Source organism: Artemia sp. Qi Xiang Cuo, chromosome 7, assembly GCF_049724085.1.
Source record: "Artemia sp. Qi Xiang Cuo chromosome 7, ASM4972408v1, whole genome shotgun sequence".
NCBI classification, from domain to species: Eukaryota; Metazoa; Arthropoda; class Branchiopoda; order Anostraca; family Artemiidae; genus Artemia; species Artemia sp. Qi Xiang Cuo.
In genome coordinates this window covers 57,278,275-57,341,577 of record NC_142800.1, presented here as the reverse complement: position 1 = coordinate 57,341,577, position 63,303 = coordinate 57,278,275, and the positions used below count along the sequence as shown (strand labels likewise).

The 63,303-nt window shown below is 35.6% G+C and overlaps 1 protein-coding gene and 1 long non-coding RNA gene across 2 annotated transcripts; one reads left to right on the top strand and one right to left on the bottom strand.

The window, feature by feature from the left end:
* The first annotated feature begins 2,739 nt into the window (after positions 1 to 2,739).
* On the top strand, positions 2,740 to 52,102 carry LOC148950484 (uncharacterized). The gene is made up of 4 exons (XM_089092436.1): positions 2,740 to 2,814; positions 14,193 to 14,373; positions 28,811 to 28,914; positions 51,983 to 52,102. Exons 1-4 carry the CDS (start codon positions 2,740 to 2,742, stop codon positions 51,989 to 51,991), a joined length of 369 nt encoding a protein of 122 aa, XP_088948562.1. The 3' UTR covers positions 51,992 to 52,102.
* A 4,261-nt stretch (positions 52,103 to 56,363) lies between these two features.
* On the bottom strand, positions 56,364 to 62,332 carry LOC148950483 (uncharacterized). Its single transcript, XR_016142006.1, has 3 exons — positions 62,230 to 62,332; positions 58,286 to 58,341; positions 56,364 to 56,706 (listed from the first exon to the last, which is right to left on the bottom strand). It is a non-coding gene; the product is annotated as an uncharacterized LOC148950483 (long non-coding RNA).
* Positions 62,333 to 63,303: the final 971 nt, after the last annotated feature.

Sequence of the window (63,303 nt, the reverse complement as noted above, 5' to 3'; positions counted from 1 at the left end):
AATCAATAAATAAATAAAAAAAGAAAAGAGAGAGAGAAAAAAGCACGGCACAACCTCCTCCAACTTAGTCCAGCCCTTAAAATAAAAACAAAACAAGCCATAACTAATTATCACCGTTCTCTCACTACCACCCTCACACAACCACAATAAAAATAACCAAAATACAACTGAGAGACCCCTCAAGAGAAAATCGCTAAGAAATATTATACTCACCAAAACACAGAGATTTTAACCTATTCCTAAAACTAGCAATATTTTCATCAACTAATAATTCATTTGGTAAACTATTATAAAAAACTGGTCCCACATGACGGATAGAGAAGAATGATCTTCGAGTTGAAGCCTGTGGTCGTCTCATCTGGGATGCTGTTCTGGTTGAGTATTCATGGACATTACATCCAGCCACGAACATTTGACCGAAACATTGTGGCAATAATCCACGCTCATGCTTAAACAAAAACAAAACTGAATAAAATTTATAAATTGCGTGTAAAGGCAAAATATGTCGTTCAAAATATCTTCTTCTCACTGATGCACCTTTTTTATCACCACAAAGCACTCTTATAGCTGAGTTCTGCATCGCACGAAGCGGAAGTAGATGTGTCGGGAAAGTACTCGACCAAACGACATTACAGTAAAAAAGGTACGGGTAAACAGTAGAAAAATACAAAGACCTTATTACATCATAGGGGAAAAATTTCTTCAGCTTTCTCATAATCCCAACATTCCTTGCAATCTTACTACTTAACAACTCTATATGGGGTTTATAACATAAAAATTCATCTATCAGGACACCAAGGTACTTGACAGTCTTTAGTCGCTGGATTTAAGTATCAACAAGTCTAAGCTCATTAATCCATGGATAGTAATTGGGGTTTCTTCCGTAAACTAGAAACTGTGATTTGTTGTTCTTTAAACTCAGTTTGTTAACTCTAGTCCATTTCCCAATTTGGTTCATACCCGTAATAAGCTTCTCCATGAGCTCCATGAGAGAGAGAGAGAGAGAAAAAAAAAAAGGTATATCAACGCTGGACATGGGAAATAAAGCACATTGTCGTGGGCAGTGCAATACCGCTGCCTAAGTAAAGAACGACGTTTACAGAATGTATTATTTATTTATTTTAGAGTTTTTTCTTAGACCAGGGCATTTCGTATCGAAAGAAGTAGTCATAGAAACTCCGAAAAGTACTCATTTGCTTGAAAATTGGTACTGTTAGTGCCATTTTTAAGAGCCGAAAGTGATTGAAAGGCAACTAACAACCCTTCCACGCCCACCATTTTCCCAAACACATCCAATCAAATTTTTGAGATAGTCATTTTATTTGACGTAGTTGAAAGTTTTTGAAATTTTGTCTTTGAGAATTACCCCCCCCCCGTGGACCCTCAGGACCAGGGTGGGAAGTTATGCCCGGGGGGCATATAAGGCGTTGGTAGTAAGCTTTGTCGTAGAAACTTCAAAAAGGGCTCATTAGATTGAAATATGAAAGGGCTAATGCCTGTTTTAATAGTCGAAATTGATTGGAGAGCAACTAACCCCCTCTCACGCCCACCAATTCCCCAAACAAACCCAATCAAAATTTTGAGATCGCTATTTTGTTCAACGTAGTTGCAAGTTTTGAAAATTCAGTCTTTGAGAATGACATTTCCCCCACAGTCCTCACGGCAAGGATTGTAAGTTACCTCCTGGGGCATATAAGATATGTATTGAAAGCGGTGTCGTAGGAACGTCAAAAAGGGCTAATTCAATCAAAAACTGAAAAGGCTATGGGCCTTTTTAATAGTCAAAAGTTATTGGACGGCAACTAACCTCTCTCTCACGCCAACCATTTTCCCAAATACATCCAATCAAAATTTTAAGATTGTCATTTTGTTCAACGTACATAAAAGGTCCGGAAAATATGTCTTTGAGGATGACACTCCCTCCAAAGTCCTCAGGGCAAGGGTTGTAAATTATGCCCTGGGGGAACATTAGATTTCTTACAGAAAGTTTTGTCGTAGAATCTTCAAAAAGGACTTATTCAACTGGGAAATGACAGGGCTAGTACCCGTATTAATAGTCAAAAGCGATAGGAGGGTGAATGGCCCAATACCCATCATTTCCCTAAACACTTCCGATCACATTTTGATACAGAAATTTTGTTGAACGTAGTTGAAGAGTCCGAAAATTATTTGTTTGAGTATGACAACCCTCAACAGCCCTCAGGACTAAGGTTGTAAGTTATGCCCTAGGGGCATATAATGTCATATTGAAAGTTTTGTCGTAAAAACTTCAAAAAGGGCTGTTTCGATTGGAAATTGAGAAGGCTATTGTCCTTTTTAATAATCAAAAGTAATCAGAGCAAGAATCCCCCCTTCCCACTCGCCCACCATTTCCCCAAACATTTCTGATCAACATTCTAATATGGCATTTTAGTTCAACGTAGTTTAAACTATTGGAAATTATTTTAGGAAATCAAATAATCTGCCGAGCATACAACCAACGCAAATCAGTATCAATAAATGAATGAAACCCAAAACAAAGAGAAATTAAAATAAGTCAAACTCAACAACGCTGCCAAAATAAATCCTGTGTACGTGCCTGATTGGACCAAAAAAAAATCGGAATTCCTCCGCCTGTAGAAAAAATGCCAATTCCCTTTCACCCTTAGGCTCAGTGCACCTGTCCACGCTATTTACAATACTTGTAACGATGTAACGATGCAGTTGATAGAAGAGCTTTAGTAAAGGTTTTTTCTTTGTATGGTATATGGTATAACAGGAAAATACATTAAAGCGATTAGTGCTGTGTACGAGAATAACACTGCTGCGGTTAAGGTAGGAAAAGAGGTTAGCAGCTGGTTTTGTATTAAATCAGGAGTTAAGCAAGGTTGTGTTCTATCCCCCTTTTTATGGATTATTTTGATGGACTTTGTTTTGAGGATCACAGGAAAGACAATGGGAGACCACGGAATCAAATGGCGAGGAAAAAGTCTCCTGGACTTGGATTATACTGATGTTTTAAGCATCCTAGATGAAAGTGGGAGCAAAATGAATGAAGTTTTAGAGGTTATTGAGTAACAAGTAAAGTGAACATACCATTAGATGCCTTTTTTATGCTTATTACGAATATAATAATCATTTTTTGTCGGAAATGAATTTTAGCCCCCCCCCTAACCTAACCCCCAACCCAAACGTGCAAAAAAATCCACGGAATTGGCCGCTATAGGGGGGTGCTAAAATCTATTTCCGACAAAAATAATTATTACATTCGTAATCAGCATAAAACAAGGCATCGAATGGTATACTCACATTATTTGGAAGTCAATAATATGATTTGGTAAAAATTTACCAAAATAAGTTTGGAAGAATAGGAACTTAGAAAGATAAGTCTGCAAACTAAAAATAGGAGATTAGAAGCTACAGTGATGACAGTGGTCAAATATGGCTCTGAAGCGTGGGTGCTCCGAAAGGCGGATGAAGAATTGCTAGATGTTTTCCAGAGAAATTGCTTAGGATTGTTCTGGGCACCCGGCTGACTGACCGTATTTCAAACGATCGGCTATACGAAAAATGTGGTTCAATACTGCTCTCTAGGGCTATAATGAAAGAAAGGTTGAGGTGGCTAGGGCACGTTGTGCGGATGAAGGATGACAGATTGCCGTAGATTTTTCTTTTCGGCCAACCGTCTAGGGCTAAACAGAAAGCAGGTCGTCCTCGTCTGGGGTGGGAGGACCTCATGAAGAAAGATTTAAAGGAAATAGGAACTTCATGGGCGGGTGTAAAAAAGGAGGCTCTGAACAGATTGGGATGGAGGAGAAGCGTGCGTTGCTGTGTTGACCTCAAGCTTGGTGCTGCGGTGAGTTGTTAGTAGTAGTAGTTTGAAGAAAGGAATCAACGAAACTAGTATCTTTATAGCCCAGAATGTACAAAGAGCCACCTTCGATAGTCATAGATTTTCTGGGACTCTATGCACTTTTTATTCAGATTATCCAGTACGAGACTCACCGTTTTTTTTTTGTAATTTAACTCCCACTCAAAAATAATCCTGTGTGCCTGTCTTCATCGTTTGTGGACAAAGAAAGATTGATCCGGAGTCCCCTCCCCCCTTTTCCAAAAAGAATGCCTGATTTCCTTTAGATTTAGTGCATCAGTCTGCATGGACGTCATTTAGGGGGGTTGCAGTTGTCCCACCAATAATGTGGAGAAAAAATATTATATATCCCATGCCTCTTCCCCTCAATAAAATGCTCGAAATTCGCCCTGCCAGTTTGCACCATTTACAATTTGTCGTAACGATGCTAAATTCATAAAAAAGCTTTATTTTGAAGAAATAATATCTTAATAGCGTCTCAGCTTTTAAGGACAATGAATCGTCTTAAATCCGGGCTGATATATTGATTTTTCTCTCAGCCCGCTTATTGCGGGTCAGCCGTTACGTCACTGAAGATTGGATAACCCTTTAGCTCAGAAATTATTATGAAAACTTTTCTGAAGAAATAATATTAAAAAAATAGTTAATTGTGAATTTATAATGTGTTACTAATTCTGGCTATTAGTGAGAAGAAAGCGAAAGGTGTTCAAAAGATGGCTGAATTTAAATAATAATTTTGAATCTTAGCAAGAAGATACATCAGGTCAAATAGTTCTAGGGACGATTCTAATTTATTTCAACAATTTTGGGTAGATATATAGTCGTTGGTCACTTTAGAAGGAAATATGCTCAACCAACAAAGTAGTAGCCTACCATAAATGCCTTATTATATGCTTCTTTCCAAGTGTCGTATTTACTTTTTTGATGATGCATCCCGTCGAAGGGTAGATCTAGAGTAAAATCTCTGGGGGGGGGGGGAGAGTGTGACAAAATTAACCATAAGTCTATTAATAAAAAGGTGAAAAAAAGAAAACAAGGAATGAGGGCGCCAGAAAAAATCTTGGGGGAACTCGGGGTCCCCCGGCCCCCTGGATCTGCCAGTGGTCCCACCACTCTGTTATTCCCAGATACTGTAATAGAATTCAGTCTGATAAACCAATAACAGCTTAGACTATTTAAAATTCTGGATAACAATGGAAGCAATCATGATAGGCCAGTATCAGAAAGAACAGTATAGCGGCAGAGTCAGAAAGAACTTGGGCAAATCTAGGAAAAGTTTGTTTCCAGCAGCGTCTTTAAAAAGGGAAAAATCTCACTAACAAACGAAGGAGTTGTTATGAGAGTCTTGGAAATTTTTCTGAAAACAAATTAAGCCGGCATACCAGTCCTGAGTTTAAATAGTTTGCCTTTCAAAGCGAGTATCAAGAAGAAGCCGAGAGAACAGTAAAGATTTTTAAGCGCAGGGGTTAAAGTGATTACTATATTAGGAAAGAGCATAAAAAGGCACCGAGTGGTATATTCCCTGTATTCGTAGCCTAAGTCAATAATATGAACAGCGAAATATTTATCTGTCATCCTTTTTGGTTAATTTTTCATATATTTTAAGGCTATACGAGACTATTATAAGGATAAATTGTCAAAATCGCGAACAAAACTAGCCTATATAAATGAACATAAAACCAGCAATTTAAAAAAATTCTTTTTTTGTTCTAGTAGCTTATGTCTCCTTTTGAACAGCGGCTATTCTAGACCGTCACTCCACAGATTAGCATACGCAGCGCGTTTCTAGACTACTTCGACCTAGCTTAATTATACTGGCCTATCATGATTGCTTCCATTGTTATCCAGAATTTCAAATAGTCTAAGCTGTTATTGGTTTATCAGACTGAATTCTATTACAATATCTGGGACCAACAGAGTGGTGGGACCACTGGCACATCCAGCGGGCGGGGGACCCCTGGTTCCCCCAAGATTTTTTCTGGCGCCCGCATTCCTTGTTTTTTTTTCTGTTTTTCACCTTTTTATTAATAGACTTATGGTTAATTTTGTCACACTTTCCCCCCCCCCGAAGATTTTACTCCGGGGGGGGGGTAAAATCAAAACTTTCTATAAGAAATCTAATGTTCCCCCTGGGCATAATTTACAACTCTTGCCCTGAGGACCTTTGAGGGAGTGTCATCCTCAAAGACATATTTTCCGGACCTTTTATGTACTTTGAACAAAATGACAATCTTAAAATTTTGATTGGATGTGTTTGGGAAAATGGTTGGCTTGAGAGGGAGGTTAGTTGCCGTCCAATAACTTTTGACTATTAAAAAGGCCCATAGTCTTTTTAATTTTTGATTGAATGAGTCCTTTTTGACCTTCCTACGACACCGCTTTCTATACATATTTTATATACCCCAGGAGGTAACTTAAAACCCTTGCCCTGAGGACTATGGGGCTAATGTCATTCTCAAATACCGTATTTTCAAAACTTGCAACTACGTTGAACAAAATAGCGATCTCAAAATTTGGATTGGGTTTGTTTGGGGAATTGGTGGGCGTGAGAGGGGGTTATTTGCTCTCCAATCACTTTCGACTATTAAAACAGGGTACTAGCCCTTTCAATTTTCAATCGAATGAGCCCTTTTGAAGTTTCTAAGACAAAGCTTTCTATAAAAGCCTTATATGCCCCCAGGGCATAACTTACACCCCTTGCCCTGAGGGTCCTAGGGGGGGGGAGGGGGGGTAATCCTCACAGACAAAATTTCAAAAACGTTCAACTACGTCAAATAAAATGACTATCTCAAAAATTTTGATTGGATGTGTTTGGGAAAATGGTGAAATATGTTATTGATCATTTCCATTTTCCCGAAATAATATAAAAATTTTCCACTTCAGTTCAGATTTTTCTCAAACAGACGAGTTATACTATGATTGTGATTATTTTTTATGAAGATAAAAAGTTTCACTTCAGTTCACAATTTTCTTAAATTCCGTTCCGATCGTTCTCAAAGAGATGAAAAAATTTAAAGTTCTCTTCCAAATATTTCCCCGGAAGAAGAAAAGTTCAACTTCAATTCTGAATTTTCTCAATGAAAATGAAATAAGTTATTGATCAATTCTATTTCGCCAAAATAATAGAAAATTTTCCACTTCAGTTCAGATTTTTCTCAAAGAGATGAAAAAATTTAAAATATTGTTCCAAATTTTTCTTAGAAGATAGAAAAGTTCAAGTTCTCTTCTGAATATTACCAAAGAACACAATTCCATTCTAATTTCACCAGAGAAAATAAAAAGCTTCCACTTCAGTTTTAGGTTCACCAAGACATAAATATTTAAAGTTCACATCTAAATTTTTCCGTAGAAGATAGGAAAAGTTATACTATGATTGTGATTATTTTCTATGAAGATAAAAGTTTCACTTTAATTATAAATTTTCTTAAATTCAATTCCGACTTTTCTCAAAGAGATGAAAAAATTTAAAGTTCTGTTCCAAACATTTTCCCGGATGAAGAAAAGTTCAACTTCGATTCTGAATTTTCTCAATGAAAATGAAATAAGTTATTGATCAATTCTATTTTCCCAAAATAATATAAAAATTTTCTACTTCAGTTCAGATTTTTCTCAAAGAGATTAAAAAATTTTAAATACTGTTCCAAATTTCTTATAGAAGATAGAAAAAGTTCAAGTTCTCTTCTGAATTTTACTAAAGAACACAATTCATTTTTAATGTAATCATCGAAAAATAAGAAGCTTACACCTAAGTTATAAGGTCAAAAAGACATAAAAAATATAAAGTTCAGTTCTAAATTTTTCCTTAGAAGATAGGAAACGTTAAACTATGATTGTGATTATTTTCTATGAAGATAAAAAGTTTCACTTTAATTCTGAATTTTCTTAAATTTTGTTCCGACCTTTCTCAAAGAGATGAAAAAATTTATATTTCTGTTCCAAATATTTTCCCGGAAGAAGAAAAGTTCAACTTCGATTCTTTATTTTCTCAATGAAAATGAATTAAGTTATTGATCAATTCTATTTTCCCACAATAATATAAAAAGTTTCCACTTCAGTTCATATATTTCTCAAAGAGATGAAAAAATTAAAATACTATTCCAAATTTTTTATAGAAGATAGAAAAGTTCAAGTTCTCTTCTGAATTTTACCAACGAACACAATTCAACTCTAATTTATCCAGAGAAAATGAAAAGCTTCCACTTTAGTTTTAAGTTCACCAACACATAAAAAAATTTAAAGTTCAGTTCTAAATTTTTCCTTAGAATATAGGAAAAGTTATACTATGATTGTGATTATTTTCTATGAAGATAAAAAGTTTCACTTTTAATTCTAAATTTTCTTAAATTCAGTTCTGACCTTTCTCAAAGAGATGAAAAATTTAAAGTTCTGTTCCAAATATTTCCCCGGAAGCTGTAAAGTAAAGTTGTGGATGAAAAGGATGGACGCTTCAACTTGTAAAATGGGTTTAGGAAGGACATTAAGAAAAGAACTTGTTGTGAAGTACCCTTTGAAAAGTATTTCTTGGTGTTGGAGCATTCAAAAAGGCAGCATAGTAAAGTTGTAGGTGAAAAGGATGGGTACTTCAATTTGTAAAATGGGTTTAGGACGTACACTAAGAACACAACTTGTTCTGAAATACCTTTTGAAAAGTATTGCTTGGTGTTGTGCTTTCAAAAAGCTGTAAAGTAAAGTTGTTGGTGAAAAGGATGGGTACTTCAATTTGTAAAATGGGTTTAGGAGGGACATTAAGAAATAACTTGTTCTGAAATGTCTTTTGAAAAATATTGCTTGGTGTTGGGCATTCAAAAAGCTGTAAAGTAAAGTTGTGGATGAAAAGGATGGGAACTTCAACTTGTAAATTGGGTTTAGGAGGGACATTATGAAAAGAACTTGCTCTGAAATGTCCTTTGAAAAGTATTTCTTGGTGTTGAGGTATCCAAAAAGCTGTAAAGTAAAGTTGTGGTGAAAAGGATGGATGCTTCAAGTTGGAAAATGGGTTTAGGAGGGACATTACGTAAAGAAATTGCTCTGAAATGTCTTTTGAAAAGTATTTCTTGGTGTTGAGGTATCCAAAAAACTGTAAAGTAAAGTTGTGGGTGAAAAGGATGGTTGCTTCAAGTTGGAAAATGTGTTTAGAAGGGACATTAAGAAAAGCAGTTGCTCTGAAATGCTTTTTGAAAGGTATTTCTTGGTGTTGAGGTATGCAAAAAGCTGAAAAGTATAGTTTTGGGTGAAAAGGATGGATGCTTCAACTCTTACAATGGGTCTAGGAGGGACTTTAAAAAACGAACTTGCTCTGAAATGTCTTTTGAAAGGTATTTCTTGGTGTTGAGATATCCGAAAAAGCTGTAAACTAAAGTTGTGGGTGAAAAGGATGGGTACTTCAAGTTGGAAAATGGGTTTAGAATGTACATTAAGAAAAGAAGTTGCTCTGAAAAGCCTTTTGAAAGGTATTTCTTGGTGTTGGGGTATCCAAAAAGCTGTAAAGTAAAGTTGTGGGTGAAAAGGAAGGATGTTTCAACTTGTAAAATGGGTTTAGAAGGGATATTAAGAAATAAACTTGCTCTGAAATGTCTTTTGAAAAGTATTTCTTGGGTGTTGAGGTATCCAAAAAGCTGTAAAGTAAAGTTGTGTGTGAAAAGGAAGGATGATTCAACCTGTAAAATGGGTTTAGGAGGGGCATTAAGAAAGGAACTTGCTCTGAAATGTCTTTTGAAAAGTATTTCTTGGGTGTTGAGGTATCCAAACAGCAGTAAAGTAAAGTTTTGTGTGAAAAGGATGGATGCTTCAAGTTGGAAAATGGGTTTAGGAGGGACATTAAGAAAGGAAGTTGCTCTGAAATGTCTTTTGAAAAGTATTTCTTGGTGTTGAGGTATCCAAAAAGCTGTAAAGTAAAGTTGTGTGTGATAAGGATGGATGCTTCAACTTGTAAAATGGGTTTAGGAGGGACATTAAGAAAGGAACTTGCTCTGAAATGTCTTTTGAAAAGTATTTCTTGGTGTTGAGGTATCCAAAAAGCTGTTAAGTAAAGTTGTGGGTGAAAATGAAGGATGTTTCAACTTGTAAAATGGGTATAGAAGGGATATTAAGAAAGGAACTTGCTCTGAAATTTCTTTTGAAAATTATTTATTTGGTGTTGAGGTATCCAAAAAGCTGTAAAGTAAAGTTGTGGGTGAAAAGGAAGGATGCTTCAACTTGTAAAATGGGTTTAGGAGGGACATTAAGAAAGGAACTTGCTCTGAAATGTCTTTTGAAAAGTTTTTCTTGGGTGTTGAGTAATCAAAAAAGCTGTAAAGTAAAGTTATGTGTGAAAAGGATTGATGTTTCAAGTTGGAAAATGGGTTTAGGAGGGACATTAAGAAAGGAACTTGCTCTGAAATGTCTTTTGAAAAGTATTTTTTGGTGTTGAGGTATCCAAAAAGCTGTAAAGTAAAGTTGTGTGTGAAAAGGATGTATTATTCATGTTGAAAATGGGTTTAGGAGGGACATTAAGAAAGGAACTTGCTCTGAAATGTCTTTTGAAAAGTATTTCTTGGTGATGAGGTATCCAAAAAGCTGTAAAGTAAAGTTTTGGGTGAAAAGGAAGGATGCTTCAACTTGTAAAATGGGTTTAGGAGGGACATTAAGGAAGGAACTTGCTCTGAAATGTCTTTTGAAAAGTATTTCTTGGTGTTGAGGTATCCAAATAGATGTAAAGTAAAGTTGTGGGTGAAAAGGAAGGATGCCTAAACTTGTAAAATGGGTTTAGAAGGGAAATTACTTGAGGATCTTTCTCTGATATGTCTTTTGATAAGTATTTGTTTGTTTTGAGGCATCAAAAAATATGTAAAGTAAAGTTTTGGGTGAAAAGGAAGGATGCTTCAACTTGTAAAATGGGTTTAGGAGGGACATTAAGGAAGGAACTTGCTCTGAAATGTCTTTTGAAAAGTATTTCTTGGTGTTGAGGCATCCAAAAAGTTGTAAAGTAAAGTTGTGGGTGAAAAGGAAGGATGCTTCAATTTGTAAAATGGGTTTAGGAGGGACATTAAGAAAGGAACTTGCTCTGAAATTTCTTTTGAAAAGTATTTCTTGGTTTTGGGATATCCAAAATGCTTTAAAGTAAAGTTGTAGGAGAAAAGAAAGGATACTTCAAATTTTAAAATGAGTTTAATGGGAACAATATGAAAAGAAAGTTCTCTGAAATGTCTTTTGAAAATTATTTCTTAGGTGTTGAGTTATCCAAAAAGCGGTAAAGTAATTTTGTGGGTGAAAAGGATGTATTCTTAAATTTGAAAATTGCTTTAGGAGGTACATTAAGAAAGGAACTTGCTCTGAAATGTCTTTTGAAAAGTATTTCTTGGTGTTGAGGTATCCAAAAAGATGTAAAGTAAAGTTGTGGGTGAGAAGGAAGGATGCTTCAACTTGTAAAATGGGTTTAGGAGGGACATTAAGAAAGGAACTTGCTCTGAAATGTCCTTTGAAAAGTATTTCTTGGTGTTGAGGCATCCAAAAAGTTGTAAAGTAAAGTTGTGGGTGAAAAGGTAGGATGTTTCAACTTGTAAAATGGGTTTAGGAGGGACATTAAGAAAGGAACTTGCTCTGAAATGTCTTTCGAAAAGTATTTCTTGGTGTTGAGATATCCAAAAAGCTGTAAAGTAAAGTTGTGGGTGAAAAGGAAGGATCCTTCAACTTGTAAAATGGCTTTAGGAGGGACATTAAGAAAGGAAGTTGCTCTGAAATGTCTTTTGTAAAGTATTTCTTGGGTGTTGAGGTATCCAAAAAGCTGTAAAGTAAAGTTGTGGGGGAAAAGGAAGGATACTTCAACTTGTAAAATGAGTTTAAGAGGAACATTAAGAAAGGAACTTGCTCTGAAATTTCTTTTGAAAAGTATTTCTTGGGTGTTGAGGTATCCAAAAAGCTTTAAATTAAAGTTGTGGATGAAAAGTAAGGATGCTTCAACTTGTAAAATGGGTTAGGAGGAACATTAAGAAAGGAACTTGCTCTGAAATGTCTTTTGAAAAGTATTTCTTGGTGTTGAGGTATCCAAAAAGCTGTAAAGTAAAGTTGTGGGTGAAAAGGAATGATGCTTCAACTTGTAAAATGGGTTTAGGAGGAACGTTAAGAAAGTAACTTGCTCTGAAATTTCTTTTGAAAAGTATTGCTTGGTGTTGGAGCATTCAAAAAGCTGTAAAGTAAAGTTGTGGGTGAAAAGGATGGGTACTTCAATTTGTAAAATGGGTTTAGGAGGGACATTAAGAAAAGAACTTGTTCTGAAATGCCTTTTGAAAAGTATTACTTGGTGTTGAGCATTCAAAAAGCTGTAAAGTAAAGTTGTGTGTAAAAAGGATGGATGCTTCAACTTGTAAAATGGGTTTAGGAGGGACATTAAGAAAGGAACTTGCTCTGAAATGTCTTGAAAAGTATTTCTTGGTGTTGATGTATTCAAAGAGCTGTAAAGTAAAGTTATGGGTAAAAAGGAAGGATGTTTCAACTTGGTAAATGGGTTTAGGAGGGACATTAAGAAATGAACTTGCTCTGAAATGTCTTTTGAAAAGTATTTCTTGGTGTTGAGGTAAACAAAAAGCTGTAAAGTATAGTTGGGGGTTAAGAGGATAGATTCTTCAAGGTAGAAAATGAGCTTAGAAAGGGAGATTAAGAAAGGAACTTGCACTGAAATGTCTTTTGAAAGGTATAACATAACATAACATAACATAACATAACAAAGCATAACATAACATAACATAACATAACATAGCATAGCATAGCATAACATAGCATAACATAACATAACATAACATAGCATAGCATAACATAACATAAAATAACATAACATAGCATAACATTGGGGATCCGAGGGCCCTTTGGGAGCCTGGGGGACCTTTGCAGACCGGGGGCTTCTTTCGGGGTTGGGATGGGGTATGAGGACCCTTTGGGTCTGGGGTAGAGGACCTCATGACACTGTTCAAATGAAACTTGTGTATTATAACGACCACAGAGTTTCACCCTCAAATTCTCTTCTAAAACCTTTTCTAAAATCATCTTTTAAAATGTCTCTAACTGTTTCACCGAAATAATTCCAAAAAATGTCTAAAACGGTTTCGCCCAAATAACCCCTAATCGTAATTTCAGCGTGTTCCTTTTATTTTTGGCATCCTTGCGCTGTCACATTTGAAATTGCTGTGAAACTCTTTCCCGTGTTAATCTATTCATCTCTAAGATGTTTCTTGGAGAATTGTTTCCATGGGGAAGTTTTATTAATATCTTTTGGAGTTCGACCAGTAGAATTGTTTCCGGGGCAAAGGTTTTATTAATGACATGGATCTATTCCTGGAGAATTGTTTCTAGGCGAAGTTTTTTAATGTCTGACAGATGATGTCATCATTGATTGATTTGTCAAGAAAGGGGAATTAATTTGTTGTTACTTATTTGGTGTACTGACAGAGTTAGACTAAATTGTAGATGGTCATTGACTCTGTCCCCGTTAGACTCAATAATCCAGAAAACATCCATCAAAGTGAGAAAGTTCCTGTTTTTCCAATTCGCACTGACAAAAACCATAAAACAGACATAAATTACTGTTGACACTCGAGAAAAACATCAAATAAATTGACCAACACACATAATCGTCCAAGAAACAACCATAAATGTGAGAAAATCCCTGTGTTTTCCATTGAGAAACATTCTGTTTTTTCATTCTCAGTGAGAAAGCCATAAACCACGTGGTTCTGATCGTGTCAATAGGGGCCTTTCTACTTAAATAAACATGCAACCATGATCTTTCTTCTGAAAAAAAATACAAAATTCCACATTTTTGCAGGTAGGAGCGTGAAGCCTCTACAGTAGGGTTCTCAGATACTCTGAACTATGGAGGTGTGATTTTCATTAAGTTCCATAACTTTTAGGGGGTCTTTTCCCCTTTTTTCGAAAATCTGCCAAATTTGTTCAGCCATGTAACTTTTGATGGGTTGAATTAAACTTGATGAAACTTATATATTTGAAATCAACATTAAAATCTGATTCTTTTGATGTATCTATTGGTATCAAAATCCCGTTTTTTAGAGTTTCCAGCTTTAAATTTATATGATATGTATTGTATGTGTTTTAAATCTATTAATAAGCTAAATACCCTAATAATACAAAATAAAAAACATTTTGTAACGTATATTTCAATGTTTAGCATTTTTCAAAAAGGATTTACTAAATATATTTACGAAAACTGCATTAACAATGAGAAAACTGTTGGACATACTAAAGAAGAATATACTATGTCGTAGACAAAACATGTCAGTACTCGTATCGCAGACTAACAAGTGTTAAAACAATGATGTGGCAAATTCTGTGGCAAATACTAATATATACGCAGGAACGTATACATATGCTGGAACAGATCGCTACGCTGGATACTTTTGTTAAACTGTTGAAACTAAATTCTAAGGGCCATCTACCTCTATTCTACCTTTGGCTCATTAGTGGCCCAATAGTGATTTGGATCACCATGAGAATTTTTATCAAAATGAGAGAAAATTTCGGGAACAATTTAGAAGGTGAGTTCATTAAATTTTGTATGTTTGTCTGCTATGATTGAACTATGGTTGAACTATGTTAAACAAAATGGTCACCTCAAATTTTTATCGGATGGATTTATCTATTCGATAAACCTAAAGGCGTGGAGGGCAGGAGGGGCTAGTTGCCTTCCGATCTCTTTTCACTCTGAGAAAATGAACTACAACTTTTAATTTCCATTCAAATAAACCCTCTCTGAAGTTGATACGAGCCTCCCTTTCATAAGAAACACATACGGTCCCAGGACAGAGCTTACAATGCCTGCCCCGGGGCCCTGGGGGGATGCGTCGACACCGGAGTTTTTATTATCTGACCTTTGAACTATTTCGAAAAAATGGCTCTCTCAAAATTCTTATCGGATGGGTTTGAGAAAAATAGGGCGTGGAGAGAGGGGCTAGTTGCCCTCCGATCTCTTTTGACTCTTAAAAAGTGAACGAGAACTTTAAATTTCCAATCATATGAGCCCTCTCCGAAGTTCATGCGAGCATACCTTCCATAAGAACCATATATGCCCCAAGCAATACTTACAACGCCTGCCCCAGGCTCGGGGAGGGGGAAGGTGTTGTGTCGATACAGGAGTTTTTAGTAAAAGAACTCTATTAAACCAAAAATGAGCAAAAATAGAATCAAATAATTGCCCTAGCGTAAAACTACCACAAACCAGCATCGATAAATAAATGAAACCCAAAACGAACAGAAATTACAATAAATAACCAAGTCAAACTCAAAACGAGAAGAAATACTTTGAGTAGGGCTCAAAACCCCTATGCCTTCCCAAGGCCAAAACATAAATTGCACATTACTGAAAAAAATATAAATGAGTGTGCATTGTGAGTTTTGCCAATATTTATTCCTTAAAATGTTAATAATGTTTTATCTATTAAATTTATAAAATTGAAAACATTTTTTTTTCAGTAAAATGCAAATCATGTTCTGGCGTTGGGACGGCATAGGCGTTTGGAGCCCTACTCATGTCAATTTCTGCTCGCCTTTAGTTTGACTTGATTATTTATTGTAATTTCTGTTCGTTTTGGGTTTCATTTATTTATCTATGCTGATTTGTGGTAGTTTTACGCTTGATAGATTATTTGATTCTATTTTTGCTCATTATTGGTCTAATGGAGTTCTTTACTTTTCTTGAAAAACTTATTTTATGGAAAAAAAATTTAATGAATTTATGTTCGTTTTATATTAACATAGTCTTTTTCAGGGAAAAAGAAAATAGCAGTTTGAATCTTTTTGATTTTTCTGTAAGTATTTATAGCTTGGTCTGCTATTTGTATGCTGGAGAAAATTTTTCAGCAATTTTTTAACAACATACACCCTTTTAAAAATTTGGACACAAATAGTAAGGTTTAGTTTAGCTATATACCTCTTCTAGTTGACCTGAACAAATAAAACTTGATACCATTGGCAAGAAATTCTATCTATGCCCTTAGAAAGCTTGGATACACTTACACTCTTTTGATTCAGTTAAAGTTTAAGAGCAGAAGTAGTAATAGAAGTAGCCCAGACAGTTTGAATATAATAGCATCAGTTCTTCGTGGGATTAATTAAAAAAACTGTTTCCACAAAATAAGTTTTTCAAAGAAAAGTAAAGAACTCCATTAAAGAAAAAATGAGAGAAAATAAAATCAAATAATCTACCTAGCTCGAAACTACTACAAATCAAAATCGATAAATATGTTTTTCAAAGAAAAGTTTTTCAAAGTTTTTCAAAGAAAAACTCCTTATAAATATAATGAAAGCTAGGTCAACTCACAAGGTCATTTTATCATCCTCAACCATTTCCATAGATTGATGCTATTCGATAAATACGGAAAGCATACCAGTCCTTGTTCTTATACCCCTAGCCAAGGCTGGATCCAAAGGGAGGAGAGGTTAGGGGGATTGACCCCCCCCCAATGTGTTTCTTATACTCGTTAAAACTTAACACAATTGCATATAAGCAAATTTTGATGCGTTTTTAAGTCTACCTAGCTCGAAACTACTACAAATCAGCATCGATAAATAAATGAAACCCAAAACGAACAGAAATTACAATAAAACACCGAGTCAAACTCAAAACGAGCAGAAATTAACATAAGTTGGGCGCAAAACTCCTATGCCTTCCCAAGGCCAGAACAAAATTTGCACTTTACTGAAAAAAAAACAAAAATTTTTACTTTTATAACTTTGATAAATAAAATAATTTTAACATTTTAATTTATAAATATCATTATATTTATATTAAACTTACAATGCACATTAATTTTTTTTTTTTCATTAAAGTTCAAATTTTGTTCTGGCCTTGGGAAGGCATAGGGGTTTTGCTTGGATGTGCTTGATTGGATGTGTTTCGGGAAATGGTGGGTGTGGAAGGGGTGTTAGTTGCCTTCCAATAACTTTTGACTATCAAAGAGGGCACAAGCCACTCCAATTTTCAATCAAATGAGCCCCTTTCGACAGCCACTCTAAAACTCCCTCGATACAGAGTGCCCTGGTCAAAACAACAACAACAACAAAAAATGTTGCCTGTCACTTTTGACTATTAAACACAACAATTGTCCTTTGAAATTAAAGTCGAAAGAGCTCTGGTTTGAAGTTTCTGCGACAATATTTGCTATACAACCTTGTATGCCCCCAGGGCATAACTTAAAACCCTTGCCCTGAGGGCTGTGGCGGAGTATCCTCCTCAAAAAATATTTTTAAGCTGTAAATCAACTATGCTGAACAAAATGGCTATCTCAAAATTTTATTGGACGCGTTTGGGGGAATGATGGGCGTGGGGTGGGCTAGTTGCCCTCCAATCACTTTCTACTATTAAAAAGGGCACTAGCCCTTTGAATTGTCTAATCGAATGAGCTGTTTTTGAAGTTTCTACAACAACACCTTCTATAAAAATATTATATACCCCCACAATCCCCCACAATATTATGTTGTGGGGGAGTGTCCACCTCAAAAACATATTTTCTATCTGGAAATCAACTACGAGGAAGAAAATGGCTATCTCAAATTTCGATTGGATGTGTTTGGGGGAATGATTGGCGTGAGGAGGGGTGGGGGCTAGTTGCCCTCCAATCACTTTGACTATTAAAAGGGCACTAGAACTCTTGATTTCCAATCGAAAGAAACCCTTTTGAAGTCTCTACGTTGACCCCTTCTATATGAAGTGCCCTGCTTTATAGAAAAAAATAATAATAAACTGTAAAGTGTGTAAACACTGATCTTATATGCCCTCAGGGCATAACTTAAAACTCTTGCCCCGAGGGTTGTGGGGGAGCGTCCTCCTCAAAAAGATATTTTCTATCTGGATATCAACCACGATGAATAAAATGACTATCTCGAAATTTTCATTGAATGTGTTTCGGGGAAGATAGGCTTGGGGGGGGGGGGGCTAGTTGCGCTCCAAACCCTTTCGACAATTAAAAAGGACACAAGTCACTCCAATTTCCTATTGAATGAGCCCTTTTCGATGTTTCTACGACAACTCCTTCGATACGACGTGCCCGGGTATGGAGAAAAAAAAAAAACAAAAAAAAACACTGTGCCCACATCGTTCTTTACTTAGGCAGCGCTAGCGCGCTGCCTATGATATTGCTGAGATGTCTTATTGGCAACCAGCATACACATGGTGCGTTTTGATTTAATCCTAAGGCAATATTTAGTTTTTAAACATATTGGGCAAATTGCATAAAGTTGAACTAGGTAATAGCCCTAGAGATACAGTAACAAGACCGTTCAACTATGTTGAACAAAATGACTATCTTATAATTTCGATTGGAAGTGTTTTGATAATCATGAGCTAAAGAGGAGGGCTGATTGCCCTCCAATAGCTTTTGACTCTTAAAAAGAGTAATAGAAATTACTAGCTATGATAGAGCATCGCTGCCTATGATTTTGCTTATATGCTCTTTTAATACTTACATGCGTATATATTTTTGATTTAATAGAAACTCCCCTTAAACGTTTCAACCTAGTGCCCTTAGTGTCCTTTATTACAGTAACCGTAGAAGTAGTATTCAAAGTATACACATAGTATCTGCTGGCTAATTCAAAATTCGGCCTAATTGAAAAGTCTAACTTAATAATGTAAGCCGTTATTGTGATATGGCTTTGTCACCCTTTTGACAATCTTCATGATCATAGTACGTTTTGATTTAATTCAACATCCGCCTTAATACTCCTTAAAAGCTTCACCTTAATACCCTTACACTGTGTAATAGCAATAGTTGTAGTAGCAATAGTGGTAGCAGGAGTAGTAGCATTAGTAGCAGTATTTAGATAGCACCTTTGTTTATTTGTTTTTCAACATCCCCTCCGACACACGATGTAATTTTCAACTTAATGCGATCAACCGGTCCTGAGGCATTGCTAATACGTTCTTGGCAACCTATGTGGGCGTTGTGGGTTTCGATTTATTTCAGCACAGTTTCGGTATAGCCCAAAATTTGTGCCTTAATACCCTTAGGCTTATTAGTAGTAGTCGTAGCACCAGTAGTTATAGTAGTAGCAGTAGTAGCAGTAGGGGTAGAGTTAATAGTAGTAGTCTTAGCTTTAGTAGCAGTAATAATAATAGTAGCAGTAATAGTAGTTGTAGGAGTAGAAATAGTAGTATCATGATGCAAATATTGTCTTTTGGTTAGTTCAACATCTCCCACAACAAGCCTTGTAAGTTTTCATTTCACACACGAAACTGTTCCCAAAATATTGCTGATATGCCGCTTTGACAGCCTGCATACGTATGGCAGCTTTCAGCCGTGTAACAGAAATTTTCAGAAATATCTTCTGAAACTTTCATCTTCATACCCTTAGACATAGTTGTAATAGTCGTCACAGCAGTAGTATTACCAGGGCCGTATCCAGAATATTTTTTCGGAGGGGGCTTACACAAAAAACCTCAAAAAACACAAACAAAATTTGTTTATGTCCATTTTTGTTACGTTTTTATGAGTCAGACAAACATTTCGGGGAAGGAGGGGGGTTCAAACTCCCAAAGCCCTCCCCCTGGATACGGCCTTGAGTATTACTACTCAACTTAATACGCATAGCCCTTACTATGAAATTGTCGATATGCCCTTTTGTTAACTTGTATATTCATATACTTCTTAAAATTTTCATCTTAATGCTGTTAACCTTACAAGTAGTTACGATAGAAGTAGTAGTTGGAGCAATAGTAATAGTAGTAGTACAACTAGTAAATGTTGCAGTGGTAGTAGTATTAGTAGTAGTATGAACATATTGCTCTGGGGCGTTTTGTCAACCCTGGAGGCATTGCTATATGTTCTTTGGACTATTTTAAACAAAATGGCCATCGCACAATATCAATGAAATGCGTTTGGTGGGGATAGTTGGGGAGACTAGTTGACCTGCATCACTTTTGACTCTTAAAAGGGAACTAGAAATTCCAATTCCAACCAAATGAGCGAACTCTAAAGTTTAAACAACCATCCCTTCCATAAGAACCATAAATGCCCCAGGGGCATAATTTGCAATCATCGCCCTAGAATTTGGTGGCTTGTATCAACCGCAAAAGCAACGTTTCATGATCTTTGAACTATATTGAGTAAAAGGACTGGCTTAAAATTTCTATTGGATGCATCTTGGAAAAACTCGACGTTTGTGTGTGGAGAGAGGAGGTAGCTGTGCTCTGACCACTTTGCCTCGGAAAAATAGCACTAGAACTTCTTATTACCAATCCACTGAGTCCCCTCCAAAGTTTATACGACCATCCTTTCTATAAAAACGCTATATGCCTCCAGAGCATAAATTAAATCTTTTGCCCTGAGAGCTCAGGGGGTAGGGAAGTTTTCCTTAAAACATAATTTCCAGACCCTTCAACAACGATGAAAAATTGCTATCTCCAAATTTTGTTTGGATGTCTTTGGGGAAATGATGGATTTGTGGGGGGGGGGGGGTGGCTGGTCGCTCTTAAATCACTTTTTACTCTTAAAAAGGGCACAATAGCTTACCAATTAAAATCAAATGGGCCACATTAGAAGTTTATACAACCACCCATTCCAAAAAATCCCTGTATGCCCCCAGGGCATGACTTACAGCCCTATCCCCAGGGCAATGGGGGGGGGGCGGGGCCGGGGCTGTGTCAACCCTAGAAGCATTGTTATATCTTTTTAAAATAACCCTCCAACTACGATGAGCGAAATTGCTATCTCCAAATTTTGATTGGATGTCTTTGGGAAAATGAAGAATTTGGGGGGAGGGATTGGTTGCTCTCAGATCACTTTTGAATCTTAAAAAGGGCACTATAGCTTCTTATTTAATATCAAATGGGCCACATTAGAAGTTAATACAACCCCCCATCCCAAGAAATCCCTGTATACCCCCAGGGCATGACTTACAACCCTATCCCCAGGGAACTGGAAGGCTTTGTCAACCCTTGTGGCATTTTTATATCTTCTTTGGAACATTTTGAACAAAATCGCTGTCTCACAATTTCATTCACATTGGTTTGGAGAAAAGAGAGGAGGTCGGGCGGGGCGGGGCTATTTGCCCTCTATAACATTTGGTTCTTAAAAGATACCTAGAACTTTCCATTTTCAATTAAATGACCCTTAGAGGACCAAGGTTTATACAGACATACCTTCCATAAAAACCTTAAATGCCCCGGGGCATAGCTTAAATCCTTGCCCCCATGCTCTGGGGCTTTGTTTCAACTCCAAAAGTCTTGTTATATGATATTTGGACTGTTTTGAATAACATTACAATCTCCAAATTTCTATCAGACGCATTTCAGGAAAAAACGCGGGGTGGGGGGGGGGGTATCGGCCCTTCGATGAGTTTGACTTAAAAATATCACTAGAACTTCTGATTGTCAATCCAATGAGTCTCCTCCAAAGTATATGACCATCCTTTCTATAAAAACCTTATATGTCCCCAAGGCATAACTTAAATCCTTTGCCGTGAGAGCTGTGGGGGCGGCGATGCTTTCCTTAAAAAATAATTTTCCAGACCCTTCAACTGCGATGAACGAAATTGCTATGTCCAAATTTTGATTGGATGTCTTTGGGGAAATGATAGATTTTTTTTGGGGGGGGGGGGGGCTACTGGTTGATCTCAAATACCTTTTGATTTTTAAAAAGGGCACCACAGCTTCCCGTTTAAAAACAAATGAGCCACATCTAAAGTTTATACGACCACCCACTTTAAAAACAAAACCCTTGTATGCCCTTAGGGCATGACTTACATCCATATCCCCCGGGACCTGGGGGGGGGGGTGTCAACCCTAGAGGAATTGTTATATTTTATTTGGACCATTTTTAACAAAATCGCTATCTGAAAATCTCAGTCAGATTCGTTTGGTGAAAAGAGGGGTAGTCTGGAATGGGGGACTAGTTGCTCTCCCTCTCTTTTGATTCTTAAAAGAGACCTAGAACTTCCAATTTTCAACCAAATGAGCCTTAGAGGACAAAGGCTTATACAACTATAAACTCCATAAAAACCTTAAATACCCCAGAGACACAACTTAAATCCTGGCCCCCAGGTTCTGGGGGTTTGGTTCAACCCCAAAAGCCTTGTTTTGTGATCTTTAGACTATTTTGAATAAAATTGCTATCTCAAAATCTCTATCAGATGCATTTAAGGAAAATAGGAGGTGTGAGTGTGGGGAGATGTATCTGCCCTTCGATCACTTTGAATCTTAAAAAGGGCACTAGCACTTCTGATTACCGAACCAATTAGCCCCCTCCGAAGCTTATACATCTTTTCTATAAGAACCCTATATGCCCCAAGGGTATTTCTTACAACCCTTGTCCTGAAGACTGTACGGGGAGTGGGAAGGGGGGGGGTCATCATGAAAGACATAATTTCCGAAAGTTTAAACTATGTTGAACAAAATTGGCTATCTCAAAATTTTGATTGGATGTGTTTGGGGAAATAATGGGCGTGGGAGGGGCTTGGTTGCCCTCCAATCCTTTTCGACTATTAAAAAGGGCACTAGCCCTTTCAATTTCCAATCGAATGAGTCCTTTAAGAAGTTTCTAGGACAACTCCTTCGATACCAAGTGCCATGGTCTAAACAAAAAAAAGAAAAAAAAATACTTTGTGCCAGCATCGTTCTTTACTTAGGCAACATTATTGCCCTGCCTACGATGTATATATACACATTTTTTTTCCTTGAAAACAATTTTGAATGAATCCAAACAGCTAAAGTAAAATACTTGTACAGGCAAACTAGAGTTTCACCCCAAACAATTTGCAACAGAAATGATTTTTACACCACATTGTAGAGAGAAAAAAAGCTGAACAACCTATCCAAAGTTTCACATTCTAGGTCGACGCAAAACTAGAGTTTTTTTTTGCTTTTCGTGTCAATTTTTTCAGATTTTTCTAAAAAAAATGAACTGTCGGTAAATGTTCATTTTTCTGTATATGAAGTGCAGTATACAGAATTGCAATGAAGAGCTGAGCCCGAAAATAAAAGCAAATTTGATGTATAATGTGCCATAAAAAGTTTCATGATCATCAATATGTGATTATACCCTTCGTATCGTTGTGACCTCTTTTACTATACGATCAGAAGGCAACAATTCTGACATAAAACGATGAGCTGAGCCCAAAAATCAAATTAACATTATGTTATGTATCTAAGAAAACGTGTTTTATATTTATCAATATGCACTTTTTATTTTCATTTAACATTTTAGCACCTAACACTTATACTTTTAGCACTTGTCCACCAATTCGTCGGTTGTTGGTAAAAACAAATTATAACAGAAATGATTTTGAACTGAATTATTATTTCGGTGTAAAAAGACGAGATGAGTGCAAAAATTGAGTCAAATTTGGTGTACGGTAAATAAAAGTTTCAAAACCATCAATACGAGATTTTTACGCTTTTCGTCATCGTGACCCCAATTTTTTTTCCAGACCATCTTTCGCTGGCTAAATTGTCGGCTTTCAGATCTAATAATTAGTTAGCCTGAATCTGATCGTCGCAGGCTCCATAATCTGATGGGTTGGCATAAAAAAAGATATTGCAAGATGTTTATTAAAACATTAAAAATATTAGAAAAGGGAAATCATCTATGAAGCTGGTTTTCAACGACCAACATTTAAAATCTATCCTAGAATAAACTATTATCAGTACACTGACTAGTCTTCACAACTGACATAATTATCGAATTAACTTCATGAACACTTGAAAGACAGAATCAAATTCCGACTAGTATTCACAACTTATTCTTTTAATCCAGATATCTAAGCTTCAACGTTCTCCTCATCGTTATAGCTTTTTATTCTTGCAGAGTTAGAACACACTGTCCCTTTGCACGTTTTAAACGCTGTAGTATAAGCTAAGCCGATTTTAGAGCAGCTACATTTTGTTGAGCTACATTCCAGTTTACAGGAGCACTTCCCGACTTTCAGAAGCATACGAGGGCTGGTAGGACGTCAGTAGTCAATGGATGCAAGAAGTAATCTTTATTTTTCCAACCCTATTCCTCAGCTTTAAGTTCAAAATAAGGATATCCACTCTATACATGAACTTGGTAGAAAACCCTGTAATTTTGGAATTTAGCCGCATCAGAAGTTGGTGGCAACTCTTCTGGGTGGACGAACGTGCTAGCAGTAGTCACCTTCTTTTTAAAAAGTTTCTTGCGGAGTTCATTCAGATTTCCCCCTTTTTATGAGCCATATATCATGAGCAGAGTGTTTTCTCCAGCAACCCTTACTTCCTCCTTCGAAGCTGACTTCAGCATAAAAACTGCAGCTGATGTACGAAAGTCAGCATCTGTCATTAGCTTCTTCAGAGCAAGGCCTTTTCTCACACTGTGAATCCGTGAAGTAGCATAAGATGGCCGTGAGTCACAGCCTAAGATGGCGTGATCAGAAAGAATCAGATAGCATGTCTCTTTCCCCAGCTTCTCTTTCATTTTGTGAATATTCCGTATTCAGGGAGCTTTTGGGCTTGGTATGTTTTGACGGGCGTCTTCGGGCGGAAAGACGTCTTCCTAGCTAATTTATCTATTATGGGTTGCCTCTCCCTAGTAGCATAATATTTATAGGCATGAATATATAATAAGTCAGAGGTAATAGGCTAGAGATTGTCTGTGCAGGATTTTGACTCTTGTTCATAGAAAAGCATCGCCAAGTGCTGAAAACCATGTTGTGACCAGGATGGGCCCAGGATTACACAAAGCCCCCATTCATGGAGGTCCCAGGGACTTCTTGTTGTCCGGTTGTAAGCCGGCTTAAGCACTTCGGTGTAGATTTGAGAAGATATGTGATCCCCTTCCTACACTGGTATCCGGCGTCATTGCTTTTCCTGAGGCGAACACAATTTCAATGATTTAAAGAACATGAAAATTGGAACCTGGAATGTTACGACGTTAAAAAATGACTATCGTATCGACATTTTAACCGACGAATTCAGACGATTCAAACTGGATTTATTAGGAGTTTCAGAAACTCATATCCCAGGGGTAGGAAGTATGAAATTAGGTGATATAGAATTTGTTTACTCGGGCAGGAAGGATGGGGTACATAGACAGGGAGTAGGGCTCATTATGAATAAGGAAGCTGCTAAGTCTTGTTTAGGCTAGGAAGGTATTAATAATAGAATACTAGCTGCTCATTTTATGAATAAAAAGCTCAATGTATCAGTTATAGCAGTATCTGCCCCTGTAGAACCAACTGACGGAGATACTAGTTACTCAGATGAATTTTACTTACAGTTACAGGAGCAAATAGACAGGGTCCCAGGTAGAAATATGATGTTTTTACTGGGAGATTTTAACGCCCAGGTTGGTAGAAGTAGGGATAGATGGTACCCTAGCCAAGGTAAATTTTGTGTAGGAAAAGAAAACAGTAATGGATACAGACTTTTGCAATTTTGTAGGTATAACAATCTAGTTATAACCAATACGGTATTTGGTCATAAAATGTCTCATAAGTTAACGTGGTGTTCACGTGATGGTAAGACAGTAAACCTTATTGATTATCTTATTGTAAACCGAAGACTGGCAGGATTAATACAAGATACTAGGGTATATAGGAGTGCTGTTATTGATGTTAAAAGTAAACATCACCATCTAGTAGTGTCAAGGGTTAATTTAAAGCTAAAATATCGGAAGGGTAACTACCTCCCGGGAAGTTATGATATTGGTAGACTCCAGGATAAGAATTTGAGAGACACTTTCCAGGAACAGTTGAATATTAAACTTTAGAGTTTAAAATTTGATAATGTGGAAGATGGCTGGAACAATTTTCTAAAAATAGTTTTTGAAGCTGCCGAAGGTGTCTTAGGGAAGAAAGCTAGAACCGCAGCTATGAATATTAGTGAAAAAGCTTTATGTTTGGTAGAAAGGAGAAAGGACTTGTGCAAGAATTATCTGAGTGATAGATCATATGAAAATAAAAAGAATATACGGAAAGTGGAACAAATAATAAAATCTGAATTAAAAAGATGAGAAAAAGAGGCGGCCATAAATAAAATTGATGAACATCTAGAAGTATCAGCTTGACGGTATAATCGTAAAATACCTTGTGAACATGTTAATAAATTGAGAGGGAGTAGTCAATCCGGACTTGGCCCAGTTAAAGATAGGAATGGGGCCGCAATTAGTGATAAGGAAATAACTAAAGAGAGATGGTCCAAACATTTTGAGAATTTGCTTAACCGAGATAGAGTTGAAGGAAGAGATATAGAGGAAAATGACAAAGTTTGTGATACCTTGGATGTGAAGGAAGATTTGTTTCTTCAGGAGGAATTAGCGACAGAACTAGAAGGACTAAAAAATAATAAGGCTCTACGTGCTGATAGGGAGTTAAATGAGTTTCTTAAACATGGTGGCTCTGAGGTTAGAAATAAGTTACTGATGATTATGAATATGATTTTTGAAAAGGGGGAAGTACCTAACGATTTTAGGAAAACTTTAATTAAGCCACTTTATAAGAAAGGTGATAAAAGTGGTGTGGTAATTATCGAAGGATTAGACTGGTCTCTGTAGGTTGTAAATTAATTAATAATATGATACTTTTTAGACTGAGAGATGCCGTAGACAAAATTTTAAGAGAAGAACTGTGCGGTTTTAGAAAAGGTAGAGGATGTGTCGACCTAATTTTCATTCTTAGGTTAATAATTGAGAAGTGCCTGAGTTTTCCTACACCTTTGGTCCTCAGTTTTATAGATTATGAGAAAGCGTTCGATTATGTTGATAGAAGGGCTTTAGTAAAGGTTTTATCCTTGTATGGTATACCAGACAAATGCATTAAAGTGATTAGTGCTATGTACGAGAATAACACTGCTTCGGTTAAGGTAGGAAATAAGGTAAGCAGCTGGTTTTGTATTGAATTAGGAGTTAAGCAGGGTTGTGTTCTATCCCTTTTGTATAGATTATTTTGATGGACTTTGTCTTAAGGAACACAGGAAAGGGAATGGGAGACCACGGAATAAAATGGGGAGGAAAAAGTCTGCTGGACTTAGATTATGCTGATGATTTAAGCATCCTAGATGAAAGTCTGAGCAACATGAATGGAATTTTAGAGGTTTTGCGTGTTCAGGGTGCTAGAATAGGTTTGAAAATTAATGTTAAAAATACTAAGTCACTAAGGCTAGGAATAAGTGAAGATGAAAAGGTGACGTTGGGTAATGAAAAGATTGATCAGGTGGGCATCTTCACTTACCTTGGTAGTATTATTAGTAAAGATGGTTGGAGCAGTTAAGTTGTCAAAAGTAGAATAGCCAAGGCTCAGGGTGTTTTTTTACAGTTAAATAAAAGTTTGGAAAATAGGAAGATAAGTCTGCAAACCAAGATTAGAATATTAGAAGCTACAGTGTCAAATATCGCTCTGAAGCATGGGCGCTCCAAAAAGCGGATGAAGATTTTCTAGATGTTTTCCAGAGAAATTGCTTAAGGATTGCTCTGGGTACATGGCTGACTGATCGTATTTCAAACAATAGGCTATACAAAAAATGTGGTTCAATACCGCTCTCTAGGGCTATAATGAAAGAAAGGTTGAGGTGGCTAGGGCACGTTATGCGGATGAAGGATGGCAGATTGCCGAAGATTGCTCTTTTCGGCCAACTATCTTGGGCTAAACGGAATGCAGGTCGTCCTCGTCTGGGGTGGGAGGACGTCATAAAGAAAGATTTAAAAGAAATGGGAACTTCATGGGCGGGCGTAAAAAGGGAGGCTTTGAACAGATTGGGATGGAGGAGGAGCGTGCGTAGCTGTATTGGCCTCAGGCGGCTTGGTGCTGTCGTGAGTTGTTAGTAGTAGTAGTAGTTAAGAACACAGAAAAGCTATGGGAGGGCATAGAATCTATTGAGAAGGTAGAACTCTCCTAGACTTTGATTATACTGGTGATTTACCTATCCCTAGATCTAAATACAAGCAAAATGAAATATTTTTAGAGGTTTTCAGTGTTCAGGGTGGAAAAATGGGTTTCAAAATTAGTATAAGAATTTTAAAAGAAAAATAAGTCGCTTAAAGTACAGAATAAAAACTTCAGAAAAACAACCTTCAGAAAAAACAATAGGGCAGATTTATAGACAATAGCTTATAAGACAGAAGGATTTTCGAATGCGAATTCTTAAAGTAGGCTACTGATCTGGTAAAATTTACATTTACCTCTCATTTGTATCAGAAATAAACTTCGTAAAATTCTACTTTAGCTACTTCCGTCTGTCATGAAAAAAGGTTAGGTTAGGAAAAGGAAAATTTCAGGGATGGGTCTAAAAGCTAAAGTATGTCCTGGAAAGGTATTTTGAAGTACCTACCTCAACTTCTTCTCCATCTAGAGGATCCTGAAATTTACCTACATGACAGGCGCCTCAACGCCTGAAGCCCCAAATCTGAGTCAGTCCATCTAATACTTAAAGAATTTAGAACTCCTGGAACTTGAGTATTTTTTTCCTACAGTTTTGCAAAAAGGGGAAAAACATCCCTGAGGAGAAGATAATCCAGATAAAAATTACACCCTCAAATTTTAACAAATTTTCAAATACCGGAGAAGAGGTTTCACGCACCTATCTACGAAAATACAAAATTTGGCGTCTTTCCAGAGAAGAATAACCACAAATTTTTAGTGGCGAAACCCTCTCTTGAAGGGCAGAATATGGTAAAAGAAAACCAAGGGGAAAGGAATCTTTCAATGCAATCACCCTTAAGACATTTTCTTAACTACATTCACGTAAGGCTTTTATGGTACACATTAATTAAAAAGTTTTCTATATCCAAAATCCGTAATACAATGAAATGCCCTTGTTTTTTTTACCGTTTTCAGAAAAATTTCGTCTCCGTAACAGAGGTGCCCAACGGCAAGGTGGGGCTCAAGTAGAAATGGACGAATATTTGTACGAAAGTTTCGGGTTCGTAAGTCTAATGATGCATTTATTCATATTTTAATATATTTCCTGTTACATATATTCCTTGAATCGACCATTCTCTGTGTAAATTAATAATTCTTTTTTTTTTTCAGTGGCAGCAGTCATTACTGCGTTGGTCGTTTCAACATTTGTCGCCACCAGTATTTTTGCGGTGTTTTGTATGGGACACTTAGGAGAGATTGTACTCATGATTTTGGTAAGTAGTTACAGATTTAAGTATTTATTAGTATTTTATAAAAATGCAAGGTATTGAAGAGGAGACACGTCCCTCAAAACTGGTATTGGAAAAAAAACCTCAAACAAAAATTTTTTGTTTGTTTTTAAAATCATGGCGGAAATCGTCTCCTCCGTTTTTGTGCCAAAAGAAAAACCCGCCCCCCAGTAGAAACTTGTTCCTGCATAAAACTTCCACATGGAGACTTTCTCTTATGGAAAACCCCCATATCCATACGGGAAGATACTCTAAACAATTCCAACCCAGAAAAATTTTCTTCCAGGCCAATTCCCTGACCATCTTCAAGTGTAAAGTTTTAGTGAAGTAAGTGAGTAAGTATGTATGACGGCACCAGATCCTTAAGGTCTAACCGGCTTTGCTGATCTCCGTTTCGTGGCCCTTCAGCCAGGAAGTGCAATGGGGGGCTGGGGGCCACTCATCCTTTGGTTTCGCACACCCTTCCTGCTTACCTTCCCCATATTTCTCCAGGTACCCATTTAGAGCTAGGTCGACTCTGGCTCAGCTTAGAGAGTCACACCACAAACTTCGGCAAAGAGAACTTTAGATAAATAACAAGAATTTCATATAGGAACTCCGACAGTGTAGAATTTCCTTTGGAAAGTTCACGCCCTGGAAAATTTCGTGCATACGGAAAAATAGGCTATCTTTGTGTGAAATAGCTAGTGAAATACAAAGATTTAGTGAAATACAAAGATGTTCCACTGCCCAAGTATTCTTCGCAGGCAAGTGTGGAGGGACAGCCAATGAGTTTGTCCACGGGAATAAAATTTTGTGGATTCGAGTATTTGAAAAAAAATTTGAATTCTTTCAAAACTATGATAAGTTTTGCGCTGAAGAAAACGGATTATACACCTGGCGACATAAGTCCAAGAGTTTTTGGCACCTTTTCACAAGCGCGTAACGTGCACCGATAGATGGAATGGCAACTACACTTGCCAACTAAACCCATGGGTAATTGTGACTGATCAGTTTTTCTGCCGAATTGTTACACCCCATCCTTGAATTTGTGGTGTCATAACAGAAATAAACCAAATTTCATATCGGGAAATCGTTTTTTTTTCAAGGACGTCTAACGTTTCTTTGAACTTTGAAAACACTGAAATAGCTGTGCTATCGGAACACTCAACAAAATCAAGAAGATCAACTTCAGTGTCAAGACTATCTTACAACCTTTGCTACCACGTTGAACAAAATCGCTATCTCAAAATTTTAATTGAATGTGTTTGGGAAAATGGTGGGCGTGAGAGGTGGTTAGTTGCTTTCCATTCACTTTCGACTATTAAAAAGCGCAATAACCCTTTCAATTTCCAATCAAAGGAGCCGTATTTGAAGTTTCTAAGACAACACTTTCTATACAAACCTTATATGCCTACAGGGTACAACTTACAACTCTTGCCCTGAGGGCTTTGAGGGGGTTGTCATCCAAAAAGACCAAAGTTCCAGAACTTTTAACTACGTTGAACAAAATGAAAATCTCAAATCTTGATTGGATATGTTTGTGGAAATAGTGGGCATGAGAGGGGGGTTAGTTGCCCTTCAATTACTTTCAGCTATTAAAAAAGGCGCTAGTCCTTTCAATTTTCATTTGAATGAGCCCTTTTTGAAATTTTACGACAACGCTTTCTATAAAACCTCATATACCCCCAGGGTATAACTTACAACCCTTACCCTGAGAGTTTTGGGGAGTTGTTATCCTCAAAAACATAATTTTCCGAACTTTCCACTACGTTGAAAAAAATGGCTATCTCAAAGTTTTGATTATATGTGTTTTGGAAAATGGTGTGGTTGAGAGGGGGGTTAGTGGCCCTCGAATTACTTTTGACTATTAAAAAGGCCACCAGCCATTTCAATCCCAATTGAATTGGATTCCAATTGGATGAGCCTTTTTTGAAGTTTCTACAGCAACATTTCTTTAGGAACCTTAAATCCTCCCAGGCGTAACTTACAGCCCTTGCCCTGAGAACTGTTGGGAGTTGTGTTCCTTAAAGACCTAATTTCCAAAAATTTCAACGACTTTGAACAAAATGGCTATCTAAAAAATTTGATTGTATGGGTTTATGGAAAAGGAAGGCTTGGGAGAGGTTTTAGGTTGCCATCCGATCATTTTCGATTATTATATAGGAGTAGAAAAAGGGGTACCAGCCCGGACGGGCACCACTGCTGCCATCTACAATTTAGTTCGCATATGCCTAACCATATAGACAATGTATTGATCCACAAGAGGGGATCTAAATTTCTGAGAAATTGATTTTCATAATCGAGTGGACTTAGTGATTCGCGAAAGGGGACTTAATTTGTTGTTGCTAAGTGGACTTATTGATCCAAGAAATGGGAATTTATTTGTTGTTTCTAAGGAGAATTATTGATCCATCAAAGGGCAATTTATTTGTTGTTTCTAAGGGGAATTATTGATTCAAGAAAAGAGAATTTATTTGTTGTTTCTAAGGGGAATTATTGATTCACGAAAGGGGAATTAGAAATGACATCACTTGTTTCCTAGGAATTATACGGGAGTCTAAAGAGATAGAAAAATCCTTTTTTAAATACGGCTTCTCTGATCTTTAAGTCAGAGAGATAAATTGATATTCTATCGAAACCATAATAGTGTAGCTAGGAACATCTTAGAGATGAAGAGATTAACGCGGACAAGGGTTTCCTAGGAATTTCAAATGTGACAGTGCAGGGATGCCAAAACAATTGGAACGCGCAAAAATTACTTTTAGGGGATTATTTGGGCGAAACCGTTTGAGACAATATAGAAGATGGTTTTAGAAGATGAATTAGAAGAGGATTTAGGGTGAAACTCTGTGGTCGCTATAATATGAAAGTTCCATTTGATCAATGTTGTGAGGTCCCCTACCCCAACCCCAAAGGGTCCTCCTACCCCCACCTCAAAGGTTCCCCCCCCCCCGAACCCAATGGGCCTCCTGGCCCCCAAATGCCCCCGGGCCCCCAACTTTTTTGCCCCCCATTTTTTAATACTTTTTAATTTGCGCATTTTGAGACACAAAAGGGCCCCATCCCCCCAATTTTGTGGCTCCCCCTCTCCCCATTAGGGGGTGGTTGTAATTTACCATTTACCAGTTACATTCCATTGATTTTCAAAAGTTAATTTTGATTTTATTTCTTTTAAATAAAATAGTTGGAAAATTTCAGTAGTGTTTTATTGTGCTTTAACTTTTCACAGTTACATTCTCTTGATTTTTCAAATTTCATTTTGAATTCCTTTAATTGAAATATAAGAGTTGGATTATTTCAGTAGTTTTTTGTCGTAGTTCACCGTGTCACAGTTACATTTTCTTGATATTTCAAAGTTCATTTTGATTGTTGAAATGAAATAGTTTGAATATTTCAGTAGTGTTTTGTTCTGATTTACAATCTAACATTTACATTCTCTTGATTTTTAAAGGTTCATTTTTTTTTTTATTTCTTTGAAATTAAAGAGTTGGACTATTTCAGTAGTGTCTTGTTGTGCCTTACCTTGTCACTTTTACTTTCTCTTGATTTTTCAATGTTCATTCTGGATTTCTTTAGATGAATTTCAAGTGTTGGATCATTTAAATAATGTTTTGTCTTTGTTTACAATGTCTGGGTTACTTTCTCTTGATGTTATGGTGTTGAAATTCACGAGTTTAACTCTTGCATTATTATTTTGTCGCATTTAAACTTCTTACACATTATTTAGCTTGAAATTTCTAGGTTCAATTTGAGTTTCTTTCGTTGAAATGCAAGAGTTGGAATATTTCAGTAGTGTTTTGTCGTAGTTTACCTTATCACACATACATTTTCTTGATTTTTCAATGTTTATTTTGGATTTCCTTTTGTTGAAATGCAAGAGTTGGAATATTTCAGTATGGTTTTTTGTTAAGATTTACCTTGTAACAGTTACATTCTCTTGATTTTTCAAAGTTCATTTTGAATTTCTTTCATCGAAATAGAGGACTTGTAATATTTCAGCAGTATTTTTAGGAGCTTTACCTTATCACAGTTACATTTTCTTGATTTTTCGAAGTTCATTATTTATGTCCTTCATTGAAATGCAAGACTTTGAATATTTCATTAGTATTGTATTTTGCTTTAATTTGTCAAATGTAAATTCTATTGATTTTTCAAAGATAATTTTGGATTTTTTTCGTTTAAATGCAAGGATTGGAATATTTCATTAGTGGTTTGTCGTGCTTTACCTTGTCACAGTTACATTCTAATGATTTTTCAAAGTTCTTTCTGGATTTCTTTCATTAAAATGCACGAGTTGGAATATTTCTTTAGTGTGTTGTCGTGCTTTACCTTGTCACAGTTACATTCTCTTGATTTTTCAAAGTTCATTTTGAATTTCTTTCATTGAAATGCAAGAGTTGGAATATTTCACTAGTGTTTTGTTGTGGTTTACCTTATCACAGTTACATTCTCTTGATTTTTCAAAGCTCATTTTGGATTTCTTTCTTTGAAATGCAAGAGTTCCAATATTTCAGTAGTGTTTTGTTGTGCTTTACCTTGTTACAGTTACACTCTCTTGATTTTTCAAAGTTAATTGTGTATTTCTTTCATTGAAATGCAAGAGTTTGAATATTTCAGTGGTTTTTTGTCGGGGTTTAACTTGTCACAGTTATATTCTCTTTATTTTTCAAAGCTCATTTTGGATTTCTTTCGTTGAAATGCAAGAGTTGGAATATTTCGGTAGTGTTTTGTTGTGGTTTACCTTGTCACAGTTACATTCTCTTGATTTTTCAAAGTTCATTTTTGAATTTCTTTCAGTATTTTAAGGAAATTTCTGAGAAATTGATTTGCATAATCGAGGGGAATTATTGATTCGCGAAAGGGGAATTAATTTGTTGTTTCTAAGGGGAATTATTGATCCAAGAAAGGGGAATTTATTTGTTGTTTCTAAGGAGAATTATTGATCCATCAAAGGGCAATTTATTTGTTGTGTCTCAGGGGAATTATTGATTCAAGAAAAGAGAATTTATTTGTTGTTTCTAAGGGGAATTATTGATTCACGAAAGGGGAATTAGAAATGACATCACTTGTTTCCTAGGAATTATACGGGAGTCTAAAGAGATAGAAAAATCCTTTTTTAAATACGGCTTCTCTGATCTTTAAGTCAGAGAGATAAATTGATATTCTATCGAAACCATAATAGTGTAGCTAGGAACATCTTAGAGATGAAGAGATTAACGCGGACAAGGGTTTCCTAGGAATTTCAAATGTGACAGTGCAGGGATGCCAAAACAATTGGAACGCGCAAAAATTACTTTTAGGGGATTATTTGGGCGAAACCGTTTGAGACATTATAGAAGATGGTTTTAGAAAATGAATTAGAAGAGGATTTAGGGTGAAACTCTGTGGTCGTTATAATATGAAAGTTCCATTTGATCAATGTTGTGAGGTCCCCTACCCCAACCCCAAAGGGTCCTCCTACCCCAACCTCAAAGGTCCCCCCCCCGAACCCAATGGGCCTCCTGGCCCCCAAATGCCCCCGGGCCCCCAACTTTTTTGCCCCCCATTTTTTAATACTTTTTAATTTGCGAATTTTGAGACACAAAAGGGCCCCATCCCCCAAACTTTTGGCTCCCCTCCCACCATAAGTGTTTCGTCGTGGTTTACCATGTCACAGTTACATTCTCTTGATTTTTCAAAGTTCATTTTGGATTTCTTTCGTTGAAATGCAAGAGTTGGAATATTTCAGTAGTGTTTTGTTGTGGTTTACCTTGTCATAGTTACATTATCTTGTTTTTTTAAAGTTCTTTTTGAAATTCTTTCATTGAAATACAAGAGTTGTAATATTTCAGTAGGTTTTTGTCGTGGTTTACCTTGTCACAGTTACATTCTCTTGATTTTTCAAAGTTCATTTTGTTCGTTGAAATGTAAGTATTTGAAAATTTAAATAGTGTTTTGCTCTGATTTACCATCGCAGAGCTACATCCTCTAGATTTTTCAAAGTTATTTTTGGAATTTCTTTTGTTGATATGAAAGATTTGTAATATTTAAGTGTTGTCTTGTTGGGCTTTTCCATGTCACAAGTTACATTCTCTTGATTGTTTAAAGATTATTTTGGATTTCTTTCGTTGAAATGCAAGAGTTGAAATATTTCAGTACTGTTTTGTCGTGGTTTACCTTGTCACAGTTACATTCTAATGATTTTTCAAAGTTCATTCTGGATTTCTTTCATTGAAATGCAAGAGTTGGAATATTTCGGTAGTGTTTTGTCGTGCTTTACCTTGTCACAGTTACATTCTCTTGATTTTTCAAAGTTCATTTTGAATTTCTTTCATTGAAATGCAAGAGTTGGAATATTTCAGTAGAGTTTTGTCGTGGTTTAGCTTGAAACAGTTACATTCTCTTGATTTTTCATAGATCATTGTTGTTTTCTTTCTTTGAAATGCAAGAGTTCCAATATTTCAGTAGTGTTTTGTTGTGCTTTACCTTGTTTCAGTTACACTCTTTCGATTTTTCATATTTCATTTTTGGATTGCTTTCGTAGAAATGCATAAGTGGGATAATTTCGTTAGTGCTTTATCATGCTTTACCTTGTCGCAGTTACATTCTCTTGATTTTTAAAAGTTCATTTTGAATTGCTTTCTTTGAAATGAAAAAGTTGCTACATTTCAATAGTATTTTGTTGTGCTTTACCATGTAAAAGTTAAACTCTCTTGATTTTTAAAATTTAATTTTTGAATTTATTTGATTGAAATGCAATAGTTGGATTATTTCATTAGCGTTTTGTCGTGGTTTACCTTGTCACAGTTACATTCTCTATATTTTTCAAAGTTGATTTTGTATTTCTTTCGTTGAAATGTAAGAGTTGGAATATTTCAGTAGTGGTTTTTCTTGGTTTTCCTTGTCACAGTTAAATTCTTTTGATTTTTAAAGGATCATTTTGAATTTATTTCTCTGAAATGCAAGAGTTAGAGTATTTCAGTAGTATTTTGTGGTGGTTTACCTACTCACAGTTACATTCTCATGATTGTTGGAAGTTCATTGTGTATTTCTTTCATTGAAATGCAAGAGTGGGAATATTTCTGTAGTGTTTTTTAGTGCTTTACCTTGTCACAGTTACAATCTCTTGATTTTCCAAAGTTAATTCTGAATTTCTTTCGTTGAAATTCAAGAGCTTAAATATTTCAATAGTGTTTTGCCGTGGTTTTCCTTGACACAGTTACATTCTCTTAACTTTTCAATAATCATTTAGGATTTATTTCGTTCAACTGGAAGAGTTGGAAAATTTCAGTATTGTTTTGTTGTTCTTTACATTGTCACAGTTACATTATCTTGATTTTTCAATTTTCATTTTGTATTTATTTCTTTGAAATGAAAGAGTTGGAATATTTAAGTAGTGTTATATAGTGGTTTACATTGTCACAGATACATTATCTTGATTTTTCAAAGTTCATTTTGGATTTATTTCATTTAAATGTAAGAGTTGGAATATTTCAGTAGTGTTTTCTCGTGGTTTACCTTGTCACAGTTACATTCTCTTGATTTTCAAAGATCATTTTGGATTTCTTTAGTTGAAATGCAAGAGTTGGAATATTTCACTAGTGTTTAGTATCTGGGTTGATTTTTTGCAAGTCCAAGAATTTGTCTTTGTTGGTTTGAATGTCTAAAGTGCCTGTCTGTATCTGTTTCTATGTCTGAATCTATTTGTATACATGTCTGGGTTGGTGTTTGGTTAGGTTATTGTAGCTAAGTTAGGTTAGGTTAGCTAGGTTAGGTTAGGTTAGCTAGTAAACATTTCTCCATGTTTAAGTTAGGTTAGCTTATCATGAGCGCTCAATATAAGCTAACCTAACCTAACTTAAACATGGAAAAATGTTTACTAGCTAACCAAACCTAACTTAGCTAACCTAACCTAACTTAGCTAACCTAACCTAACCAAACACCAGCCAAGACATGTAAACAAATTGATTCAGACATAGAAACAGATAAAGACATGCACTTTAGACATTCAAACCAACAAAGACAAATTCTTGGACTCACAAAAACCAACCCAGATACAAAACACTAGTGAAATTTTCCAACACTTGCATTTCAACGAAAGAAATCCAAAATGAAATTTGAAAAATCAAGAAAATGTAACTATGACAGGGTAAACTACGAGAAAACACTACTAATATATTCCAAGTCCTTCATTTCAACGAAATAAATCTAAAATGAATTTTGAAAAATCAAGAGAATGTAAGTGTGACAAGGTAAACCCCGACAAAACATTACTAACATATTCCAACTCTTGTATTTCAGTGAAAGAAATCCAAAATGAACTTTGAAAAATCAAGAGAATTTAACTGTGACAAGGAAAACCAGGACAAAACACTACTGAAATATTTCAACTCTTGCATTTCAACAAAAGAAATCCAAAATGAACTTTGAAAAACCAAGAAAATGTAACTGTGACAAGGTAAAGCACATCAAAACACTACGGAGATATTCTGACTCTTTCATTAAAAAGAAAGAAATCCAACAAGAAAACAGATATATCTTGAGGATGTAACTGATACAAGTTCAGTAAATAACAACAATATTAATGTATTAAATCTCTTTACTTTAAACGGAAGATAACCAAAATAAAAATCGAAACATCAAGATGATAAAGGAGTAACAAGGTAAACCGCGACAAAACACTACTGAAATATTCCAACTCCTGCATTTCAATGAAAGAAAAACAAAGTGATCTTTTGAAAAATCAAGAGAATGTAAGTGTGACAATGTAAACCACAACAAAACACAAAAGAAATATTCCAAGTCTTGCATTTCAACGAAAGAAATCCAAAATGAACTTTGAAAAATCAAGAGAATGTAACTGTGACAAGGTAAACTACAACAAAACACTACTGAAATATTCCAGCTCTTGTATTTCAATGAAAGAAATCCAAAAAGAACTTTGAAGAATCAAGAGAATGTAAGTGCGACAAGGTAAACCACGACAAAACACAACTGAAATATTCCAAGAAAATCTTGCATTTCGAGGAAAACAATCCACAATGAACTATGAAAAATCAAGAGAATGTAACAGTGACAAGGTAAAGCACAACAACATACAATTCAATGGAAGAAATCCAAAATTGACTTATAAAAATCCAGAGAATGTAACTGTGACACGGTAAACCACGACAAAACACTACTGAAGTATTCCAACTCTTGCATTTCAAAAGAAACAAATCCAAAATGAACTTTGAAAAATAAAGAGAATGTAACAGTGACAAAGTAAACCACGACGAAACACTACTGAAATATTCCAACTCTTGCATTTCTACTAAAGAAATCTACAATGAATTTTGAAAAATCAAGAGAATGTAACTGTGACAAGGTAAATCACGACAAAAAAATACTTAAATATTCCAAATCTTGCATTTCTATGAAAGAAATACCAAAACAACTTTGAAAAATCAAGAATATGTAAATCTGACAAGGTAAACCACAACAAAACACTACTGAAATATTCCAACTCTTGCATTTCAAGGAAATAAATTCAAAATGAACACTTAAAAATCAAGAGAATGTAACTGTGACAATGTAAACCACTACAAAACAATACTGAAATATTCCAACTCTTGCATTTCAAGAAATAAATACAAAAAATTAACTTTGAAAAATCAAGAGAATGTAACTGTGACAAGGTAAACCACGAAAAAACACTACTGAAATATTCCATTTCTTGCATTTCAACGAAAAAAATCCAAAATGAACTTTGAAAAATCAAGAGAATATAACTGTGACTAGGTAAAGCACAACAAAACACTACTGAAATATTCCCACTCTTGTATTTTAACGAAAGAAATACAAAATGAACTGTGAAAACTAAATCGAATGTAAGAGTGACTATGTAAACCACTAAAAAACACTACTTAATTATTCCAAATCTTTCTTTTAAACAAAAGAAATTCAAAAATGAAATTTGAAAAATCAAGAGAATGTAACTGTGACAAGGTAAACCAGAAAAAAACACTACTGAAATATTCCAACTCTTGCATTTCAACGAAAGAAATTCAAGAATTAACTTTGAAAAATCAAGAGGATGTAACTGTTACAAGGTAAATCATAACAAAACACTACTGAAATATTCAAACTCTTACATTTCAACGAATGAAATCCAAAATGAACATTGAAAAATCAAGAGAATGTAAGTGTGATGAGGTAAACCACGACAAAACACTACTGAAATATTCCAACTCTTGCATTTCAACTAATGAAATCCAAAATGAACATTGAAAAATCAAGAGAATGTATGTGTGATAAGGTAAACCACGACAAAACACAACTGAAACATTCCAACTCTTGCATTTCAACGAAAGAAATCCAAAATGAACATTGAAAAATCAAGAGAATGTATGTTTGAAAAGGTAAACCACGACCCAACACTACTGAAATGTTTCAAACTCTTGCATTTCAACGAAAGAATATCAAGAGAATGTAACTGTGACAGGGTAAACCACGACAAAACACTATTGAAATATTCCAACTCTTGCATTTCAACGAAAGAAATCCAAAATTAACTTTAAAAAATCAAGAGAATGTATATGTGACAAGGTAAAGCACAACAAGACACTACTGAAATATTCCAAATCTTGCATTTCATAGAAAGAAATTCAAAATGTACTTTGAAAAATTATAAGACTTTAGCAGTGATAAGGTAAACCACAACAAAACACTACTAAAATATTCCAACTCTTGCATTTCAATGAAAGAAATCCAAAATGAACTTTGAAAAATCAAGAGAATTTAACAGTGACAAGGTAAACTATAACAAAACACTACTGAAATGTTCCAACTCTTGCATTTCAATGAAAGTTATCCAGAAATGAACTTTGAAAAATCAAGAGAATGTAACTGTGACAGGGTAAACCATGACAAAACACTATTGAAATATTCCAACTCTTGCATTTCAACGAAAGAAATCAAAAATGAACTTTGAAAAATCAAGAGAATGTAACTGTGACAAGGTAAAGCACAACAAGACACTACTGAAATATTCCAACTCTTGCGTTTCAACGAAAGAAATTCAAAATGAACTTTGAAAAATCAAGAGAATGTAATTGTGACAAAGTAAACCATGACAAAACACTACTGAAATATTCCAACTATTTCATTTCATCGAAAGAAATCCAAAATGAACTTTGAAAAATCAAGAGAATTTAACTGTGACAAATTAAACCACGACAAAACACTATTGAAATAATCCAACTCTTGCATTTCAATGAAAGAAATTCAGAATGAACTTTGAAAAATCAAAAGAATGTAACTGTGACAAGGTTAACCACGACAAAACACTACTGAAATAGTCCAACTCTCGCATTTCAATGAAAAAATTCAAAATTAACTTTGAAAAATCAAGAGAATGTAACTCTGACAAGGTAAGCCACAACGAAACACAACTGAAATATTCCAACTCTCGCATTTCAACGTAATAAATTCAAAATGAACTTTGAAAAATCAAGAGAATGTAACTGTGACAATTTAAACCACGACAAAACACTACTTAAATATTCCAACTCATGCATCTCAACGAAAGTAATTCACATTGAACTTTGAAAAATTATCAGACTGGAACTGTGACAACGTAAACCATGACAAAATACTACTTAAATGTTCCAATTATTTCCTTCCAACGAATGATATCCAAAATGATAATTTAAAATTTAAGAGAGATTAAGAATAAAGAGACAAACTATGACAAAACACTACTTAAATAATCCAACTCGTACATTTCAATGAAAGAAATTCAAAAAGAAATTTGAAAGGTCAATTAAATGTAAATGGGGTAAGTTAAACCACTACAAATCACTACTGAAATATTCCAGCTCCCTCATTTCAATGAAATAAATTAAAAATAAACTTTGGAAAATCAAGAGAGTGTAAATGTGACAAGGCAAAGAATATAGAAACACCAATTAAATCTTAAAAATCTTTAATTTCAACTACATAACTTTAAAATTAAATGTTAAAACTTATGAGAAGGGAAGGTTGAAACTGTAAACCACACCACCCCACGCCGGGGGGGCGGGGCAGCCAAAAGTTGGGGGATGGGGCCCTTTTGTGTTTCAAAATGCGCAAATTAAAAAGTATTAAAAAATGGGGGGCAAAAAAGTTGGGGGCCCTTGGGGCTCTTTGGGGGCCCGGGGGCATTAGGTTTAGGGGGGAGCCTTTGGGGTTGGGGTAGGGGGTCCTTTGGGGTTGGGATAGGGGGACCCTTTGGAGTTGGGGTAGGGGACCTCACAACATTAATCAAATGGAACTTACGTATTATAACGACCACAGAGTTTTACCCTCAATCATCTTCTAATTCATCTTCTATAATATCTCAAACGGTCTCGCCCAAATAATCCCCTAAAAGTAATTCCTGGTTGTTCCTTTTGTTTTGGCATCCCTGCGCTGTCACATTTGAATTTCCTAGGAAACCCTTTCTCGCGTTAATCTCTTCATCTCTAAGATGTTCCTAGCTACACTATTATGGTTTCGATCGAATGTCAATTTATCTCTCTGACTTAAAGATCAGAGAAGCCGTATTTAAAAAAGGACTTTTCTATTTCTTTAGACTCCCGTATAATTCTTAGGAAACAAGTGATGTCATTCCTAATTCCCCTTAAATAATTACCCTTAGAAACAACAAATAAATTCCCCTTTCTTGAATCAATAATTCCCGTTAGAAACAACAAATAAATTGCCCTTTGATGGATCAATAATTCTCCTTAGAAACAACAAATAAATTCCCCTTTCTTGGACCAATAAGTTCCCTTAGAAACAACAAATTAAGTCCCCTGTCGTGAATAAATATGTCCCTTCGATTATGCAAATCAATTTCTCAGAAATTTAGTTCCCCTCTTGTGGATCAATACATTGTCTATATGGTTAGGCATATGCGAACTAAATTGTAGATGGCAGCAGTGGTGCCCGTCCGGGCTGGTACCCCTTTTTCTACTTAAAGGGCACTATTCCTTTGAATTTCCAATCGAATGCGCCCTTTTTCAACTTTCTGTGACAAAGCTTTCAGTAAAAGCCTTATATTCCCCCACGGTATAATTTATAACCCTTGCCCTGAGGAAGTATCATCCTCAAAGACCTAATTTCCATAATTTTCAACTACGTTGAACAAAATTATTATCTCGAAATTTTGATGGGATATGTTTGGATAAATGGTTGGTATGGAAGGGGTGTTAGTTGCCTTCAGATCACTTTCGACTATTAAAAAGGGCACTAGCCAATTCAATTTCTAATCGAATGAGTCCCTTTTGAAGTTTCTACGACAACGCTTTCTATGAAAACCCTATATGCTCCCAGGGCATAACTTAAAACCCTTACCCTGAGAGCTGTGGGGGGTGTCATCCTCAAAGACCTAATTTTCAGAACTATCAACTAAGCTGAACGCAATGGCTATCTCAAAAATTTGATTGGATGTGTTTGGGAAAAGATGGGCGTGAGAAGGCGGTTAGTTGCCCTCTAATCACTTTCGACTGTTAAAAAGGGCAATAGTCCTTTGAATTTCCAATTGAATGAGCCTTTTTTGAAGTTTTTACGACAACACTTTCTTTAAAAATCTTATATGCCCCCAGGGCATAACTTACAACCCTTGTCCCGAGGCTGTGGGGGAGTGACCTCAAAAACTTCATTTCTATCTGGTAATCAACTACGCTGAACAAAATTACTATCTAAAAATTTTGATTGAATGTCTTTGGGGAAATTGTGGAAGGGGTGTTAATTGCCTTCCGATCAATTTCGACTATTATAAAGGGTACTACCCACTCCAATTTCCAATCGAATAAGCCCTTTTCGAAGCTTCTACGACAGCTAAAAGACTGTTAAAAAGGGCAATAGTCCTTTGAATTTCCAATTGAATGAGCCTTTTTTGAAGTTTTTACGACAACACTTTCTTTAAAAATCTTATAGGCCCCCAGGGCATAACTTACAACCCTTGTCCCGAGGCTGTGGGGGAGTGACCTCAAAAACTTCATTTCTATCTGGTAATCAACTACGCTGAACAAAATTACTATCTAAAAATTTTGATTGAATGTCTTTGGGGAAATTGTGGAAGGGGTGTTAATTGCCTTCCGATCAATTTCGACTATTATAAAGGGTACTACCCACTCCAATTTCCAATCGAATAAGCCCTTTTCGAAGCTTCTACGACAGCTCCAACGATAAGAAGTGCCCTGGTATGGAAAAAAATAATACATTGTGCCAACATCGCTCTTTACTTAAGCAGCACGATTGCGCTACCTATGATACATCCAGTGGATTTCAGCCAGGAATTAAAACAGATAACAAACACCTAATCGAGAAAATACTATAGTTCTTTTATAATGAACACAGGTGAACGGTAAATACCAGTAGTAATTACTAATTAAGTCATTAACCTCGGTAATTCATTAATAATATTTAAAAAAAAATATTTTTTGCAGTTTCTAGATAGTTAAATAGGCAAAATTCAACTTATAAGTAAAGGGCAACATTAAGACTTAAAACAAACAGGAACTAAATTAAAACAGTAAATTTAAACTTAAATTAAAAAGGGAATTTTTAGGACAATTGATGAATTATTGTTTTTTCATGCTGATTCCAAGGTTCTAGGTGTTTACATCCCCCAGAGGACAGGCTGTAAATACCCCCCTCCCTGCAAAAACAACCATAGAAAGTAGTCCCCTGCTGAGAATACCCTCCGCGAAAAAAAAACAGAGAAAATACCCCTCTTGTGGAAAATACCCCCTCGGAACATACATTTTTTCTTTGTTTGTTTTTATTATGCTTTCCTTTCTTTTAGTTACCTAATAATTACTATATAGTCATCGATTAACCTCCATCCCTCCCACCACCCCTGCGGCCGTCAATGTTCCAGATATAGTAGCCTACCTATTGCAGTCCCATAATGATAGGCTACTTTAATAAATAAGTGACTCATTTTTCACTGTAAAAAGATTGTATTTAGGGATAGTTCTTACCAAGAAATACAATTATACCACCACCACCCCTGCCCCAAAAATCCCTCTCTCCCTCCGCAGAAAACACCACCAAAAAATACCCCCTCCCCTGTGGAAAACAAGATTTCCCAATTTAAGACTTTAATTTCAGTTTTTTTTTAGTTTCGTTGAAAAATTCCAAGGAACGGGAAAAAGAGCAATTTACACACCAGAAGTTTTATCTTAAAAATTAGAAGAAAAAAAATCCATTTGTGCTGAAAAGATTTCCATGTGACCTGCAATTTTTGGCAGTAGCGAGTCCCAAATTAAAAAAAAAATTGAAGAACAGAAAAATGTAGGCGAACAGTCATCAAAATTAATCTAAAATATATGGCACCAAAAAAAATTAAGGTTTGGCCATCCTTTGAAAAGATGGTTGGCTATGGGAACCAACAAATTCTTATTGTCTAAATTTTATGGACAAAAGCGTTGTCGAATTCTACGAGTTTGTTTTTCTTATCTTCCAAATGTAAAACTACCACAAATTACCATTAATAAATAAACGAAACCTAAAATTAACAGAAATTACAAAAGATGGCTTAGTCATTCTCAAAACGAGCACAAATTAAAAGGAGTATGGCTGACAACAGCCAAGTCTTCTTCTGACCAGAACATAATTTGCACTTTACTTAAAAAGAACAGATAACCATGCATTGTCAGTTTTATATAAATATTCCGATAACTTTTCGTTATAGTCTTAAAACTTCTTTATTTGTTGAAAAGTTTTTTATATTAATTTCCATTAATGTTTTATTGACATAGTCTTTTTCATATAAGAAAGTATCTTATATCTTTTTATTTTTTTTTCTATTAGACTCCTTAGTTTTTACTTTGAAGATGATTTGACAATATTTCAGCTCATTTTTGGTTTAATGAGGCTCTTTAATTTTCTTTAAAAAATTTTCGTTTCCCATTAACAAATACTATCTGAAAGATAAAAAAAACTATACTTGCACAATAGGGGGGGGGGGTACAGTTGAGCGGGTCTGCATAGAAAATGTGCTAGGCATAACTATTCTGCATATTATGAAGAAGAGTTGTTTTCTGACTTCAAACTGTCCGAAAACTTTACCCCTCCCCCTCGCTTATGTGCAAATATAGAGCCCAAATTATATATTTCCTATCTATTCTGTCACTTGTTGGTAATTGTGCATTATATAGTCCTTTCTATATACTGCTAAAAAAGTCAAGTTTGCTTAATGCTAATGCACTAAAATGAAATAGAATGAATATATAATAACTTATAAACAAATTTGGGCTATATATTTGCACATTAGAATTGGGGTGGGGTGGGGGTTAAAGAATGCCATATAATAAATATGTAATCGAGCCTAGGTACCTCCCCCCCCTATACACCCCAAAAACTGCAGTTGTCATATAGTACACGCAATGAAAACTACTCTTTGCATTCCATTTCAAGAGACCGCTATCGAGAAATAACCAGTCTGGGGATTTCGTCTCTCATTAGCATATAGAAAAGACCATATAATGCACCAGTGCCCACTTGTCTTTGTCTTGTCTCGTGCTAAGCTGAAAGAAACTAACGAAGAAACCACTTTGTTCTCGTGTTTTGCAAAGCGAAAACTTGAATGAGTGGCCTATAATGAACAATTACCAAAAAAAAATACCCCTACGGAAGTTAAACTAAAATAAAATTCTTAAATTTGGAAAACCTCATTTTCAACGGGGGGGGGGGCATTTTCTCCGGGGATGTTTTTGGGGAGGGGTATTTTCCGGGGGCCTTTTCCGTGGGGGCTATTTTTCAGGGGGAGGTAAGCATCGGTCACCAATTTTTACACAGCGAATGATAAGAAGTTCAAACTGCAAGAACTCCTGGCAAAAACATCAATTCTTTCAATGTATCATTTTTTCAATTATTAGGAAATAAATATTAATATATAATGTCCACATCCAAAAAAAGCCAAAGAAAACAAAAATTAAACTTACGATTCGGCTTTTAAAACAATACTTCTTATTTAAAAGTTCAATTTCAAAAACCAAATTCCAACTTTCAAATGAACGTTTCGCAATTCCGTCAGACAACTTCAAGCGTAATTCTTGACTAATCTTGCAAAGTTTATCTCGACCACGAATGATGTAAATGTGAAAATGTCATACCATTCGGAATACTGCATTCAGGTCGAAACGTTTTTAACTAAATTCAGTAAAATGATAATTTTGTGAACATATGAAGGACCGTTTGGTTCTCATGCAAAATAACATAGGAGACGAAAATTAACGAACAAGAGACTAGTTAAAAATTATGGTATACATAGTAATATTTGATAGGGGTGACACCGTGATTGGGTGATTTTTGGGGAAATTTCGGGATTCGGGGAAATTTTTTTTTCGGGGAGACACGTAGATTTTCGGGGAAACCCCAAAAATTCTGGGATAGTGGAAGCCCTGCTCTCAAACAAGACTGACAAGACCATATTATTTATTTGTTCAGACATGCACTTCGTATCAAAGGACCTGCCGTAGAAGCTTCAAAAAGGACTCATTCGATTGGAAATTGCAAGGGCTAGTGCCGATCTTAATAGTCAAAAGTGATTGGAGGGCAACTAACACCCCTCTCACGCCCAGCATTTCTCCAAACAAATTCAGTCAACATTTTGAGATTGCCATTTTGCTCAACATAGTTGAAAGATTCGGACCTTTGGTATTTGAGGCTTCCCCCCCCCCCCCCGAGCCCTCAGGGCAAGGGCTGTAAGTTATGGCCTGGGGCCATGGTAGGTTTTTCACAGAAGGTGTTGTAGTAGAAACTTCAAAAAGGCTCATTCAGCACTGACTGACAAGACTATATATTATTTATTTGTTCAGACATGCACTTCGTATCAAAGGACCTGTCGTAGAAGCTTCAAAAAGGACTCATTCGATTGAAAATTGCAAGGGCTAGTGCTGATTTTAATAGTCAAAAGTGATTGGAGGGTAACTAACACCCCTCTCACGCCCAGCATTTCTCCAAACAAATTCAGTCAACATTTTGAGATTGTCATTTTGCTCAACCGAGTTGAAAGATCCAGAAATTATGTCTTTGAGGATTACCTCCCCCCCCCGAACCCTGAGGGCAAGGGTTGTAATCTATGGCCTGGGGCCATGAAAGGTTTTTCATAGAAGGTATTGTCTTCTATGAAAAAGGCTCATTCAATCGAACATTGAGAGGGCTAGTGCCCTTTTTAATAGTCGAAAGTGATTAGAAGGGCAACTCATCCCCCTCCCACGCTCACCCTTCCCCCCGACCCCGCCAATCAAAATTGTGAAATAACTCAGTTGTTAAAAGTTTTGAAATTATAAATTTGACGATGAGCCCCCCTTCCGCCACAGTTCTCAAGGACAAAGGTAGTAATTTATGCCCTGGGGTTACAAAGTTTTTTTTATAGAAAGTGTGGTAAAAAAACTTTAAAACAGCTCATTTAAATTGAAATCGAGAGGTGTAGCATTAATAAACAAAAGTGGTCAGAGGGTGAATGGCCCCTTCCTCCCCACGCCCACCATTTCCCCGAACACTTCCGATCAATATTTTGATGCAGCCATTTTGTTTAACGTTGTTGAAAGGTTCTAGAAATTATGTCTTTGAGGATGACTCCCCCCACAGCCCTCAGGGCTCAAAGGTTGTAAGTCATGCCCTTGGAGCATATGAGGTTCTTATAGAAAGTTTGATCGTAAAACTTCTAAAAGGCTCTTTCGATTGAAAATTGAAAGGGCAAGCACGTTTTTAAATAGTCGAAAGTGATTGGAGAGCAACTATATGCCCAAACAAATCCAATCAAAATTTTGATTTAGCCATTTTATTAGATATTGTTGAAAGAACTGGAAATTATGTCTTTAAGGATGACCTCACCCCCCCCCCCCCTCACAGTCCTCAAGGGCAAAAGCTTTAATTTATGCTCAGGCAGCATATAAGGTTTTTATAGAAACTGTTGTTGTAGAAACTTCAAAATGGCACATTTGATTGGAAATTGAGAAGGCTAGTGCCCTTATTAATAGTCAAAGGTGATCAGAGGGCAAATTCCCCCCCCCCTTGTCACGCCCATCATTTCCCCAAATACTTTTCTTCAACATTTGGATATAACCATTTTTGTTTAACGTAGTTGAAATGTCTGGAAATTATGCCTTGAGGATGACAAATTCCTCAGCCCTGAGGGAAAGGGTTGTAAGTTATGCACTGGGGGTAAATAAGCTTTTAATGAAAGCGTGGTCATATAAACTTCGGAAGGGGCTCATTAGATTGGCAATCAGAAGTTGTAGTACTCTTTTTAGAGTCAGGGTAATCACACACACACTCCATCAGTTCAGTTCAGTTCAGTTCAATATGGGTTTTAATTCAAAAAAAATATATATAAAAATACACTTAACTTAGTTCCTTGTGCATTGATGCACGTTTGGGCCCGTAATAATTGCACACTCTAAATACAGCGTGGCCTCTTGTCCTCTTCAGTTTCCACCCCGAACTGTACCTAATAGAAATACCTGAGATAGCCATTTTATTCAAAACAGTCTAAATATCATATAACGGGGCTTTTGGGGTTGAAAGAAGCCCCAGAGCCAAGCCAAGGGTTGTAAGTTATGACCAGGGGTGTTTTAAGGTTTTTATTCAAGGGATGGCTGTATAAGCTTTACAGGAGGCTCATTTGGTTAAAAATTTCTAGCTCCCTCTTAATAGTTAAAAGTAATGGAGGGCATTTAGCCCCCTCCCTTTTTCCGACAACCCTTCTTCATCAAACGAATCTGATTGAAATTGTGTGGTAGCAACTTTGCTCAAGACCTTCCAAAGAGCTGAAATAATACCTCTAGGGTTCATACACCCCCTAGTACTCTGGGCTCAGTATTTTAAGTTATGGCCTTGGGTTATATAAGGTTTTTAGAATGGATGGCCGCATAAAATTTACATGGGGGTTATTTGATTTTAAATTGAAAGTTATAGTGCCCTTTTTAAGAGTGAAAGTGGTTTAAGTTCCCCCCCCCCCGTGCCAACCATTTTTAAAAAGACATGCAATCAAAATTTGGATACAGAAATATTATTCATTATAGTTGAAGAGTCCAGAAGTTATGCTTTTCAGGAAGACATCCTCACCCCCATAGGTCTCATGGCTATGCCGCAGGGCATTTAAGGTTTTTATGGAAGGGATTGTTGTTCAATTTTAGAAGATGCTCAATTGGTTGGAAATTGGAAATTCTAGTTCCTTTTTAACTCTCTTTTCCCCAAACACATGTGATTGAAATTAGGAGATAGCGATGTTCTTAAAAATAGTTTAAAGAACATATTATAATGTATCTATGGGTGAAACAGCCCCCCAGAGCCCTGGGGATAGAGTTGTAAATTATGTCATGCGGGCATATAAGGTTTTAATGGAATGGTCAGTCGTAAAAACTTCAGATGGGGCTTATTGATTTGAAATTGGAAGGTATGGTGTCCTTTTTAAGAGTAAAAGTGATTCGAGAGCAATCAGCCCCCCACCCCTTTCGATGCTCCTCATTTTCCTTATCATCTCCAATGAAAATTTAGAGATAACAATTTTATTCATCGTAGTTGAAGGTCTCATAAATTATGTCTTTGAGGAGGATACCTCCCACCCCTACATCTCTCAGGGAAAGGCCTGTAAGTTGTACCCTGGGGTCATATAAGTTTCTTATTGAAAGAGGGGTCGTATATGCTTTGGACGGGACTCATTGAATCGGTAGTCAGAAGTTTTAATGTCCTTATTAAGAGTCAAAGATATCAGAAGGGCGCTACCCCCCACACTTACACACATACAAACACATCGTGTTTTCCCGATATGTATTCAATAGATATTTTGAGACAGTCCTTTTATTCAAAATAGCCCAAATATTATATAACAAGAATTTTGAGGTTGATAGAAACCCCCAGAGCTTTTGGGCGATGGTTGTAGTTTTTTCACCTGGGGCATTTAAGACTCTTATCAAAGGAATCGTTGTATAAACTTTAGAGGTTGCCCAATTTGTTGAAATTGGAAGTTCTTGTTCTGTTATAAGAGTCAACACTGATGGAGAGCAATTAGCCTCCCCCCCCCCTGTCCAACTGCTCCTCTTTTTACCAAATGTATCTCTTTGAAATTGTGCGATGGGAATTTTATATAAAATAGTTCAAAGAACATCCAACAATGCCTCCAGGGTTGGCACAAGCCCCCCCCTGTCAGAGCCCAAGGGTACACTCGTGAAGTTATTCCCGGGCGGGCTAAAATGTTTTTTTGGTCTGGGTGTTCGCATTAAATTTAGATGGATTTCTTTTGATTTTAAATTAGAAGTTACACTGCCCTTTTTACGCGTCAAAGTCATTTGAGGGAACAGCCCAGGCATACAATTTCCTTTAACAAACATCCAGACCCGGGGCGTAGGCAGCATAGGGTCTAGGGGGGGAGTCGATTGTGTGTGGGAGGGGGAGATGAAGTTATGTCCGCATGGGCGTACGTAGCTTCTTGCCGAGGGGAGGGGGCAGTCACTTCTGTGATGAAGGGCGGGGGGGGAGCTGAAGTTATATTGGCAGTTCACAAAACCTTACATTGCCAGCAAGTTATATCATGCTTATGAAATCCTTATTAATAAGAAATCACCAAAAATCATAAATCATCAATATGCCTCAGCATTAATCTACTTGGATTACAGCTAAATCTTTCCAAGACATTATAGATGATTGCTTCTTGTTTGACTTTTATTCTGTCTCGATGTATACTCGATGTATCTGTCTCGATCATAATTCTATATATATATATATATATATATATATATATATCTCTCTCTCTCTCTCTCTCTCTCTCTCTCTCTCTCTCTCTCTCTCTCTCTCTCTCTCTCTCTCTCTCTCTATATATATATATATATATATATATATATATATATATATATATATATATATATATATATATATATATATATATATATATATATATATATATATATATATATATATATATATATATATATATATATATATATATATATATATATATATATATATATATATATATATATATATATATATATATATATATATATATATATATATATATATATATATATATATATATATATATATATATATATATATATATATATATATATATATATATATATATATATATATATATATATATATATATATATATATATATATATATATATATATATATATATATATATATATATATATATATATATATATATATATATGTATATATATGTATTGGAATCAACCCATGTGTTGCATATGACATCCGTCTTTTCTTCTGGCGAAAGGAAAGCATTACCTCCAACATAATTACCAATATAATTTTTTTCATAAGGGTAATATCTGGTGTCATTGCATGGATTAGATGTAACAACCAAGTCTTTAAAGGATTTTGATGTTGATGGAACAATTTCAGGTGCTGATGGAGCAATAGGGTTTAATTAATTTTGTAGAATTAAAATCACTTTCACTACTACTATCGTGGTCTTTTTTCCTTTTAAAGCCAGAAGTATCTAAACTAAGAAGAAGAGAATCATCAAAACAGTCATCTTTCAGCGAATTCAGCACTAGGATACAATATTACCAGGAGTTTTATTTTAAAATCGTGAAAAATAAACTTAGATTTGACTGCATTTATCTGTTTTCAAATAGTCTATACATGAAAGTTAAACACAACCACTGACATTTACCGAAGATATTAATAGGCAAAATAAATAAGGTTAAGTTAGATTAGATTAGCTAGATGGCTCTTGGGTATTTGTTTTAACAACGATTTTCAAGACTAGGAGAATAGACATATCTAACTTTTTCAACAAACACTTTTTTTTGCAAAGATGCCATACTAGGTGAGCAATAAAACACTCCAAAAACAATACCAGTTACAGATCTCAGAAGTTTTTTTGGTCAAATCATAATCCAAATCATTTCATCATTGTCATCAATCTGAGGCCGGTAAAAGGTAAATTATCTTAATATTACGTTGATTTTGTTTTTATACTTTTTTTTATTTTGTGGTGTTATTTATTGAAATCTAAAACTATGTTTTGTAATAAGATTTAATTTTTTGGAAAATTTAATTTATTTGAGTTTAATTTTGGTAACATTTCTTTTTTTTTAGGTACAATAGATGGCTACTTCAACCGTGTGAACAATTGACTGGGTTTTAGTTAGAAAACAACTTTTTATTATTTGATTGTCTGAATTTATTAAAAGATTCAAGATTGATTTATTCAAAAACAGCTATCTTCGTCTCTATAGTCTGTCGGCAGGTATACATTTACAATGACAGTATTACCCATTTTAACAACAAAGGAATGATCAGATTTTGCGAACAGTTCGGAGTTAGTATGAGTTGAAAGGTCCGGACTTCATATCTTTGAGGATACAAAGATATTCCTCAGGCGCAAATGCCCACCACAGCCCTCAGAGCAAGTATTGTAAGTTATGCCCTGGGGGCATATGAGATTTATATAGAAATGGTGATCATATAAACTTTTGGGGGGGCTCATTGGATTGGCAATTAGAAGCTCTATGGCCATTTCTTAAAGCGTTATCGGAGGGTGGATATCTCCCCCCCCCTAAACCCTGTATTTTCCCAGAATTCATCTGAAAGAAATTTTGAGATGGCTATTTGTTGTCGCAGAAACTTCGAAAAAGGCTCATTCGATTGGACATCAAAAGGCTGATATCCTTTTTAATAGTCAAAAGTGATTAGAGGGCAACAAACCCCTCCCCGCACGCCCATCAATTCCCAAAACACACGTAATCAAATTTCTAGATAGCCCCTTTGTTCAGCGTAGTTGAAAGGTCTGAAAATTATGTTTTTGAGGATGACATCCCCCCATAGCCTTCAGCACAAAGATTGTAAGCTTTGCCTCAAGGGAATACAAGGTTTTAATGAAAAGGATGGTCGTAAAAACTTCGGAATGGGCTCATTTGATTGGAAATCAGATCTTCTAGTGCCTTTTTTATGAGTCAAAATTATCGGAGGGCAGATACCCCCCTCCCACACGTCGTATTTTCTACAAGTACAGCTGACAGAAGTTTTGAGATAGCCATTTGTTCAAAAATAGTTAATAAAATAAGACCTATTTGGTTGACAGAATCCCCCAGATTCTGGGGGCAACGGTTGTAAGTTATGCCCCAGTGACATGTAGGACTATTATGGAAAGGGTGGTTGTGTGAACTTCAGAAGAGACTCATTTGATCGGAAATATATTATTCTAGTTTCCTTTTCAGATTCAAACTTGATGGAGAGCAAATAACCCCCCCCCCCCCTCTTCCTGACATCCTCCTTTCCGAAAACGCATTCAATTGAAATTGCATGATAGCCATTTTGTTACCAATAGTGAACAAATCCTACAACAATGTTTTAGGGTGGACACAATCCTTAAAGCCCATGGGCAAAAGTTGTAAATTATGCCCTGGGGCATATAAGGTTTTTATGGTAGGATGGTTGCATAATTTTTGGACCGGAAGGAGCTCATTTCACTGGAAGTCGTAGGTTTTAGTACCCTTTTTAAGAATTAAAAATGAATGGAGGGCAATCACCCCCCCCTCCCAAATCTATCATTCCCAAAAACATATCCGATTGAAGTTTTAAGAGATCTATTTTTTCAACTTTGTTGAAAGGTTTAGTAATTATGTCTTCGGTGATCCCAACCTTCCCCTAGTCCCTATCAGGACAAGGGCTGTATTCGTTCATTGTTTACACATAGTGTGTGTTATTGAGAAAGGTATGCATGTTTAAACTTTACTTTCAAAGGAGACGAATGAAATTTAGGTGAGCCTTTCAGAGAATGTTGAAAGGAGTGCTGGACTAAGTCAAAAATGTTATGTGTATAAGGATTGCCAAAAGGCATTAACACAGGATTAACTGAGTATATTAATTTGGAAAATTCAGTGTACCGTGAGTAATATGTGATATATTTAAAATATAAAAAATAAAATTATTTCCTTCTAAGGATACTTCCGATATAAATTAAACTTCCCCTAATTACGCTTAAATCCCGTTTCAAACTTGAGTCTAAATTCTTAATCAGCAAAAGTAAAACTGCATTTTATTCTCAGCCAAACACTGACTATTAAATCAAGGAAGATGGTTTTGAATTTCACGAAAATACTTGGCAATAAAAATCACGAGATACAAAGTTCACAGGAAGTTTAAGTTATCATAGCAGTATGACTGTTTAATCATCAAAATATTGAACATAGATTATTGGACGGGCAGTTAGCATAATGAGTTTCGTTCGTAAACATAATGACAAGGTAGCAGCCCCACCACAGGAGTTGGGCCAATCGTGAAATAGCTCTCACGGCAAAGAATCAGGACTTAGGATAAATAGTGATGAAAAGTGTTTTTCGTGGCAGTCATTATCATCACTATTATAATGGGCATTATGATTACACATAAAAAGTTCCTTTCATTCTGTGAGTAAATATGAAATTATTGTTTTGCCTGAAATAAAGCCTTGCTCATCTATATACGTTGTCTTCTACCTAATATTTAAGTTAAAGTAAAAGCTATACTTTTCTTTTTGTGTTTGTTCCCGTCATAGGCCTATATTTTATTGCAAAGTAGATAATTAGTTCAATTACACTTCATAGGCAATGCTCCCTAAGGAATCTGATAATCCTACGAAGTTAGAACACGCTCCTGGATTGACGGCTCAATTCAATTCAATTATCAATTCAATTTATTAAATACTACAATAAATACATAAATACACTTAAGCGCTAGAGGTCCCAAGAAGCATAGCTTGTAGAGGACCTCGTATCAATCACAAAATCCACACAAAACAAATCAGGGAAGGAAAAATAATACAACAATATCTCAAAAATATAAACACAATGCGAGAAAAATCAACAACAAAAAAACAACAACAAAAAACAAAAAACTGCTACACAATAACCTTTTACTTAATTTTATCCGAACTGAAAATGTCCTGTAATTTAATAAAAATCCAAACCATTAATAATTTTATTAAACAACGGGGTTCGAATCTAATTCAACATAATAAGAAAGGATAAAAGAAAAAAAAAACTATATAAAGTAAAGCGGAATAAGTAGATAAAGCAAAATGAATAAAGAAATAAAGAAAAAAAAACGAAATTACTTCAAGCCTTGGAGAATATTTTTCTGCAAAGGGAAGAAGAGTTTTTAATAAGAGAAAGTTCACTGGGAATAGAGTTCCAAAGAGCAATTGCTCTATAAATTGGTGACCTCTGAGCTGCTGAGGATACCCTTTTAGGCAGCCGAAATTGGTGAACAGAGCTCCGAAGCAAAGTCTGGCACTTACGTGTTGATGATCAAAGTAGGATAAGATGTTTGGAGGAAGCGAGAAATTGAAGGCTCGATGAGCTAGTTTTATGTTCTGCTTCTTGATAACCACATCTAAGGCATCTAGACCTGTATCACTGTAAAGATCAGCTGTAGGATAGAGTCGGGGTAGGCGAAAAGTTGTCTTCACCGCTCTATTATGTGTTGTTTGGAGTTGCTAAAGGGAAGAATAGTTAGTATTGTCCCATACAGTGCAGCAATAAGAAAGGTAAGGAAGGACAAATGCATAGTAAAGAGAAAGCATTACATTGGAATGAAGAAATTGATTGGCACGATGAAGCATAGACACTTGACGAGAAATTATAGAATGTGTATAGGAACTATGAGTTTTGAAAGAAAGAAAACAATCAACATGCACACCAAGAAGTTTAACACAAGAGCACTGGGGAATTATATCAGTACCATAAAAAACAAAGATTGTTGGGGAAGGTTCAGACATATGGTATAAGGTTCGAAAATGAATAATACTACTCTTAGAGCTATTCAACAGCATCCCGTTCTGCTCACACCAATCACGCACATGGTTGAGCAGAAGCTGAGCCTTAGCAACAGCAGAGGGCAGATCATTAGAAACCACAAAAAAATTATTATCGTCTTCAGACAAAACAGAGTGGGTATCAAGCTTGGGAGATGGAGGATGGTCATTAACCTAAATAAGAAAGAGGAGTGGTCCCAAAACTGAGCCTTGAGGTACCCCTTTGGAAACCGAAGCTAGATCAGAACATTTCCCATCGTAATACACAAACTGAGATCTATAAGACAGTTAAGGTTTAAACCATTCAAAGGCAATTCCCTGAACTCCAAGTATAGACAGTTTTCCCAGTAAGACAAAATGATCTACCATGTTGAAAGCATTATAAAAATCAAGAAAGAGTCCAAGAACACAACGACCCTTGTCTATGTTAACGCGCACGAATTCTGTAAAGTCAACTAGACCACATGCAGTAGAGAGTTTAGGTTGGAAGCCATACTGGTGATCAGACAGAACAGAACCTCTTTCAATTGAAGCACTAGTAGAGAGGAATGAAAAAAGCGTGTTATGCACAACTTTTTGAAGTAATTTCGAGAAAATTGGCAGAATTGATAAAGGTCTATAGTTTGACACTAAGCTGGGGTCACCCTTCTTAAAAAGAGGAAGTACTTTTGCAATTTTAAACGAATCAGGGTATACACCTTTTGAAATAGATCGATTAAAAATACTAGTAAGGGGTTCAACAACATAAGAGGAAACAGACTTAAGCACATGGTTTGTTAGTCCAAGCGCATCAGCTGTGTTACTGCTACTTATAGAAGAAATAAAATCACAGATCTCTATGCTTGTACAAGGAGTTAGAAAAATACTTCTCTGAGCTGGTGAAGATTTACCTAGTTTAGGAAAGAAGGGGGTCTTAACAGTTGGTAGGGTGGTAAAGTAAGAGTTGAAGGCACTAGGTACAGCTGCTTTTTCAATAGTTGAACTATTTGCATTCTTGAAGGCAGTAGGCTGTTTCTTTGATTGTTTCCTACGAGATAAAGCTTCATTAACTACACTCCAAACTTTCTGTAAATTACCTTTGAATTCCTGAATTTTCAAAAAAACATAATTCTTCTTAGCTAGTCTAATTGTTGATGTTAACACATTCTTATAATGCTTATACTTTGATAAATCATCAGGATCAAGGCTTTTGCAAGCCAGCTTACCAATGTAAGCAGGGTGTGCTCTAATGCCCTTAATCATCTACCCCTCTCCTAACTTTTTTGAAAAGGGATAGGCGTGCTTCACCTCTTTCTCAAAGGTGAAATAAAGACGAAAAACATACAATTTCATTTTGTATGAACTTTCGAAATTGTAAAATCACAAAGGCTAAAACATAAAAAAACCTGTTGTTTAACCTGTTGTTTCAAAACAGTACACGCCAAATTTCATTACGCAGTGATTCTCTCCATAATTTATTACACTTACCCTGTAATTTGATGTTTATGGTTTTTCTTTCAAAGTTCTGCTGTCACCCCCCCCCCTAAAAAAAGTTTATCCAAGGTCTCATACAAGATGTACGTATACTACCTAGTCGGTTGTTTTTCCTACATAAAACTTTGCGACATTTTCGCTCACTAAAATATTTTAAATTACATCCATACACCCACTTTAAAAAATATACACACAGTATAATAAACCCAATATAAATACAGCCATTAAAAAAACGCTGTAATAAACAAGATGACTGCAAATAAGTAATAAAAATAAACTGAATTTTTAATTATAAAATTTTTTTCGTTCCTAGAAAATTTAATAATCCAAGGTTTTATTTTGTAGTAATTGTTTGAATTTTCAGTTTGATAATTATTGAAAGGCCCAAAAATCCCTAATATATTTTGTTGTCAGTAAAAGGCAAATGACAGAATAGACTCAAGAAGATTAATCTACAGGGTGAGAAAGGTAGTGTAGCAGTCAAATTTCTGTTTTAGTAATGTCTGTCCGTTTTAAGTTTGACTCGAGTATTCCTTGTAATTTTTATTGTTTAAGATTTTGTTTTAAGTTTGAATTGTTATAGGACTTTAATTCTGCTCATACTAAGTTTGAAAATGGATCTTTACTTTTCTTTGGAAAAATTCTTTAACGAGAAGCTTTTTAAAAACTAATTTCTTTTTTTTCTAAAGTTTTATTGTTGTTTAACATTACGGATCAGGTTCCAGTTTCAGGTTCTTGGCTTAAGAATTTAAAGCAGGTTTTCGCTTTTTTGTTTGGAGGGGGGCTTCACACATGGGGGAATTCAGAAACGGGAAAGAACTTGTAGGCTCCCATATAATCCCCGATCCACCTACAAGAAAAAATCCTCCCTGAAAACGTCTGTATACTTCCCAAAAACCAATACTATATGTTAACATTGGGTAAAGTTCATAACTTTCAGCCCTCCCCCTGGGGACTTTTGGGGATTAAGTCATCCTAAAAGACATAGTTATCATATTTTCGACCATGCTGAAGAAAATGGCTATCTCAAAATTTTTATCAGGTGACTTTGGGAAAAAAATGAGCGTAGGAGGGGGCCTAGTTGCCCTCCATTTTATTGGTCACTAAAAAAGCGCACTAGAACTTTTAATTACCGTTCCAATGAGCCCTCCGACGAAATTCTAGGACCACTGGGTCGATACGATCACCCCTGGAAAAAAAATGAAAGTAAGGAGCAACATCAAAACTTAAAACGAACAGAAAATATTATGTATATGATTTGGTTCACCCCTTAGTCAATACCTCGCTCTTTAAGCCAAAGATTTTTTAGTACTTTTATAAGAGTTATTTATTATAATTATCAGCCTATGTGATTAAGGTTTCATTTTTAAAGAAATGGAACAAAATTAGAACTTTAGCTTAAAGAGCAAGGTATTGACTAGGGGGCGAACCCCCTAATATACGTATTAAAAATCTATGAATATAGAAGTTCGTTACGTAAATTAATTCGTAAGTTACGTATATTTATTACTAATAAAAACGTTCGTAAATAAAATTAAACAAGTTTCGAGAAAGCCATTTAACCAAATAAAAGTAAAATTAATATGGAGATTTTGTTTTAAATATTCATATACGGTGAGCCAATATCAAAACCTGCATTAATTCAAAAACGTTCAAAATTTAAATAATTTTTTTTTTTTTTTAACTGGAAGTAAGGAACAACGTTAAAACTTAAAACGAACAGAAATTATTCCGTATATGAAAGGGGCTGTTCCCTCCTCAACGCCTCGTTCTTTACCCTAATGTTTGACTTTCTTACAACTCTATTTTTTTACAATAAAAAACTTTAGCGTAAAGAGTGAGGCGTTGAGGAGGGTACAGCCCTATTCATATACGTAGTAATTTCTGTTCTTTTTAAGTTTTAACGTCGTTCCTTACTTTCAGTTAAAAAACTTGTTTTTTTTATTTAATCACCTAAAATATCAGATTGAGAATCTGCAGCAAATTGTATAATAAAATCACAAGCATTTTTCTCAATTAGATTGCCACTTATTTCAACTGATTTTTCCATTCCCGTAACACCTATCAGCCCATTTTTACATCTGTTGTTTCGGAATTGATTGCCAAACATTTTGAATACGGCATAGTGGCCGTCTTGTTAAAACGCGAAATTTTGATTCTTCAAGCATCCTAGATGAAAGTGTGAGCAAAATAAATGAAGTTTTAGAGGTTTTGCGAGTTCAGGGTGCTAGAATTGGTTTGAAAATTAGTGTTAGGAAGACTAAGTCACAAAGGCTAGGAATAAGTTAAGATGAAAAGGTGACGTTGGGTAATGAAAAGATTGATCAGGTGGGCAGCTTCACTTACCTTGGTAGCATCAAACATTTCGTGGTAACGAACTGTAAGTAAGGAGCGACCCGGCTTATTGGTAACCGAAACTCTAAAAAACGGGTTTTTGATGCCAATAGATACATCAAAAGAATCAAATTTCAATGCTTAATTCAAATATATGAGTTTCATTGAGTTTAGTCCTACTCATCAAAAGTTACGCGCCTAATAAAATTTGGCTTATTGTTGAAAAAAGGGGAAAAGACCCCCAAAAAGCCATAGAGCCTTAATGAAAATCACACCATCAGATTCAACGTATCAGAGAACCCTACAGCAGAGGTTTCAAGCTCCTATCTACAAAAATGTGGAATTTTCTATTTTTTGCCAGAAGAAAGATCACGGATGCGTGTGTATTTGGTTTCTTTTTTTTTCAGGGGAGATATTATCGATCCATTGGTCCTAGCAAATTGTACGAGGACCCAGTGAATTGAAAATTAGAAGTTCTAATGCCCTTTTTAACTGACCCAAAACAATGGGGGGCAACTAGGCCCCCTCTCACGCTTATTTTTTTCCCAAAGTCGCCTGATCACAATTTTGAGATAGCAATTTTATTCAGCATGGTTGGAAATATGATAAAAATGTCTTTTAGGATGACTTGATCCCCCAAAGTCCCCAGGGGGAGGGCTGAAAGTTATGAACTTTACTCAATGTTAACATATAGTATAGGTTTTTGGGACTTATACAGACTTTTTCAGAGGAGATTTTTTCTGGTCGGGGGGGGCCGGCGCGGGTCGGGGGCCATATGGAAGGGTCTTTCCATGAAGGAAGTTTTCAGGGGGGAAGGGAAATTGCCATGAAGGGGGCGCCGGACTTGCCAGCATTATTTATTGGTTATTGGGAAGTATACAACCATTTTCAGGAAGGATTTTTTCTGGAGGGGGGCTAGAGGAGGGGATTACTCTGGAGAATATGTCCGTGGAGGATGTTTCTTTGGGGTAAGGGACATGTCTAGGAAGGGGGCGCCGGATTTCCAAGCATTATTTAAGAAACGATCAGAAGTTAAATAAAAAAAAACAAGTTTTTTCAACTGAAATGTAAGAAGGAATATTAGAACTTAAAACGAACAGAAATTATAACGTAAGTGAGGGGATTTTCCCCCAAGTCAATACCTCGCTCTTTACGCTACCGTTTTTTTTTTTAAGTGCTGTCAAAAGACCTATCTCTTCTAATTAAACGGCCTTTGTGATTCAGGGGTTTGTTAATCAAAATTTTGTTTAACTTTTAACGTAAAGAGCGTGGTATTGACTAAGGGGAGAACCCCTTCATATAAGTAATAACATACACGTAATAAAAAAAAACAATAAAAAAACAAGCGATACGGCTCAATAGTAATCGAAACTTTTAAAAACGAAATTTTGATGTCAATAAATGTATCAAAAGAATGTGTTTATAATGCTGATCCTAAATATATAAATTTTATTAAGTTTAGTATTACTCATCAAAGGCTACGAGCCTGAGAAAATTTACTTGATTTTTTAAAGAGGGGGAAACATCCCCTACAAGTGAAAGAATTTTAATGAAAATCACACCGTCAGATTCAGCGTATCAGAAAACCCTATTACATAGGTTTCAAGCTCATATCTGCAAAAATCTGCAACTTTGTATTTTTTGCCAGAAGAAAAATATACGAATATAGAAGTTAGTTACGTAAGTTAATTTGTAAAGACATCAATTTATAAAAAGAAAATTAAAATTTTTATGCAAATAAAAGCTGCAATAACTAAAAAACGATCAGAAATTAAATAAAAAAAAACAAGTTTTTTAAACTGAAAGTAAGGAGCGACATTAAAACTTAAAACGAACAGAAATTATTCCGTATATGAAGGGGCTGTCCCCTCCTCAACGCCTCGCTCTTTACGCTAAAGTTTGACTTTCTCACAACTCAATTTTTTTAAACAATAAAAAAACTTTAGCGTAAAGAGCGAGGCGTTGAGGAGGGGACAGCCCCCTTCATTTACGGAATAATTTCTGTTCGTTTTAAGTTTTAATGTCGCTCCTTACTTGCAGTTTAAAAAACTTGTTTTTTTTATTTAATTATTAGTAAAGATGGTGGGAGCAGTAAAGATGTTAAAAATAGAATACCCAAGGGTCAGGGTGTTTTTTCACAGTTTAATAAAGTTTGTAAGAATAGTAAGATAAGTCTTCAAACCAAGATTATAATATTAAAAGATTCGGGGATGACAGTGGTCAAATATGGCTCTGAAGCATGGGAGCTCCGAAAAGCGGATGAAGATTGGCTAGGTGATTTCCAGAGAAATTGCTTAAGGATTGTTCTGGGTACCCGGCTGACTGACCGTATTTCAAACAATAGGCTATACGAAAAATGTGGATCAATAGCGCTCTCTAGGGCTATAATGAAAGAAAGGTTGAGGTGGTTAGGGCACTTTGTGCGGATGAAGGATGACAGATTGCCGAAGATTGTTCTTTTTGGCCAACCCTCGAGGGCTAAATGGAAAGCAGGTCGGCCCCGTCTGGGGGGGGAAGACATCATAAAGAAAGATTTAAAGGAAATGGGAACTTCGTGGGCAGGTGTAAAAAGGCAGGCTTTGAATAGATTGGGGGGGAGGAGGATCGTGCGTAGCTGTGTTGGCCTCAGGCGGCTTGGTGCTGCGGTGAGTTGTTAGTAGTAGTAGTAGCTATTGATACCATATTTTATTTCAGCCAATGGCTGTTTACCAGTGTGTCTATGGAGCGTAGCCACAAGAATTACCTTTTTGTCATTTGATTTAATATCAGAAAAAACAAATTCGATGCTTTCGTTGGATCTTCGAAGGTTATACCAGTTACCTACCATCAGGACTGTATACCCTAAAATTAAAAACATATGTTATTTGTGATTTCATAAGTTCATCCTTGAAAAGAAAACAAGACAACAAATTGATTACCAAAGACTCGTTGCAAGAAACTTTGTGTTTTGAAACTATCCTAAATGAAAAGGTTTTGGGGCCTTCCCACGGAAAAATATCAAAATTTAGCCTACAATTTCTTTCCCGTTTCTGAATTTCTCCATTTATGACCCTCCCCCCCCGAACAAAAAAATGAAAACCTGCTTTGAACTCTTAAGCCAAGAACCTGAAACTGGAACCTGATCCGTAATGTTAAACAATAAAAAAACTTTAGAAAAAAAAGAAATTAGTTTTTAAAAAGCTTCTCGTTAAAGAATTTTTCCAAAGAAAAGTAAAGATCCATTTTCAAACTTAGTATGAGCAGAATTAAAGTCCTATAACAATTCAAACTTAAAACAAAATCTTAAACAATAAAAGTTATAAGGAATACTCGAGTGAAACTTAAAACGGACAGACATTAGTAAAACAGAAATTTGACTGCTACACTACCTTTCTCACCCTGTAGATTAATCTTCTTGAGTCTATTCTGCCATTTGCCTTTTACTGACAACAAAATATATTAGGGATTTTTAGGACCTTTCAATAATTATCAAACAGAAAATCCAAATAGTTACTACAAAATAAAATCTTGGATTATTAAATTTTCTAGGAACGAATATAATTATATAATTAAAAATTCAGTTTATTTTTTTTTACTTATTTGCAATCACCTTGTTTATTACAGCGTTTTTTAATGGCTGTATTTATATTAGGTTTATTATATTGTGTGTATATTTTTTAAAGTGGGTGTATGGATGTAATTTAAAATCTTTTCGTGTTAATTAGAATAAATAGCTCTTATGAAAGTATTGAAACATATTTGGCTTAAAGAGTGAGGTATTGACTACCAAATCATATACATAATATTTTCTGTTCGATTTAAGTTTTGATGTTGCTCC

Bases quoted from the DNA above. Each gene is read 5' to 3' on its own strand.
- LOC148950484 (XM_089092436.1), top strand. From the start codon at position 2,740: ATGGTATATGGTATAACAGGAAAATACATTAAAGCGATTAGTGCTGTG. The intron at 2,815-14,192 runs GTAGGAAAAGAG...ATATATACGCAG, and splicing joins ATAACACTGCTGCGGTTAAG to GAACGTATACATATGCTGGA. The intron at 14,374-28,810 runs GTGAGTTCATTA...TTTTTTTTTCAG, and splicing joins TTTCGGGAACAATTTAGAAG to TGGCAGCAGTCATTACTGCG.